General features: G+C 37.5%; 2 protein-coding genes across 2 annotated transcripts in view; both read left to right on the top strand.

The window, feature by feature from the left end:
• scin (scinderin) overlaps positions 1-12,521 on the top strand; it is a 24,951-nt gene extending 12,430 nt beyond the window's left edge. The window contains exons 7-16 of the mRNA XM_063014453.1: positions 486-574; positions 1,042-1,257; positions 4,108-4,241; positions 5,356-5,446; positions 6,647-6,817; positions 6,922-7,099; positions 9,038-9,159; positions 9,611-9,688; positions 9,849-9,909; positions 11,951-12,521. Of these exons, the coding sequence (XP_062870523.1) occupies positions 486-574; positions 1,042-1,257; positions 4,108-4,241; positions 5,356-5,446; positions 6,647-6,817; positions 6,922-7,099; positions 9,038-9,159; positions 9,611-9,688; positions 9,849-9,909; positions 11,951-12,087 (1,277 nt within the window). The 3' untranslated portion in view covers positions 12,088-12,521. The remainder of the gene's footprint in view (positions 1-485; positions 575-1,041; positions 1,258-4,107; positions 4,242-5,355; positions 5,447-6,646; positions 6,818-6,921; positions 7,100-9,037; positions 9,160-9,610; positions 9,689-9,848; positions 9,910-11,950) is intronic.
• A 5,245-nt stretch (positions 12,522-17,766) lies between these two features.
• Positions 17,767-20,836, top strand: arl4ab (ADP-ribosylation factor-like 4ab). The gene is made up of 2 exons (XM_062990748.1): positions 17,767-17,847; positions 19,219-20,836. The coding sequence occupies exon 2, from the start codon at positions 19,332-19,334 to the stop codon at positions 19,935-19,937; it is 606 nt and encodes a 201-aa protein (XP_062846818.1). The 5' UTR covers positions 17,767-17,847; positions 19,219-19,331; the 3' UTR covers positions 19,938-20,836.
• Positions 20,837-72,089: the final 51,253 nt, after the last annotated feature.

Below are 72,089 nucleotides of genomic sequence, written 5' to 3'. Positions count from 1 at the left end.
CATACTATGACAGATGTTGAGTTTCGAAAAATTTGCTGATAGCAGTGTGGATTGTCCTTTCTGTCTTTGACATGGAGAAACCAATCATGTTTTTTCCCCAAAACAAGCTGAAACATGGACTCATCTGACCACAGCACATGTTCCATGTTCCAGTTCCTGTTTTTCTATCAGCACAAGGAAATTTTGGTCATTCTCATGTAGTAATTACTTATTCTAAATTTAACCAACACAATAGACTATATTAAATAACCCTGGAGTGTTCTTTTGACACTGGTGTAAACTCCATTGTACCAAAATAAATTGCATACTTGTGGTTAACCATATATTTACACTGGATAAAAATGAAACTCCTATCTAAATACCATGTAAGCAGTGATTTTTTTCTCAGTTTCTTAATACCACTGTAAAGTCTTCAGTGTTTTCAACTTTTGCTCTTTGCCTTGTTTTTTTAATGCATTACATAAATCACTTCTCGCCTGAACCAGGCCGCAATGCAAACCCCAGTGAAAGAAAAGCAGCCATGAAGACAGCTGAGGGTTTCATCCAACAGATGGGATATCCTGCAAATACACAGGTTTGCAGTTTTATTTAAATTTATTAATTAATATATATATTTCTACAATTACTATTACAACCATATAAAATAGTAAACCAGCCTCAAAGAAATCGACTCATATTAAATATGTACACTACATGGCCCAAAGTATGTGGACCCCTGACAATAAGCTAGTTGGACATTAGATTTTGGAGTGTGCCACTGAGAATTTGTGCACATTCAAGAAAAAAAATGGGCCCTCCAGCTATAAAACACTTGAAAAGACCTTGTTTGCAATTCGCTTACCAGTTCGTCCAGAGATAAGCTCAGGGCTCTTTGCAACCATATCTTAATGGACTTTTTGCTACCTGTTAGTAACTGGTGTGGCTGAAATATCTAAACTCTATGATTATAATCCATGTAACCATATAGTGTATGTATTGTACAACCTCCAAAAAAAAAAAGGATCATAGATTCAACCTAAACATATTTGTCCAATTTCACAGATTCAGGTTCTTCCAGAGGGAGGCGAGACAGCCATCTTTAAGCAGTTCTTTATGAACTGGAAGGACAAGGACCAGAGTGAAGGGTTGGGCAGGGTCTTCGTCACCGAGCAAATTGCTAGAATCCAGCAGGTGGAGTTTGATGCTTCCAAGCTGCACGAGTCTCGCCAAATGGCAGCACAGTACAACATGGTGGATGATGGCTCTGGAGAAACACAGGTGAGCCACATGACCACCATTAGTCATGGAGGATCTGATTTGTGTAAATGTGTGACTGTAACCTCTTTTCACCTAAAATTTCACCTATTACATACCTAAAATAAAAATGTTCTCACATACAGGCCTAATAGTAAGGAACTGTAGGACACCCATTGTTGTACTGATATAAGTGCAACAGGTGCAACAACATATATTAGGCACACGTGCCCTGTTAGCACATCTGTAGCTGTGCAGTTGGACACTGCTATTATATACTATTGTCTATGTGCAGTTTGTGTTAATACTCCTCTAACCCTTTATTAGTGGGCAGATTCTAATCACAAGGTGCTATTGAAATAATATTTCTCCCAGCATTAAACTGCTGCACCTGATACACTCATACCAGTACAGTAGGCATATCATGTCATTACCATGTTAATGTCATTGCCATGCTGTAAATGGTCTAACATCGACTAACATTTGGTAAGTGGGGGTCCTATTAGAGTTCCTTTTATTCGATGGATTTTGTAAAGGGGGTGACAAATATTGTGGTATTTGCCACATTCATTTTCTGTATACTCCCAAGTAGCATAGGTATTGCTTACAAAATGAACAATGATAATTTTGGCTCTCATGACAGATTAGTTTACAGACCTCTCTGCCCCAGTAAGTTTTTGAATTCTCCTCAACCACTGTTACTCCCTACAGGATACAAACAAAATACCTCGTTATTGACTTAAAATGTTTAGATAGTGAATGTTCAGGGCAGGTGCAATAAAGATGCAAATGATGTGCAAGTGGCCAGTGTCTCATCTGATCACGTTTATTTTTAGCCATGGGCGGCTCGCTCCTTAGGGCGATCGGGCGACGCACCACCAAAGGGCGAAGGGGAAGAAATTTTTCTATCACATTCAACCAGTGTTAAACTAGCTGTGACTGTTCTGGACAGTCTGTCTTGCCTCTGAATATTGTAGTCCAATCAGCGTTGAGTTGTGTTCTGTACAGTACCGCCCCTTTTGGGCGATTTCAGTCTGATTGAAAATCGCCTGGGATTGCTCTGATAGACTCACATATTAAGGCACTTTTTTTTTTTTTAACTGTAGGCACTACAATACAATCTGTATGGGTTCCGGGAGGGCTTGCACTTACGTGCTTGCGTCACACGTAACCTGGTGTAGCGATAATTGGAGCAGCTAGCGATATCGTCAACATGGCTACTATTACCTCAGGATTTGCTGCACCTAAAATAAAATGCTATCTGATGAAGACTGAATTATAGATAGATAGATAGATAGATAGATAGATAGATAGATAGATAGATAGATAGATAGATAGATAGATAGATAGATAGATAGATAGATAGATAGATAGATAGATGTTAATTATTTAAGCTTTAATTTACCCAGTGAACGGGTCACCTTGGCCATCATCGCAACAATTGCCCCCCCTGAGAGATTTGGCAGGAGCCGACACTGTCTTTAGCATGAATGTGTGAAACCTTATCATTTTTTTAAATCAGACCAAATTGCTGACAGTTTTCCTGTTCATCCTTTTACTTCCTTTCGTTGTCACTTCACTGTTCTAATGTTTTAATCAACCACGAATGGGTCAGTGTGTCCAAGCCACCCCAGTCATTTCTCAAAAAGTGCATTTACACTTAAACCCATCCAGGTAAATGAATAAAATCCCACATAAATGTGGGCAGTGGTAGCTCAGCAGGTAAGGTAGTCTGCACACTCTGTTGTGCCTCACTTAGGCCTGAGCAAGACCTTTCACCCCTCATTTGCTTGCATTGTATACAGTCACAGTTGTAAGTTCCCCTGGATAAAACAACGTCTGTTAAATGCTATACATGCCCCCATGTAAATGGGTCTTGCGTTTGTATAGTAAGAGGAAGGCAAAAACTTTAACTGACACTTCAATTCAGCAACTCTTATGTGTTACAGTTAACTGCAATAACAGCAGAATACTGCATGCACATGTGAAAAGCCACATGAGCACTCTGAGCAGTTTGAGTAAATGTGGTCAGATGTTTGATTTACAACAGAATATAAGTTTTCCTGTGACGGTTTCATATAACACTTCAGATAAATACATGCAAGTAAATACAAGTACTATTAGTATCTATTAGTATCTAAACATTCCTTCTAGCTAATTCAAACAATAATCGAGATTTTGCATTTGCAAATAACAAATAAAAAATTTGTGAGACAGCTTAATATCTCAAACTTGTCTGGCTAAAGATGCTACACAGATACGTTTTAAGTTATCTAGGTTTTGGACAAGGGAGACAACAACAAATGTCTCAACCTTTTTAAACAATCCCCCTGGGTTTCAAATACAAAGCTGACAGAAATTCGGCAACCTTTTGGGAACGCTAGTGCAAGCTTTCTTTATTGGCATGTCTACTGTCTCATGGTAAATACAGAAAAATCAACACCGTATTATAACCATGTTTAGACCACTGTTTAACCTGTTTTTGCTGAAGTGATGCTTTTTCCTGGACTACATTATCATGGGCTAGTCTGCTACAAGCAACATGTAACAGACAGCTTTTTTTTAAAGAGGTTTTTGCATTTAGGGTGGCCCTATGTGGCAGCTGCATCCTGCCTGCCCCCTTCTCTTTGCACAGTTGCTTTTGGCAATATGATGTTTGTTTGATAACAAGCTTTGTCTCCAAAAAAAAAAAAAGGGACAACTTATGATCGGGCAGGTTTATTTTCAGACTGACACAGTACTTGTTAACCACTGATAAAAGACCCTCCATATTTGGGTTTTTATCACTTATGTCAAATAAATAATTGTAGATGTGATGCTTTATTTTTCCCTATTTTTATTTTATTGTATTTTTTGTGTTGTTTTGCTTTTCAGATTTGGAGAGTAGAAACTGGAAATAAAGAAGGGAACAAAGTCCCCATAGACCCAGAGACATACGGACAGTTCTATGGAGGGGATTGCTATATAATTTTATACACATATAAAAGAGGCCAAATCATCTACACCTGGTATGTTTTTTACATTTGTACATCACATAATAGTGTACTGTATGACACAGATCATTAATTCCCTTTATGATTATTGTCACATCAGATAAAGATTAGTAAAAAGGATTGTAAAAAGTTTACCTTTTAGCTTACTTTCAGAAAAAATAGAAAAATCCAACCTTTAACTGAGGTAAATTTATTCAGAGAGACAAAAATGTTGTTCAGTGGTCTATTACATTAGCCCACCACTGCTGAGATTTAGGTTTGAATTTTATTTTATTTTTTTTTAGATTGTGGGGTTAAGCTAATTCTCCAAAAGGTGATTTTTAAATTTTTTTTTTATCAGAGGTGTCAATAATTGTGGCTACATGACCATGAGCCTGTTGGACATCCTATTTCAAAACTACCCCCCCCCCCCCCCCCCTTTTTTTTTCCCAACTGTTTTGGGAAGAATTTCAACAAGATTTTAGAGCATGTGTCAAACTCAAGGCCCGCAGGCCAAATCCGGCCCGCCACGTCATTTTGTGTGGCCCGCGAGAGCTTAAAAGACGTATGATTGTCTTAAAATACACTGTAAAATCGTACATAAACTGCATCTCCCACAATGCATGCCGATTTTGTGATCCCCAAAGTGACCGCATCCTGCCACTAGATGACAGTGTTTCCACCTCAAGGTTTAACTGAGGCGGTTTTGAGAAATATTGTACAAGAAGAGAAAATTAAAGCAGAAGGAAGGTAATGAAAGATGGGAAAGTGAATACAAGTTTGTGCTTCAAGAAGAAAAAACGGTATTATAAATATTCAGTATAAATTTAACATTTTGACACCAAACAGGGAATTTAGCCTTGTGAATGTAGGGCCCTCTGCAGGCCACTGGATGGTTTGACACCAAACTCGTCAGACTATTTCTTTTTAAGCCCTGTTTTTGCAATGAAAACAGGAAAGAGCCTTTCCCAAACTGTTGCCAAATTGGAAGCATATTATTTACTTAACATAATAGATTTTACAGCCTGTTAACAATGGGTATAGCTGAAACACCTGAACTTAATAACTAGGTAGGGTGTCCACATACTTGGCTGTATGTTGGAGCTGTAGTTTTTTGAAGTAATCATAAATAGATTTACTCTTTCTTTAGGCAGGGATCTAGCAGCACAGTTGATGAGCTGACAGCATCAGCCTTCCTCACTGTGGAACTGGACAAGTCGCTGGGTGGAAATGCTGTTCAGGTGACTGAAAATAACTTTCATTTACTACTGTATTGTAATGATCAAGTAGCTAATACACAGAAAAGCCAAAACATTATTGTACCAGGTCCTTCAGCTTTTGTAAGCTGTGAGGTGCACACGTCCACATGGTGTTGAAAAAATATGATTTGTTGGACCAGTTGACCTTCTTTCATTGTGTTGATGTCCATTTCAGATGCCTGTGTGCCCATTGCATGTGCTTTCAATAGTGGACAGGAGTTGGCTTGTGGCTATGCAGTCTCATACACAGACAGGTTTGATGTCATGTGTGTCGTCACACAATGACCTCATACCAGTATTACAGTCATGTACAATTTGAGGTACAGTTACCCTTCTGATGGTCCATACAAGACACCATAGCCGTTATGTCTTCTGGCATCAATGAGTCTTGGCAGCCCAACAACCTGTCAGTGGTTTGTGGCTTGTCCTTCCTCGTACCAGTGTCTGTGGTTACTCACCATGACTGCCTGTGAGCAGTGCTAGCTGTTTCCAAAACAGCTTGTCTGACCATAACAGTGGGATCGAAGTAACTCAGGGCTTTCTGCCTGATCATATCTGCTGCATTCAACATGTGTTCTAAGAGTAACAGCCCAACATTAAATATATCTCTGACTGTAACTTGCACAGTTATTACAAAATAGGCACATAATAGGCACATTTTTGGGAGTGGTCCTCATGTTTTGGCTCATTAGTGTACATACTGTACATATTTACCCAAGCTGAGGTCTAAAAAGCTTGTTGGCCCTAGTCTAAAACTAGCAATATTAAATAGTTAGTTTGCCATAAACACTAGATACTTTTATCCCACCGATCATTTAGTCAAGCAGTGTTTGCTGTTCATCATTATTTTTTTGCACTAAAGCTACAGGATTTTAGGTCACACAGACATCAATTGCTTGTAGTTTGCACTCGCTTTATTCGCTCCAGTACCAATTTAGAAAAGCAAACATCAAATATTTGTTTTGGCTGATTTTCCATCTTTGGAATATGAATTTGGAATTTCATTTCATGATACTACTGTTGCCAGCACTCACATTTCACTACCACCCCTCCCAGATTTCAAAGACGTATATTTCTCACACAGTAATAAGCTATTAATGCAATCTTCTGGTCAAACTTAAATCTGTATAAATATAATCAAGCTCGCCTGTACTGACAATGCTTATTATCATTCACATTTAGGTGAGAGTGACCCAGGGGAAGGAGCCAGCACATTTGCTAAGTCTGTTCAAGACCAAGCCTCTGGTTGTTTACAAGAATGGGACATCTAGGAAGGGGTCGCAGGAGCCTCCACCATCAACTCGCCTCTTTCAAGTGCGCAGAAACCTGGGTAGCATCACTCGAATCGCTGAGGTTAGCTCTTTCTTAAATGTTTAGAGAAAGTGTGGTAAACATGTTTCCACCTTATCAGTTCATTTATCTGCTGGGCCTGCATTTTCATGCGTATTTTCTAACAGGTTGATGCTGCAGCATCCAGTTTGAATTCGAATGATGCCTACCTACTGAAAATGCCTAAAGGAAATGCATATATGTGGGTAGGAAAAGGGGCAAGTAAGGAAGAGGAACGTGGAGCAGAATATATGAGTGAGCTACTGCCGTGTAAGATCCAGCACATTACTGAGGGACAAGAGCCAGGTAAAAGGACCTCTCTAGTATCCATAGTATTTATTTAATTTGTAACCACAGTCCTGTTTGACATAAAGTAGGGTGGCACGGTGGCTTGTTGGGTAGCACTGTGGCCTCATAGCCAGAAGGTCCTGGGTTCTATTCCCAGGTGGGGCGGTCCGGGTCCTTTCTGTGTGGATTTTGCATGTTCTCCCCGTGTCTGTGTGGGTTTCTTCCGGGAGCTCCGGTTTCCTCCCAAAGTCCAAAGATGTGCTTTTAGGTAACTTGAACTAATGAATCTTGTGTAACGATTAACTACCTTTTCTGTCATGAATGGTACCAAAGTGAGTAAAACATTATGTTAAAATTCCAATAAATAAGAAAAAAAAATAAGAATAAGACATGAATTAAAGAACTTAGTAAATTAAACTCGACATTAAGTTTTTAAATCTTTGTGCATGAATTTTACATCTGTAATGCTCAAGTTCATGTAGCACGAGAGCAGATAAATCCTGTAGAATTTTGTTTTTCATTCAACTTGGTAGTCCATAACTCTCAATATTCTTTTAGTGCTTAGAATAATTAACAATTATCAAGATCGAGTGACTACATATAAGCTGTAGCCTAGTGGTTAGGGTACTAGACTAGTAATCAAAAGGTTGCTGGTTCAAGCCTCACCACTGTCAGGTTGCTGCTGTTGGGTCCTTGAGCAAGGCCCTTAACCCTCAATTGCTCAGACTGTATACTGTAACTGTACTGTAAGTCGCTTTGGATAAAGGCGTCTGCTAAAAAATAAAAAAATATGTTATGTAAATGTAAAAAAATGTAAAAGTATGTCTTAATATTACATAAAGGCTGTGTTTAAATGATATTTATATTTATAAATACAAACACAATTTCCAAAAAAAAATCTGGACTGTTAAAAATGCAATAAAAAAAGGCCGCTCAAATCGTATCGAATCTCAGCTCTGCCATCCGGCTGTCCATGTCCAGCAGCCACATGGACAACAATTGGCCTGTTGTTCATATAGGGGCCGGATAGGGTCTCCTCGTAACTGATGCAACTATGACCTCTGCTGGTTGATTGATGGCGCCTGCACAGGGGCGGGGAAGAAGTGCGTTGATCAGGGCAGGTGTCTCCGTACACAGGGCTAATCCACATTAGCACTCGCCTAGTGCAGGTGAAAAAATGCATACGGCTGCTGCACACGTTTCGGAGGGGGCGTGGGTTAGCTTCGTTCTCCTCAATCAGAGCGGGGATCAGCATTAGTGGAGAGGAAGCATGATGCAATCGGGCAATTGGACACCCTAAAAGTCGGGAGAAAATGCATAAACCAAATACAAAAAAACCTTTAAAACTTTCTGGGTATAAAAACTCATAACTTTATTTTGTTGAATTGCTTGAACTTTTATTTAACTGACAAAAGTACAATTAAAACATTTTCAGTGTTTTAACTGACCTAATTATATTTAGCTTAAACCTAATTGTATTTACTAAATATAAAAAAAAACAATAGAAAGTGATGTCTATAACACAATCAAAAAGATAAGACAGAGACAATATAAGCTTAGGGTTATACACTGTTCCGGAAGGTTCCACATTTAGCAGTTTAAGTGGTGAGGTCATCAAGATTGAGTATAAAGGGACCATCCACCAAAGCCTTAGTCTCTGCAAGCAAGGATGGGTCTTGGTTCAGAATTGTCAGTCAGTTCAAAGACAGTGTTTCTTAGTGCAAGATTGCAAAGAATTTAGGTCTTTACCATTTACAGGGACATGGCTCTACCGTCCAAACCCTTGGGCTTATAGGTGTGTTTTGAATCAATTGAGTTTGCATTGTATAGTCATAACATATACACTACCAGTGGTAAAGATAAAACTGTGTTGATTTTTCCATATTAGTCGGTAGTGAATTTCCCACTGTCAAATGTCATACATTTTTACTAACTTTTACTAACTATTGTTTAAAGCGGATTTCTGGGACACTCTTGGAGGAAAGACAGAGTACCAGACATCACAGAGGCTGGAGAGCAAAAGTTCTACACAGTCACCTCGCCTCTTTGCCTGCTCCAACAAAACAGGACGATTTGTTGTAAGTATTCTATCCTTTTTACTCTTAGCTTGACAGCCGTGAACTGCTAAATGTAGTATCAAATGAAGAGCATTACTCAAACTGATGGATATTTTATTTGCATTATTTTAGGCACATCTGGTTCTTTTTACATACATATGTTCATCCTTCCACTTTAATACTTTAATCTCACAACTCTGGAATAGCACTAAAAATCTACAGTATATAAACTGCATCATAATAGCTATTGACTGGATATAAATGATCAATGTATACAGACAGTGGAAGCTTAGTGGTTAAGGTACTGAGATATTGATTGAAAGGTTTATGGTTCAAGCCACACAACCGCCAAATTGTCTCTAATGGGCCCATTAAGGCTCCTTATTCTCAACAGCATATCGTTGTATTAGTAAGAATTGTAAGTCACTTTGGATAAAAAGGTGTTTGCTAAATGCCGTAAATTTCTCCACAGATTGAAGAAGTGCCTGGTGAGTTCAACCAGGATGACCTGGCAGAGGATGATGTCATGCTACTGGATGTCTTGGACCAGGTAGATCAGATTAACTTTTTCATAAGCATGACATTCTGGTCATATAAATATGTTTAATGATATTAGTTTTAATACCCAGAAAGAAACAAGCCATTATTTGATTTCATCAAAGTATGCTCTGAATGATCAATTTATGAAAACATGTTGTTCAAACTTCTAGGTGTTTATCTGGATTGGAAAAGATGCCAATGAAATTGAAAAAACAGAGTCTGTAAAATCTGGTGAGTAGAACATCCATCCATGCCAAAAACACTTAGACACAAAATTTCATTAGATAGATAGATAGATAGATAGATAGATAGATAGATAGATAGATAGATAGATAGATAGATAGATAGATAGATAGATAGATAGATAGATAGATAGATAGGTAGGTAGGTAGGTAGGTAGGTAGGTAGGTAGGTAGGTAGGTAGGTAGACAGACAGACAGACAGATAGCAGCAAGCAGCTTATTTTTTCTGCTTCTAGCAGCTTCTTTTTTCAAGGTTTTTCACTTAGTTGTCTTTTCTGTTTTTTACCACCTTTCTTTCATACTGCTGTAACACGTTAATATCAGATAGACAGACGGACGGACGGACGGACGGACAGACAGACAGACAGACAGATAGTCAGGAAGACATACATACAGACAGATAGATAGGTAGTCAGGCAGACATACAGACAGGCAGACAGACATACATAGATAGATATACAGGCAAACAGGCAGACAGACAGACATAAAGATAGATAGATAGATAGATAGACAGACAGACAGACAGACAGACAGACAGACAGACAGACAGACAGACTTACATTTACATTTTTGGCATTTAGCAGACGCTTTTATCCAAAGCGACTTACAATTATGACTGAACACAGTTTTGAGCAGTTGAGGGTTAAGGGCCTTGCTCAGGGGCCCAACAGTGGCAACTTGGCAGTGGTGGGGCTTGAACCGGCAACCTTCTGATTACTCGTCCAGTACCTTAACCACTGAGCTATCACTGCCCTAGACAGACATAGATAGATAGATATACAGGCAAACATGCAGACAGCCAGATAGATAGATGCTTTTATGAGTGTATTTATGTAAAACCAAATATTAACATTCGTTAACATTATTTAGTTTCAATGCAATTTTCAACAGTAACATATGAAGTGTGGCAACAGTCATTATTAATTTACATTATACTTACTATCATTAATTTACATTATACTTACTATCTTAGGCATCATGCTGTTAAGTAAATGTTTTACTTTTTTTTACACTATTGAAAAAAGCGCTTGGCCAACATTTTCGTAAGAGGGACCATTTAGGATCAACTGCTGTATGGTTTTCCATGTGAGCTACATAAAACCAGGAATACTTGGAATACTTTAGTAATATAAGAGAGTAAGAGCTTTGCTGAACTAAGTTCAATACACATTTCAGCAACAATGCCAGTGTCTGTCACTGTAGTATGTGAAAACAGGCTCATACACACAAGAAAGCTCAGACATCTAAAGGTGAGAATGTATATAATATCTCACTAAGTGCTGGTTTACCTTTTCTCTATAGCCAAGTGATATACTGACACATCAGGACAGGAAAACAGTCTCCACAACAGTTAATTGGCTGGCATTCCTACAAAAATATAAACATAATATACAGTATAAATGCTTTACAGGTAGATGTTGCTGGGCCAGTAAATGTAAATATGTAGCATAATTGGCAGAATAGCGGGTAAATGCCCTAAATCAAGGTTTTTTTAAATGCTGGTCGAACCTAAGGCCGAAAAAAAATGGAATATTAATAATGTAAGCCCTTGTGGAGGCTTACGTCTTCAAACGACAGAGGGAGTAAGATGCAATGCTTCTGTTGCCTGGGTCACGTAAATCATGGACAAAAAGTGGGCACTTGAAAGAAGTTTGAAAAACCCTGCCCTAAATCACAGAACATTTTTGTAGTAAAGTTTCAATGTTGTGCTGCGACTTGTGTGCCTGATTAGTCCTGTGAAGTAAACAGTAAAATATGAAGTGCAGTGGAAGTGTCCTTTTTTTTAAATAATTGGGTGTAATTTTGGAAATTTATTTACCATTTTTGGTAATGCTATGAGTATTTAATAGAATATAAGATATTTGCAGACCTGAAAACAGCTCAATACACATTCCAGCAACAATGCAAAACAGTATTTGTCATTGAGGAATGTGCAAACAGGGTCAAACACACACAAGAAAGCCCAAGACCTCCAAAGGTGAGAATGTGTATAATCTGTTACTAAGTGTTGATGTACTATATCTCTACAGCTAAGGCGTATATTGACACAGACCCATCAGGACGTGATAAGGGAACACCTGTGGTGATTGTGAAACAAGGCCATGAGCCCCCTACATTCACAGGCTGGTTCCTGGCCTGGGACCCTTCCAAGTGGCAAACAGCCTAGGAGGACAGAATGAAGACACAGCAGGTCTACTAACGATGGCATACAGCTCAGGGAAATTATGACAGGTTTACACCTTGGGGGAGACACCAAATGGGCTTAAAACCACATACTACCATAGTAAATGTTAAAACAGTTCACAAGCATTGGGTAATATACAGTAGTCATTGATGAAATATTTTAACATACACTTTAGTATAGTAGTATGTGGTTGCCATGTTACAAGTTGCCATGTTCATCTAATTTAAAATTTTATATTGTGTTAATAGATTATAGGTGCAATAGGCCATACTATAGAAGAATACTGAATTACTATTAAATATATTTCTAAAAAATTACAACCATATCTGTCAGACTACAACAATTAAACATGTTTAATTTTGACATGTTTCCTGTTTCTGTAAAATTTATTTAAAACTTCTGTACAAAATAAAAAGTCTAAGGGCAGTTGTGGTTATTAACAAATGTTTTTTTTTTATTATTATGCTAAACATTCATGAGTTCTTCTTGCTTTCTACTTTCCTAACCCCCTTTCCATTTCTGTTGCTTTTTGTGTCGTCGTAAAGCATTATTATACTATTATCACGATTTTTTCCAAAGCAATTGAGGGGTAAGGGCCTTGCTCAGGAGTCCAACAGTGGTAACTTGGCAGTGAAGGGGCTTGAACTGGCAACCTTCTGATTACCAACCCAGTACCCTAAACCACTGAGCTACCGCTGCCTTATTAGGGTTTGTAAAAAGCAAACATTTCATAATTGTTTTCATAAAACTTTCATAAAACAATTATGAAATGTTTGCTTTTCACAAACCCTAATACGGCATTGTCCAACGATTTTTTAAAACTTTTAAACATGGTTCTTTAGATGGTTTAAATATGTTGGTAAAAATATGTAAATATGGTAAAAATATGTTCATATTATAATATCTATAACAATAGCTAATGCATGTTAATAGTTGTGTCCAAAGTGTCCGATATGAAAGTTTTCAAAGACAAAGAAAAATCTCTTGATAGACAGTTGATAAACAGTGTCACCTTGTGTTCCAACAGCTCAAAATTTATGACAAACCTGTTTTTGATGGGTTTGTGGTACAATCTAATAGTTGCGAACTAGCTTTAGTCATATGGGCATAGATAAATTATTAGAGTTAAATAACATCACATATGTTTCTACACAGATTTTGCCATAATTTCTAATAAGCCACTGGTTTACTGGTAAAGGACTGTCTGGTCTTAGCATGCACCAATCATTGAGGGGCAGAAAGATAAGAAATGTGAATATTAAAGTTTTCTGATGTGAATTTGGAAGAATAACATTATACATACAGTAGCCAAACAGCTAAAAACCACTATGAAAGCAAACCATAAAATGACATTAATTAATAAGGCAAAGACAATTGGCTCTAAATAATATATATTCGGGGTTGTTTATGTTAATTTATCAGGAATATTTTAAATTTACAGTAAACTTTTGAAAACATGGGCTCTGAAAGACAAAGCCTTCCCAAGTCATTTGTGGCTGAGATCCATTGCAGTAAATAATTCAGCTACTAAAGTTTATGTAGTGATATTTATGTAAAATGAGATGGATCCAAAAGTTATGTTGGTCTACTAACTCATTAGGTATTCTAACGACATTTGGGCAGTTAACAGGCTATTTAATGATTTCTCAGTAAAAGTGTTAGTCATTTACAGGTGTGTTGGATAGAGGTTAGGTCAAGAAAGAAAGTATTTTATTTATTGATGATATACTGATATGATATACTTTATTTGTCATATATACATATACGGGCGTACAGTACAATGAAATTCTTTCTTCGCATATCCCAGCTTGTTTGGAAGCTGGGGTCAGAGTGCAGGGTCAGCCATCGTTCGGCACCCTGAAGCAGACAGGGTTGAGGGCCTTGCTCAAGGACCCAACAGTGGCTGCATAGCAGAGCCTGGATTTGAACCACCAATCTTCCGGTTGATAGCCCAAAGCTCTCCCCACTAGGCTACCATTGTCCATTGTCCAGGCTTTAAAAGAAAACATTCTGTTTTTTTTTAGAATTGTATTCAGCCATTTAATGTATCTACAGTCTTACACAAATGTATACCAAACACCCCTGGACAAATTTATGGATTTAAGTAAAAATGGTTAATTAATACAAATTTACAATAAACTTTTTTTATTACATTTTACATTGTTCTCTGTTGATGGTGTGCTACATTATTTTCACCCAAAAAATAAAAAAACATATAATTTGAACCAGAATTTTCCAGTTGTGCACAATAATTTGCATGTAATTTCCTTCTATGTATTGCTTTGTGTTGTAGAGTTCCTAAAAATACTGTCGGTTTACATTCATTCGTGATGACTTTGTGATTCACTTTAGGGTGTAACTTATCAGTTTAGACAATTTTTTTTTTAGAACTTCGTGTCAATTCCATTGTCAGCTTTAGATTTAAGGGAAAAAAACAAGGCTCTGCTCTCAATAGGAGCCAGTGACCACTAGATGGCAAACTTGAAAAAGAAACGCACAGTAAAAAAAGCTTGCATTTGTGTGGCATTAACATTTGTATGGCTTGTAGTTGCATAATGCACAAAGAAAATAGTTGTGTATTAGTATGAGTTCAGTAAGCATCCGGTCAGTCTGAACTACTCCCTGGACTATTGTTTCTTTAGTTTGAGGAGAACTAGGTGTTAATGGCTGGTTGATGTGTGTGATCGCTGGGCTCATGTGCACTGTTAGATAAAGAATAGAACATGGTGTACCGCCACCTTTCATCAGCTCCTGTAACTCCAAACTAATCCACATTAACCTGCTACTGTATCAGTGTTTTTACTTTTAACTTACTATACTAGTACTTCTTGTGCACATAACCACTGAAATGTGCAATGGTTACATTAAAATGATAATGTAATGTCTATATTAATTTATCTATATTATACAGTAATATAGACTTGTGCATATTTCCCCCCAAAACACCATACCCACAATGGAGTGTGAAGGTGAGAGCATTATGATATATGGCTCCTTTTCTACAAACACATTGGGGCATTACAAAACGTAAATAAAACTATTTACTAGGAATCAAAGAATTATTTAATCAACTAAACAACAGCCCCCAGCATAAAGGCAAAATAACTCAGGACTGTATGCTAATAATAACCAAGGCTAATGGTAAGAATCAAATGCAATTTTAGCAAAACAAAGTAGTAATAGTACTGATAGTACAACCTGGAAACATTTGATCATGGTTGGAATAGTAAACAGGGTTTCAATTTATAACAAGGCATCACACTTACCCATTCACTCACTCACTAACTAACCCTTAAATGCAATATAGCAATGTAAAAAAAAATCACCTTCACATTTTTGGAAGGTGAAAATAAATCCCCAGTACCTCAACGAAACCCATCAGGAGAACATCCTCACTGACAATAAGGTGAGGATTAGGTAGCCAGGAATGCAGGATTGTCTTTGACACCCACTCTACCAGCTATGCCACTGTGCTGCCCTAAAAGTAAAGTGTGTTTTTGTTTCAACATTAATACACATTTGTAAAACGTTTAATTAATTAATTATTACAGTAATTACACATATAATACTAGTAGATTTACTGTTAGAAATCATTTGAATCATATATGAATTCCGTCACAAAATAAATGGCATAATAGATCTTTTACACTTATATTATAATCTACACTGCAGTTTAATTTTGTCAGATTTTCAGAAAGCCCATAACAATCTAATAAAAGAAGTTAAATCAATCATTTAGTCACAGAAAATGTAAAGTTCTTTAAAAACCCTAGACAGCCATGACATTCACTTCTCTTACACTGTATAAAAACAGTTTATTTTATTTTTTTAATACAGCAAGTGTTTGTAGAACTTGCAGCCATGCAGCCACTGCCATGCAGCCACTGTTGGGCCCCTGAGCGAGGCTTTTAACTGTCTTGGTTCCAGAGGCACTGTACAATGGCTGATCCCACTCTCCAAACAAGCTGGGATATGCAGGAAAAGAATTTGTGTACATGTTTATTTGTATATATTACAGATAGCTATAGAATAATTATAGATTATAGATATATAGATTAATGCAATGTCAAACACCGTCATGGACAATTTAGTATCAAGTATCTGGACTGTGGACATAGTACCTGAAGGAAACCCACGCAGACACGGGAAGAACGTGCAAACTCCACACAGAAAACACCCGGACCTTCTTGCTGTGAGGTGACAACTGCCCACCGAGCCACAGTGCCACCCGTTTGTAATTCAGCGCAGATGGAATGCCATTATTTGTAATATGCCCCCCCCCGCACAGTCCAAATACTTGTAAGTTGGGTAAATTGGGGATGAGTCATTCTATAATTTGGGGTATGTCCAATGATAATAATTATATTTATTCTAACTATTTTCTTTAAAAATGTCATATTTTACCTATTAATGGAAAACATGTTGTAATATCACAAAAACATTATGTGCATCCTATGCTTCATTTAGCTTGAAATTTGTCATGATGTTCCTAAATGAACAGTTTTTGCTGTGTCCATTTTTTTAGTTGAGGGTGCCTTGGTTTCAAAATAATGAATAAAATCATTAAGGGCAACAACATTTTTTTATTTATTTCAAAAGTTTAAATACTAAAGAAAAATCATATTTTTTAAATTGAGTTTCTCTTTTAAATCATTTAAATATCTTTATTTATTAATGTCTGCAAAAGTTCTGTCAACTATGTTACTAACAGAACTCCACTCAGCAACTCAAAAATGGTTTGTTCTAAAACTATGTGACCAGCATTACATGAGATCATTTCTCTCTGTGGAGGGTATATTGAACAAACTGTGGTGAATGTTCTCTTATTTAAAAAAATATTTTATCTATAATAGAACATTGTCAATGAGTATATTAATTGACCGTCAACTATGTTACATACATTGTTATGGTTACAATTTTTTTTATAATTTTAATTCAAATGTATGTTCAAATTAGACATTATTCTGTTCAAGAAATGACATGTGGTCAGCCAGGCAAGGTCTACCACTGAAGTTATGGGTCAAAATAGGGAAATTGTCAACTATGTTACCTGTCAACTAAGTTACCTAGTAGTCTACATCTACTGTCCCTTTAAAATAAAATAAAAAATAATTATGTTTAAGCTTTGCAACTAGTGGATATGTTTCACTAAAGGAATATATTAACTTGAACCATTGATTGTTCTGTTGAGAAAGAACATTGTTTTTGTACTTTTTGGTGATGTGAAATGTACCCCAAATTATAGAATGACCCGGATACTAAATCGCCCATGACGGTGTTTGACATTGCATTTGAACTAATTAATCTATATATATAATCTATAATTAATTTATAGCTACCTGCCCTGTCATGAATGTAACCAAAATGTAAAACATGACGTCAAAAGCATAATAAATAAATACATTTATTACAAATCGACCTGAAAATCATGGACCTGGCAACGTTACCTATGAACAGGCGGTGAAGAGGTGTGACAGGCACCAAATGATGGGCGTGACTTGTAGACCAATCATCGACCAGAAAAAACACCGGCCTGTTTAGAAACTGACCAATCAGGAGCTAGTGTTCATCCTCAGCTGAGGCTACAGAGGTGGAATGAACGAACAGGCGGGTTGCTATATCAGTCAGTGCAGTCGCTGCTGTGTGAGAGTTATTGTATTATTCTGACTGAGGAGGATATATGGTTTTGGAACAGTTCGCATTTGAAGAACCTTTTCCCTACGATTGGGTACAGCGTTTATGGTGAGTATTTACACTATGTTCTGCTTTTATACACAGACGTAGCCTACATGTAAATATATTTCTCTAGTTCTGGGGTTCATTTGAATGCTGTAGCAGCCTGGTGCGTGTTATTTACTTGTTGGCACTTGGCAGTGATTGGAAATTCACTGGCTTTTATTGTAGAGGGTTCATGGCCTCTGTGTAAGTGCACCCACAGATGGCTTGTAGCTATTTAATTCGATTTGTACGATTCATCATTTAAGATGGTGTTAAACAGTGACCAAGCTAATGGCTTCTTTTCTTTGGAACCACCTGCCTGCATGGCATTTATCCTAAAAGAGTGACATGAATAGAAACCACTGGGCGGTTCAGTCACTCATTGTCAATTTTTTATTGCAGTTGAATGGAGATTTGCCTATGAAACCTTTCAATGCTTCTTCTACATGTGCAAATGTGGTCGCCTATTCCCTGCTGATTTGATTCCTCATTGATCTTCAGAGCCACAGCAATACACAACCCAGCAAGAATAAAGCTGATATTTTGAATAACAAAGAAAAAATGCCTGTTTTAAGCTTATAGAGCCTGGACCTTTTTAAACATTTTACCATGGTTTTATGGAGTGGAAAGTGACTAACAGTTGTTTCCTTGATATATCTGGAAATTCTCAAACCAGCAGAAATTTAAATTACTATAATGAGAGATACACTGATACTCTTTCCACTTCTGATACTGTAGTATCAATTAATACCAATTGTACTTGTAACTTTATCAAGCATAGCAAATTTGCTACCCCAATATATACCTATTAATAAGTTAACACAATAGTGGGTTATATCACAATACAATATATTTTTTGGAGAAAAAGTAAGTGCAGCATATAAACATGGTTCCTTGCCAATAGTCATTATCTGCCAAAGGTAAATTAACCACTCCAAATTGCCTAGTAAATGATTGTAGCCACGTGATTGATCATGATGATCTGTTCATGTTGAAATTTTGCCCTGCGGCTACTGTTTCACAGGGGCATTGAACCCACCACGACCGTAAACAGGATAAAGCACTTGAATAGGAAAGTTTATTTGTGGCATATATTTAGCACCAGATCTGAAGTTAATTGCTGTTCTCTATTGATTAAACTGATCATGTACTATACAGTATCATATTGGTATTATAATAATAATACTAATAATACAAATAATAATAATAAAAAAAATTATAGCAATAACAATAATAAGCAGAACATTACAATTTAATATTAACACAAGAAAGCATGTAAAGTTACAGTCACAAGTCAGACCCTTGTTTCTAAAGCAGAAACCATCGATCTCTGTGTTGGTTTTATACTGTTGGTACTGGCCCTATTTAATATATTTCCTTTTCATTTGGTTTTAGGTTTCCATGAGGAATGAGAGAGGATTTGTGAATACTCTGTAAAGCGAAAACAACTCCTGGTCTCCTCAGTCTCTCTTTTCTTTCATCTTTTTTCATCTTTGCTGAGTCTAAAGATGGGAAACAGCTTATCAGACTCACACGCCATCTTCTCGGGGTTGCCATCCTTCCAGGCCCTACATATTGTAATCCTAGGATTAGACTGTGCTGGGAAGACCACTGTGCTATACAGGCTTCGGTTTAATGAATTTGTAAACACAGTTCCCACCAAAGGCTTTAACACAGAGAAGATCAAACTGGTCATGGGTACAAGGAACCGGACAGTAGCATTCCACTTCTGGGATGTAGGGGGTCAGGAGAAATTGCGGCCGTTGTGGCGATCGTACACGCGCTGTGCGGACGGCCTGGTGTTTGTGGTAGACTCGGTGGATGCCGAACGCATGGAGGAGGCCAAAACGGAGCTGCACAAGATTACACGGCTTCAGGAGAACCAAGGGGTACCGGTGCTTGTGCTGGCCAACAAACAGGACTTGCGAAGCGCTCTGCCATTGGGTGAGCTGGAGAAGTTGCTGGCACTAAATGAACTTGGTGCTAACACACACTGGCACCTTCAGCCAGCTTGTGCCATCATTGGAGAGGGCCTGCAAGAGGGATTAGAGCGCCTCCATGGCATGATTACCAAGCGAAGGAAGATGATGAGGCAGCAGAAAAGGAAAAGATGAACGTGAAAGGTTAGCAGAGTTCTCTTGGCTGATCACGTTATCATCACTGTGCACTGGTGGATTGATTTTTCCTGGCTGAGTTTTATTAGCCTGACAGATGGAAATGGGTGGATCCACTTCAGAGACATGGGGCACTGGTCACCAACCACAACACTATTGAATGTGAATGGTCACCCTGTTTATGCTGAGATGTGATGGTGCAGATGACATTGGATTTTAAGCTACTTCAGTGGACACATGGTTCATTGACCTCTAATGTAGGTGAACCTTGGACAGATTGCAGAGGGTCGATTGCTGCTCTTTGACCTCCAGTGTTAAATGTACGCTTTGTAGATGGATTACCAAAGCCTCTGTGGAGTTCTATAATATCAAATGTACACACCGGTAAACTGTTACTCCTGTTTGTATGATAAACATCTGCATTTTAGTCTTTGTAGTGCCAGTGTTGCACAATCGAGGTGAGGCTGTACGCAGAATCACGATAAACTTATGAATCACTAGTTTGGGAACATGCAGATGTTTTGGATTTAGAACGGAGTGTTTTCACCAGCCAGAATACCTTGAAGCCTGCAGTGCAGATGTCAGGCAGATGAGTTAGCACAGGTCCAGCAGGACTGAACAGGTTAAATACTCTTGTCATCTGTAGTACTCTACACCGTATGTGCTTCCCTGTACATTGAAATGCACTTTGCAGTCCTTTTTTAGTCTTTAAACATGTGACATGTGATTTTTGTATTAAAAACCTATGATATAAAAGAGACATTGCTTCATGTGAAGCATTTTACAAGTCCTCCAAGTTGTTTATGTTCAGGTGTCATTTTGTCACTCAGTATGTTTGTGATGGAGGGATGTTTGTGTCAAAGTTAATACACCTTGAATAAAACGACAGATTAACAAAATTTTTGAGTCCTGATGAATATTCATTGCAAAATCCTTTTTATGCTTTTTAATAGGGATGTAACGATACACTCTACCCACGATGCGATACGATTCACGATACTGGGTTCACGATACGATTTTTCTTTTTATTATCTCTCTTAAAAAATAAAATATTGTCCTTATCTATTATTTATCTAAATAATGAATGCCCTTTTATTTCTGAGGTAGGTACAAACTATGCATAAGTATAAGCTGCACATTTTCCATTTTTGTGTAAAAAAAAAAACTCAAATGAAATTTTAAAACAAATCCCACATTATATATATATAAATGAATAATACAAATAAAGTAAGTATCCTCACATCAATAAAACTGGCTGCAAAATCATGTATCTGGCAACCCGGCAAGTGCCGTCAACCAGGCAAAGTGAATGGGGCCAGTGCCTTCTGCTGTTTTAAAGTGAATATTGATTCATTTTACAGGAATTACCGATTCGAATCGTGCCACATGTGCACCGTTTTTTAACTGTCTTGTGGTGCATCGTTACATCCCTACTTTTTAGTGTGATATAACTGACCACATCACAAGATTGTTATTTTAACTTAAACCCACATATATTGTTGGAGATTAGTTAGGTTAAAATAAATTAACAAGCTAGTAATGATAACTAAAGCTAGAATTATTCTTGAATTTTAAGGTTTTACCAGCAATTGGTGTGGATGTTGTACTGTAATCAAGATGATGATCAATAAGGTTTAGTAATGTGTTTGCCCATCTTACTGCTGGTTCTCCAAGCTATAAACTTATTGTTTATTCTAGTCAGTGAGTTAGTTGTAATAAGAAGCAGTTTTCCCCTTTTACTGTTTTAAAAGCCAATTAATTCCCACAAGTTAGTCATTGTTCTTTACTGCAATTTAACATTCATTGGAGGTCCAGTCCACACTAATAAGGGACTAACAAGGTTTTTGTGTTTTGGCCACACAGCTGTTTTCCCAAACCTAAAAATGATTAAGAAGAGGTCCCATACATATCTTAGCATATACACTATGACCAAAAGTATTCGGACACCTTCTAATTACTAAATATGTGGGTCATCCACAATAATTGTAATAAATCAATTACAAAAGGAAAAAATATGCCTTCAACTTTGCATCAACAGTTTAGGGAAGGCCCTTTCCTTTTCTAGTATGACTGTGCCCCCTGTGCTTGAAGCAAGGTCTATAAAGACAGAGGAAAAGCTTAAGTGAAGTCCAGTGGCCTGTGCAGAGTCCCGACCTCAGCCCACTGAACAGCTTTGGAATGACCTGAAACGTTAATTCAGGCTTTCTTGGCCAGCATAAGTGCCTAGCAATACAAATTCTCACAGAAATACTTTAAGTCTTGTAAGAAGAGTGAGTGAGTGAAAAGAGTGGCTGCTGAAAAGGTCACATAGAGGCCACTCTATATTAATACCATTTGTTTTTGAAGTAGGATGTCCAACAAGCTCATGGTCAGGTTTCCAAATGACACTACACATTTAACCCTGCACATGTAATACATTCCATTCATTAACAGCTTGAGGCTTAAACATTACCCACTTTAGCTTATAAAATGTGCAAAACTTGTGCAGTGTTCTCAGATTCATTTATAAGGACATGAGGCTGTCAAGACTGTAATTCAAACTAGTCAGTTTCTCAGTATGGTTGACTTTGGCAGAAGCTTTAACAGATGTCTGCTGTGTTAGTAAAGAATCTAGCACCTCTTGTTCTAGAATTCAAATAGTTTTTCTCTCAACTACAGGATGCTAACAGTAGGGGTTTTCCAGTGCCTGACCTATCAAAACATGACCTTTGCTGGACGTATCTGTGCTGTTCCTACTGGAAGAAATTTGTAAAGGAGATCATTTAGCACCTGTAGGTCAGCTGGGTTTCCAGGTTCCACTGAAGCTGAAATCAGAACTGATGTGTTCTAGTTGTGGTAAATGGATTTGGAAATATGCAAACAAGTTTCCTTTAAGGGAAATGCTGCACCTTACACTATGAAAAGCACGTTCAGCTTGGCACTGCTACACAAAAACGGCACACGTGATTTTAAAAGACTTTTCAAAGAATTAAAAGACAAATGTAGCTAGTTTGTAGACTAACTAGTCTCAGGCCTTAAAGTTATTACTTGCTATTATTGCACAGCTAATACTAATAATGATAATAAGTGAGCTACATTACAGTTTTAACTTTAAGATAGCCATTTTTGTTGACCATATTTACTACTACATGTTTGTACAGTGACAAAGCTGGTACAATGGTTGCTTCACAGCAGCAACAAGGGTCTTAGGATTCTTGCTTTGATACTGGCAGTTTAGCATGTTTTCCCTGGGCCTGAGTGAGTTGTTTTTAAGTACAGTGGTACCTTGTAACTTGACATCCCCCAAACTCGAAATCTTTAAAACCTGACGCCCTTCATTGAAAAATGTTTACCCTTAAACTTGATGTTTACCTTAAACTCGACGTATAGACTGTTGCTTTATTTAGTGCTTGGTTTGAGCGGTGCTGTAAAACGTCATCATAAAGCAAATATGAGATGAATCTGCATTTGTGTAGAATAACAGTCAAAATGACTCTGAAAGCATTCACATGTATCGGTGTTTATCTGGATTTTCCTCCTGTTTCACTTTTAAACTTGTGTTATAGCCCAGGGTTGTGAGAAATTGTGAGAATCAGCTTAAAAAACGTGTTTAATACGCCTATTGTTATAAAAAAACGTAATTATTAAAAGAACGACACAGGAACACTAAACTTCTCTTAATTATTACTGCTCATAAGTTCTCTCCACTAATAAAATTCCTCACTCGTTTTAGTACAATAAGTCACGTTAAGCCTTGTGCATTGGCACACTTCATAGGAAATAACGGCACAGCCAGCACAAAAGCAATTTTGCCGCTTATGTGAATGTGCCTTACTGAACAGGATACAGTATTCCAAGATCAAGCATCTCCATGATTAAGAAGCATAAGGAAACAATAAAGAAGTAAATATAATAAGCAGGTTTTTTTTGTATTCAATATTTAGTGTGTTTTATATTATATTTGGGTTATTTTCAGTGTAAGTGTTAGAAACAACCCCATTATTTTACATGAGCCTAAAATATACACAGTTCCAGGGGACCATAGAACACATTAACAGATTTCCCATACATCCTTATGGGAAAAAATACCTTGAAACTCAATGTCTTTTAAACTTGACGCCACTCCCAGAACCAATTGACGTCAAGTTTCAAGGTACCACTGTACTTTAAAACCATTCAAGAGGTGGATGGTCTGCTATAAATTGCCCCTACATGTAAGTTTGTGATGCTTTGTAATGGACTGGCATTCTCTCCAGGGTGTATCACTGCCTTGTTCTGAGTGTTTCCTTTTAGTGCCTGAGACGTCACAATAGCTTCACTATTTGTAGTATTTGTAGCATCACTACTGCCCAACACTGCAGCATAGTAACAAAATGTATACAAGTTTGTGAAATCCAGAGTCATCTGGCTGTTTATGGGCTTGTAATTGTTTTGGAAACAGAGCTGGAAAATTACACCTGACAGTCTCAGAGGCCGTGGATATGCTGAGGAATTTTAATGAATTGGTACATGCCATGTTGTTTTATTTCATGAAAATAAAGCACCCTCCTATTAGCAGTGCTTTCATAGCGGGAAGCTGGCTGTGTGCCAAGTACCCAGTGGTTTGTTCTCAATACATATTAGTACCCATAACGGTGCATGAAAACAGGCCTGGTTTATCAGTCCAACACTAATAGTTCAGATGTACCCGTACACCCACATCACCCCTTAGCATTTCCTGGACTAGTGTAGCCTCTGGCCTGGATACATTTGCTTTTGATCCCATGATGTAATTAGCCGAGGATTAAAGGACTTTGTGGGAACAGTAAAGTCTAGGCTGTCGTTCACACTTCCTGTTCCTCTTTCCACTAGGACATTCTGTCTGAAGCTGTGGCCTACACCACCCACACCTTTACAGCCGCTCAATCACGCTGCTCACGTGGCACTTTGCTGCCACACCCGGTCATAAATGGGCATGTCAAAGGTCTCTCACAGTCTTAATGTGTTCTCTACACTGTCATTTAATGACAGGATAATACAACACAAGTGCACAGCTGATGCTACTGAAAAATATGGGTGACGAACTGAACAATAAGTGTGTTTACAAGTACGATCATTCTACAATATAAACAGCTACAAGGAAATCTACACATCACACAAACACTCTTAACCACCATACGCACATGATAAATATGAACCCACCACCAAGAAGTTTTGGCAATCATTTAACAACTTGGTTTACAAAAACAGTCAGCTATTAGGAAAGCTCTCTGTCAAAACAATTCTGTCAATACTGGAGTTTCTTACATTAGCGTTTCTACACATCCTGAACATTTTAGTGTAACTTTTTTAATTAAGTAGCTTGTTAGTACAAACCCAATAATAAATGGAGTAGGTAAAATGCAAATAAATAAAAAAGCGTTGATAAACTGTTCATTGGAGATATTTTATTTAAAACAGCATAAAGAAGTTTGACATTAGTAATTTAAAAATAAAGTGTTGCGGTTATGACTGTATAAAAGGAGCATTATGTTGTTTTTGAGCTTTGATGGGTAGATTTTTTAAGAGGCAGATGCTAGATTGACCTGTCTGCAGTCCAGACCTCTACCTTACTGACAATGAGTGGAGCAGCATAAAGTGCAATATATTGTATTTTGGTCTGTTAAGCAGCTGAAGTTGTATATCAAGCAAAAAATAGTAAAAGAACAATTTTCACAATTACATTGTTGCCATCAGTTTCCAGAATGTTTTACAAAAAGGTTAATATAACACAGTGGTAAACATGCCTTTTTGAATTGAATTTTCCAGAATTTAATTAAATTGAACAGAATTCAACAATTCAGAATTCAGAATTGAACTGAATTGAATTGAACAGAATTGAAGTTTCCATAATGTTTTAAAAAAGGTTAATATAACACAGTGGTAAACATGCCTCTTTGAATTGAATTGAATTGACTTTTGGTACTTGTTGCAGCCTTCAAATTTAAAATGATGGTTATATATATTCAAAAACTGAAAACGTTTAGTTAAAACATTAAATATCTAGTCTTTGAGATTTTTAAATTTAAATACAGGTTAAAAAAATTAATGCTGTGTATTTTTATTTACATTTTAGGGGAAATTATTAGCATTTGTATGAATAACAGCTACTTAGTGTTACTTAGTGTTAGGTCTATTGGATTGAGGTCTAGCTATTTTTGTGCATACAAATCTACTACTGATACTAAAGTTTTGCAGTCACATACAGATCATCAGTACCTCATTAAAAAGCTTACTCGAAGTTACTGTCTGCATATTTTTCTAAACAGTAGTAAGCAATGTGAAACTGACATTATATAGATAGCAGAGTAAAAGAGACAGGAGACAGACAGACAGGCTTCGTAGTTTGTGACCAGACTGGAAGCATTTCCTGATGTAAGTAAATAAACTTGATGGATCAAACAGGTAATAAAATGAACTTAAAATGGCATCTGATAAGAGGGTGAAGTTATGGCCCTTAATGTGCTTGTGTCTCCGTGTTTTACTCTGTCTGGCTCCTGACTGTGGAGCCAATCTTGCTTAAATTTAGATTACAATATGTTTGAAGAGACAGAAGAGGCAGTTTGTGTCAATGTAGCTGCTGGTGATGTGCAAATGTGTGTGTGTGTGAAATGGAATCAGACCTGGGTGGGGTAGGTGGGGTAGGTGGGGCTGCACATGAAGGGAAAACATAGATAAGTGTAGAACTGTTACGGAGAATACTCCAGCCCTTCATTCTGAGAACATTTGACTTATCTACTATTATACGCCTAATGCCTTTGACAATTTCATAAAGCAATTCTGTTAAACGTTTCCATTTATATTACACCAATCAGCCCAATTAAAAAAAAAAGAAAAGTTGTAGAACCTTTTAAAGAGCATATTTTTTAACTGAACCGGTCATATACCACATTATATTCTAAAAGATAGTGTAACAATCTATCTTGAGGATATCACACTCCAAGCTTTACAAAAAAATATTAGTAACACTGCAATTGAGGGTACTGCACTCTTACAGAAAAAAAGTAGCATGAAATGGTCTCCGTTGGAATACCAGCGAGAATATTTGGGCAACATTTAGATGTGAACAATCCTGGCAGGACCAATGGTGAATATACTGTCTTTGTATGCATTAGGATTTAATACAAAATAAATTGCCTTTCTTATAACAGTGGGAGGGAACATCTCATCTTATTTACAATCAGTTTCATCTATGGGGTTGCATTTCTCTCCAAGAACCAGAAAACTCTGCTTCCCTGTGATCTTATTTATTTGGTCACTACCCATGACTTATGATCATGCTTATTAAGGACAGGCACATAAACAGACTAGTACACAAGACTTTGTCTTATGGCTTTGCAACAATGTTTTAAATGTAAAATTTAAATGTATTTAGGGGATGTATTTAGGGGATGTATTTATGTGTGGTAGCCTTACTTACTAGCCCTTCTGCTATGTTTTTTTCTTTCTTTCTTTTTTTATTTTTCCCTTTTTTTCCCCCTTTAGCGCATCCAATTGTTCAATTTGCATCGCGCTTCCTCTCTGTCCATGCCGAACCATGCCCTGACCGAGGAAATCGAAGCTAACCCATATCCCCTCCGAAACATGGGCAGCAGCTGGATGCATTTTTGCCACCCACACATCGATGAGTGCGGCGCCACTTAGCGTTGCATGCAGAGAGACACACCTCTAATCAGCCGGCAGAGGTCATAATCGCATTCTGACAGAGAGAGACCCACATCCGGTTCTTTGTCCCGCCCCCCAACTGAGCAACCGGCCAATCGTTGCTCATACAGCCACTCAGCCTCGAACCGGTAAGGCAGAGCTGGATTCGATACGACGTCTTTTTACCTCTGCGCCACCTGAGCAGCCGCCCTTCTGCTATGTTACCAGAAAATTACATTTGCACTTTGTGCTCTACATGGACATGTAAAGCTGGTTTTTAAAGGCGTTAGAATTTAAAGGTGTAAGAATTTTGACTCCTGTGCTTCTAAGTTAAACTACAGCTGCAGAATATGTTTTCTCCTCACAATCACAGTCTCCTAGCATGGTAACAAGGACGCCTGCCTTGTTTTTGTGGGAAGTAATTGGGTAAAGTCAGTATCATGTCTAGTCTAGCAAAAACACAAGCCACTTTGTCTTTGTGTTTTTCAGATCCAATTTGTTATTCTGACAACACACTTGCTTTGACCACTTTTTCAGCAATTGTGTTTTATTTCATTTTTAAGTTATTTCAACTCTATTTGTAATAATTGAATAAAATTAAATTTTGACCAGTTCACATTTACCTCTGTGCTTATGCCACCTACCTATGCTACCTATCTTTTAAATGTGTAAAAAAAGTATGTGAAAATATTTGCATATTATTCAAAAATTATATAAATTAAGACCAAAAATCCCACTTTGATTTCTGTGTAGGGCAGCACACTGACTTGGTGGGTAACACTGTTGCCTCACAGCTAGGAGATCCTGGGTTCAATTCCCAGGTGAAGCGGTCTGTGTTCTTACTGTGTGGAGTTTGCATGGTCTCCCTGTGTCTGTGTGGGTTTCCTCCGGGAGCTATAATATAATCTTTATATAATCTCTCTATGATTGTTTATGATAATATACTGAGTCACTAACAATGTTTTCTATATCATGCCAAGATTCTAACACTACTACTGGTAGTGCAGTACTTGCAGTACTACTACGGTGCCATATGCTGTGCGTAATAGTAAGCACTTCTAATGTTTGCTCTATATATACACTGTAAGTCTCTATTAAATGTCATAAATATATTACATATTAATTTAATACATAACTAAAATGTAGTAATGTGTACTTAGACTTGTTTTTTTATGCATTTTCTCCCCATTTTCCTCCCGATTTAGCGCACTCAATTTTGTCTTCCGCTGCTGAGAGATACCAGATTGCATTAGAGGAGAGCACGTCACTGTACACGCCTCTTCCAACACGTGCACAGCCCTCCTCTTCTCGCCCCTGCTTTCTGCACAGGCGTCTCTTCCAGGGTCCTTACACAGCGTATGTAGACCCACCCACCCACACATAGTCCGGCCCCCTCCCTGCAGATACGGTGGCCAATTAGTATCTGCTGCAGGCACTGTCAATTATGCCCGCCAGATGGCGCCCAGCCGACCGGTGGCAACACTGAGTTTCGAACCGAGGAGTTCAGAATCTCAGGGCTGGTGTGCTAGCGGAATATGACTTGTTTGTAGCTTGTGAAAACACAAACCATCCTGTTAGCAAACAGAGGGTTAGGCAGCTGGTATAGGACGGCAAAAGGACATAGGAGATTTCCAATTTGCATACTAATAGTCCAGGGCAGTGGTAGCTCAGTGGTTAAGGTACTGGACTAGTAATTAGAAGGTTGCCGGTTCAAGCCCCACCACCACCAAGTTGCCACTGTTGGGCCCCTGAGCAAGGCCCTTAACCCTCAATTGCTCAAAATTGTGTTCAGTCATAATTGTAATTCGCTTTGGATAAAAGCGTCTGCTAAATGCCGAAAATGTAAATAGTCTAGTATTTCTAATTAAAGTATACGTGATGTTATACATGTGTATTTTCTTAGACAAAAGTGATACAATGTTTGATTTACTTTATACATCTAAATGTAATGCTTGAAATGCAGTTTGTAAACATTTTAAAGGATCTTTGTTTTGTTCCCAGGGGGATTACATAAGTTTCAGCATCTGATTTCACGCATTAAACCAAATCCATGCTTGAAATAACCATACACATCAGCTGCCTCACCGCTAAGCTGAGCACAATTTATATGCAGCACAAAATACTTATCTGTTTAGGATTATTTGTATTAACACTGCTTCGGTCTGGTGGCTGTGTGGTTTCAACTAACATAAAAGCCATGTGTCATAGACTGCCCGCTTCCCTTGATGAGAAAATAAAATGTAAAAGAAGAAAAATAGAGGGTGATGACAAACTCTCTTGCTTAATGTGTGGTTTTATCTCACTCATGATTGGAGTCAGATGGTGAGGCGGCACCCTCAAACCACTGTATAGGGGTATTTTGTGTTTAGTCATGTTAGACAGGAAACAAGGCTCCACACCTCAACATGATCAGAGGTCACAAAAACAGATTTCAAAAACATAGCATTAAACACAAAATGTAAACTTTCAGTGCTTGATTTAGAATTAAAAATTTTGTTTGGTTAATATATATATATAACACAGTGGTGAACATGCCTTCAATTCTAAACGAAGAAAAATACCCAGAATTTATAGAACAGAATTTATAAATACATGAATGTGCAATGGGAAAACATAAAGATTTGGGAGTCTGACTTAAATTATGATGCGATGCTGTGAACCTTAAAGAGCAGTTGATGCTCAAAAACTCTCCAGTGTATCTTAATCTAAACAATTCTGCACAGAAGACTGGGCCAAAATTTCTCCACAGCGATAAAAAAGACTCATTGCAGGCTATCAATCAATTGTTTGATTGCAGTTGTTACTGTGAAAGGTGGCACAACCAGCTATTAGGTTATGGTGCAGTTACTTTTTCACACGGGCAATATAGATTTTAAATAAATTGTATTCTTTAATAAATGGAGAGTTCATATAAAGGCTGCATTTTAAGTTTACTTGTAATGTCTTTATCTTACACGATCAGCCAAAACCATCTCCTTATTTCTACACACACTGTCCATTTGATCAGCTCCACTTACCATATAGAAGCACTTTGTCGTTCTACAATTACTGATTGTAGTCCATCTGTTTATCTACATACTTTTTTAGCCCCCATTCATGCTGTTCTTCAGTGGTCAGGACTCTCTGACATGGTGGTGGTGTGTTAGTGTGTGTTGTGCTGGTATGAGTGGATAAGAGACAGCAGCGCTGATGGAGTTTTTAAACACTTCCTCACTGTCACTGCTGGACTGAAAATAGTCCACCAACCAAAAATATATCCAGCCAACTGCGCCCCATGGGCAGCGTCCTGTGACCATTGATGAAGGTCTACAAGATGACCAACTCAAACAGCAGCAACAGATGAGCGATCATCTCTGACTTTACATCTACAAGGTGGACCAACTAGGTAGGAGTGTCTACTAGAGTGGACAGTGAGTGGATACGGTATTTAAAAACTCCAGCAGCGTTGCTGTGTCTGATCTACTCATACCAGCACAACACACACTAACACATCTCCACCATGTCATTGTCACTGCAGTGTTGAGAATGATCCACCACCAAAATAATACCTGCTCTGTGGTGGTCCTGTGGGGGTCCTGACCATTGAAGAACAGGGTGAAAGCAGGCTCAGAAAATATGTAGAGGAACAGATGGAACTACAAAGTGCTTCTACTGTATATGGTAAGTGGAGCTGATAAAATGGACAGTGAGTGTAGAAACGAGGAGGTGGTTTTAATGTTATGGCTGATCGGTGTATATTACAATTAGTTGGAAGATGTGAAACATTTAAATGTGACAAATTAGCAAAAACAAAAAAAAATGGGTGAGGGGCAAATACTTTTTACATCACTGTAGCTTACAGGCTGGTTTATTAATTAGGTTGCTTTGGTTATAGGGATAACAAGTAACATTTCATAATCAAGTGTCCTGATTTACATGCTTACAGTATATTGTCAGCAAATTGTTTTTAAATAGAATCCTCTCAAATGGTTTTGGTAATGATGATTGACAATAATGATTTAATACCTTTAATTAAAAAAATTGAATTAAAGTGTGAAAATGTAGTCTGCACTATAGTTATATGTTAAAATCAGCTTCAAGCATTCAGGATCAGTTAAGCATTTAAAACCCAATATATTAAAGTTGGTGAAGGAGTTGGGGGCGTTTGAAAAGTATCGTTTCTCTGTAGAAGAAATGATAAGGAACATTTCTTTTACAATATATTTATTTCCAGCTGAGCATATTTCATAAATATCAACCTCAGACATAACTTAAAAGCTCCAGCATGTGGCAAGATAAATTTTACTGTTATCTGGGTACCCATTCTTTTTGAAAAGTTTTTCTTTCTCTAAACTACATTACAGAAATAAATGGAGCATGCAAGGAGTTTATTTTAAACTTGGCAGTCATATAAAAGAGATGAGAAAAGAAACATAAAATAGAAACTTTGCAGCAGATGTTAGTAAAATATTCGGTTTGTTCTTGTTCTTTGACTGTCTTTGAAGCAACCCCTCAAACTCGGTGCAATCCCAAACTGCCAGCTTTAATTCAGACAGATGATGTTTATAATAACCCGAAATGAACTGAAATGTTTTGAAAGTTGAAGAAAAGGAAATTCTGTATAACATTTAAACAATTATAAATAATGTACAAGTATGATAAGGCAGCAGTGCACATACAATATAGTACTATCTATGACTGTACATTTACATTTTCAGCATTTAGCAGATACTTTTATCCAAAGTGACTTACATTATACAGTGTAAGCAACTGAGGGTTAAGGGCCTTGCTCAAGGACCCAACAGTGGCAACCTGGCAGTGGTGGGTTTGAACCAGCAACCTTCTGCTTACTAGCCCAGTACTCTAACCGCTAGGCTACAACTGCCCACCGTAAGTGGAAAAAACTGGAATAGTTGCTAAAAGTACAAATTAACAATTAATTAACAATATGTTTGAATTAGAAATATGATGGCATACACTATTTGTTCAAAAGTATGTGAACACTCCTAATTACTGAGTTTAATTGTTTCAACCGATTATATCAAATAAATTGTATGCCTGAATTGTGTGACCACAGTTTGGGCGAGGTTGTTTCCTGCAGAGAGCCTTGACTTCAAAGTGATTGGACACCTTTGAGATGATTTGGAATGTTGATTACACCTCACAAATTCTCTTTCAAACTGAATAGGCACAAATGTCCCCTGACACACTTTAGAAGCATGTATAAAGCCTTTCCTGAAAAATGGAGGTTATTGTTGGAAAGGTGAGGCCAACTCAATTCTAATGTCCATGCGTTTGTAAGCGAATTGAGGTTTTCGCCTCACACTGTTCTTTCCTGTCTGAACTATTTGTTTTGTTCTGCACTGTTTCTGTATTGTCTCTCTTGCAGTCCTGTGTTGTTGTTTTTAGCACCTGTAGGTCCTGGAGTAACATTCTTTTATTTCTCTGTATACTGCAAGCACTGTATATGGTTGAAATGACAATACAAACCCACTTTACTTAACTTGGATATTAAAAAAGCCACATACTTCTAGGCACATAGGCTGTGTCTCTCAATTTCAGCTTTTATGATTGCTGAATTCCATAGTCAGCATATTGTTTAGCAACTCAGTGGAAATCCTTTGTCCTGCACTTTTCCTGGCTAAAGGGTGGAGCACAGTGCAGGATACGGAGCTCTGCTGTTCTGTTTTGTCTAAGAGACCTTTGATTAACACCGAGGGTGGAGATGTCTTAAACTACTAGTGAAAATAAGCATGCCGGGAAACTAAAATAAAATAGTATGATTGATAATATGATTTAAATATTGCTATTAGAAAGGCTACATCACAGTGGCTAAAATGTAAACCCTATTTAAAAAAGGGATATTTTGTAAGATGCCATACAGTCAAACAGATCAGGTTAGGGTTTAAATAAATGTGAAAGATTTATAGAATATACAGTATATGTGCAAATGAAGGCATTACAGGAGCCATGCTAGAGAATTAGCCCACCATTTTCTGCAGTGGTATACTAGCATATTAGACGTTGTGCCACCAAAGTAAATAACTGATTAATTTTTACATTGTTTAAAAGTAGTCTGGCCAAAAAATCTTCTCTTGGTACAGCCCAACCAACATGTCCAGAATTGACATGAAGTGAGCTTTTTACTTTACTATAGAAGAAACACAAAAATTCCCCAAGACCAGCTGTGCTATACTAACATTGTTCCATGCAGTAGAAATGTTGGAGCCTTTACAGAGGTGCTCTCATGCCCCAACTCACTTCCAGACAGATTTTTATCTCAAAGAGTTGCCTGTCTACTACTTGAGAATTATACCCACCCCCTCCTTTGCAGCTTTTATAGCACCTTTTGGTATACTGCTAAAAAGGCAGCCAGCATGAGTGCCACTGGAAGCACACACCACTGGTGTTGCCACACACCCCTCTGTGATTAGGCTGGCATAATCTGGCTGATGACTGACACTTGCCACAGTTGTCACTAATAACCATGTGTAAAGAGCTGTGTTTGTATCCAGGTAGGTGTCATGTGGTAGTTGTTTGCTGGAGCAAACCAGGAGGATAATCTTCACAGCAGGACCGAGCCACTGAGTATCAACTCATTATCGCCTCTGATTGGCATGAGGAAACGAGCCACACTAATCTCCAACTGCAGACCCCCATTCACCCAGAAAACAGTCTAATAATGGCCATGAGTCATGCACCCTGGTTTAAACCAAAACAACAAATTGTACCAGGAAATGATGGTGGTTTTGTTGTTTGGATGTAAAATGGAAATAAAAGAAGGAGCACAGTGTTTGCTGTTGTTTGTATAAAACTGGAGACCTAACCCCTTCAAAGGCATACAAACTGTTTCAGGAGAAATTGGGATATTTTGTAAAATGCAATAAAAACAAGAAAGTGTGATTCGTTTATTGTCTTAGACCTTTATTCATCTGACAAAAGGACAAAAAATACTTTGTTTTGGCTGACCAAATTTTAAAAAAAGATGCCTGCAACACACTCGGAAAAATTGGGACAGGAGCGAAAGAAAGAAAAAAATTTGGTAGGAATAAAGGTTTATAGAAGATTTAAAATACACCATGTTAACTCTTGCCACAATAAGCAGGTGAATTGGTAACACAAGGGGTATTAGTTTTGGGCATAAACAAAGAATCCACTAAAGACATTGCAATCAAACACGTGGTTTGACTTGCCACATTTTGCTTTGTGGGAGAATTGTCAATCAGTTTAAAAACAACAATTTACAAAGCAAGACTGCAAATAATTTAGGCCTTTTTGCATCTACCATACATAATGATGTAAAAAGATTCAGAGAATCCAGAGAAATCTCATTTCCTTTAAGGAAAAGCCAGAAAGCACTGTTGTGTGACCTTTGAGCCTTCATACGGCACTGCATGAAAAACTGCCATGCTACCTACACCTAGGGGTAATTTGAGGAAGCCAGTTGGTGCTATATGAACTGGTGGTATAGTAATTCACAATATGTGATTTGGAAAAAAAATAGTAAGATAAAACTAATCTAGATTACATAAGTATGCAGTAGCAGTCAAGTGTAATTAAGTGAGACAAAATCTACATAGTTAAATTCAAATCTGTTTATTTGATAGTAGCTAAGCATGTAAAATATACCATAATATCATAATAACTTTATATAGGTAAACAATTGTTAATAGGCTGGTTAGATAGCAAGTTGACCTGGTACCTGGGACCACATTAGCAACAGGAAAGACAGGCCACTAGTAGCCAAGAGACTTACTGCTATATATGCAACCAGTGTGGTACAAAGAAATAAGACCTGCATCAATATTTTTGGTACATTAATTCAGTAAAGATCAAACATGTTAATTGTTCCTAACAATAGGATTTAATAGTCATTTAGATATTACAATTGGTTTATGACTTCTTCTTACTGTATGCACTAAGGTTGATCATTTATGCCAAAACACCTGGCATAGTTCAGATGTACTTATTTGTGCTTGTAGAGATAATAAAAAGAAGCACCAAGTTTCCAATGTAAAGTTTCTAGTGTATTAATTTAGTCATAAAAAACAAAGAAATTGTTGTTTTGGATTAGATGGTTTTGCTTTTGTTGGAGCAGCCAATATATAAAAAATAAAACAACAAAGACGTTGGACTAATGTGAGGAAGGAAGCTCAGAGTTGGCACAGCACCTTAGTGGCGATGGTGTATCTATTTCTCTGAGCTTATATAAAGCTGCCGTCATTTCCCTCTGTGTGCCTGCACTGCTCTGTCCCATGTGCTGATGAAAGCTTGACTGATGGCCAACAGAAGCCACCTGTGTTTATGTAAGAGACCAAACATCAAACTGCCCTTGATTTCCTGGCACACACAGCAGCAAGAAAGCCATGGGCACTGTCTTTATCCACAATAAAATTTGGGGGAGACAGTAACATCTTTATTTAGTTAAAAAGCTCTGTGCTTGTCTTAAAGCATTTTTGCATTGACTTCCATGTAGATGTCCTGATGAATAACTTATATGCTTATAACCTTGTGGCAACAGTTTGGAGAAGGTCCTTCCTCTTCTAGCATGAATGTGTCCTTGTGGACAACGTCCATAAAGACATGATTTGGTGTGAAAGAACTCAGAGCCCTGACCTTAACCCTATAAAACACCTTTAGGATGAACTGGTATGTGGATTGCGAGACAGGTCTTTTTGTCCAGTAACAGTGCCTGACCCCAAAATGCTCTAGTAACTAACTGAGCAGAAATTTCCATAGAAACTCTCTAAAAATGTGTTTGAAGCCTGTTATAGCAAAGGAGGGGGGTGTTGTTGCTTTACATTAACATCTATAACATGCTGTCTAAATAACTGATTAAAATGTAAAAAAGTAAGCTTAAATGAAATTAGTTCTGACCTTTGTCTTCTTACCTCTTACCAATGTTTTCCCCTCCAGTTTAATGCCCTTCCTTTTCTGCCTGTACTTTCCACAGACCCTCTCTTTGTTTCCTGTTCTTTTTATTGGTAGTAAACTTCTTTTTCATCTCTCCTCCTCCCTTTTAAAGTTATAGCTAAATAAGTTACAATTACATGAATTAGTCTTTTCAGCCCAATAAATGTTGGTCCCATTTTCTCTAAATCTTTCCCCACTTTTATATCCCTCTTTTTTTTTCGTGTCTCTCATCTGTTAAGGCTATAGGTGATATGAAGATAGTTGATCCTGTACTGTGAGAACAATAGCAGGAGAGGAGTTGTTTTTCCTTATCCTGAGGTCACAGTGGGGGGCGGATGCAGCCCGGGGCCTTTAGTAATGCCAGAGTGGGTGGTGTAGAATTTAACTCTGATGGCCAACCAGAAGATTGTGTGCTTTTACTTTGGGCCAAATCACATTTGCTAACAAGTCTTCTTTGCCTTTGCCTTTGTAAACAAAGTGTTATTACACAAGAGTTAATATGGGCCCTAATTTAGCTTAATTGCATTACAAATGAGAAAAAAAGAATAATGTGTCATCAATTTGAAGTGAAACTGTGAAAAGACCTCCTTTAAATTTTGTTTAGGGGGTTTCTTCAAACCTAATTTCTTGGTAAAAGTTTGTTGTTTACTTTATCCTGGTCAGGGTTGTGGTGGGTTAAGTTTCCCCGAAATCACAGTAACACACCCCTGACAGGATGCAAATCCAGTCCGGAGCCTTTGCTAGTCCCCCTCCCCCACTGCCAGGCATATCCAATCATGTTTGTATGTAGGCACCTGAATGGCCAATTGCACGGCTGGGGATTCGAACACTGGAAACCCTATGCTGCTAACTGTATATCAGAATATGCTTTATTACCTCACCTATCATTTACTCAGTGCCATGTACTGGCCAACACTACACTTGTCTCTAGTCTTGTCTTCCTTAATTAGTTTTTAGATTGGAAATGTCTTTTGTATTTATAGTACACCTTTTTGTATTTATTGTACTGTTTTGTATCTACATTGTGTATATTGAATTGTCTCGCACGTTTGTTCTGTTTGGCACCCTGGTCCTGGAGGAACGTTGTTTTGTTTCAATATGTACTTGTATATCGCTGAAATGACAATAAAGCCTCTCTTGAACTCTTGGATCCTTATAGTTGTAGGCTATCGCTGCAGCACCTGAGTGCCTTACAGAACAGAAAATACCTAAATTTTAAAAAATCTTGAATTGGTAAATATTCTTTTTTAACATTCAAACTTACAAAGTTTGTTACAAAGTGGTGAGCCACAACCCATTTTTAGATCCTTCTTTTTTACCCAATTATGATATCCAAACTTGTCGGTTGTTTAATGACACAGGTATTAATCTGTTTACTGTTTGTGGGCTTAAAAGTAAAAGTACTGCTTCTCTGGACTGAGATGTGGGATTTGACTTTCCTTTCCTCCCTCTGACTTTATAACTAAGCTTTCCATGCGTCACAGTTTTTCCCACAAGGGTGGGGATGGTTCACCTGTCAGCACTTATAGAAACAGAAAGAGAGAGGAAACAGCTGTTTGTACAGGATTACCCTATATATTTATCTACCTAATCTCTATTACATCAGTAACATACCCTATAATTTAAATAAATGAAGGTTCTAAACATATAACAGATAAGTGATTGAATAAAATCACTTATTTACTTATGAGTTTAAGTACATGAAAATATAAACTAAATACAAAATTACTATAATTACACTCTTGAGATTAAGGTTTTACACACGTGACGAAGGAGAAACATAAAGTGTCAACTCACGTCTAATATTTGCACCTTCTGCTACTAAAGAACATATCTAAATGCTAATAAAATATGCAAATTAAATATATGAGATAACAGATGGTTGGCAATGTGTGTAGGGTAGAATTAGGTTGACCTTGTAACCACTAGAGCCAAAATATTAACCAATACACCTTTAAATTAATCTGTTTATGGGCACTATCAAATATCTTAGTATTATAATACTTGTATTTGATTTGCATTCAGATATATATGATAGAAAATTCTTTTGTAGCAGAAGATAGTACAGACAAACTACTTTCATTTTAAACTTTCTTCTAATTATTACTGCTTATAATTATTTAAACAATAGACTTAATTGGGGTTAAGTGCCATTGAAATTACTTTTTACGTAGTGTGTTAATACTGTGTTCTACGTGTGCATAGCTTACCTATATTAAAGTTCATATTCTGTGTAACAGAATCTTAGCAGAAATGTTTTTATCAATAGTCTTATAGTCTCATGTGCATGAGTTTAGTATTTTACATCAGTAGCTGAGTCTTAAAGAAAAGCAATGATCAGCCAGCAACCCTTCTTATGTGGTGGTTCCCTTATCCAGTCATTGCATTACCTAGATTCACTGCCACTTGCAATCTATGCATATCTGTGCATGGGTGTTTAAAAGTCCAGAGCAAGATGATTGACCAGGGTTTGAATAAATAAATGATAAAAGTGTAGATTGTTAGGATGTATTAAATGAACCCAGAAAATGTAAGTATATTCTTATCATTTTTGTGGACCTGTTAGTTGAGTAATTCAGGCATGATGGCTTTGTTAGAACATTTAAAATAATGATGATGTAAGTGAGCACTAATATGTGCACATGAACAGTAGGGAGAAGTTTTCTAAGAACAGTTTATCAATACCTCTGGGATTGACTGTGTGTATACAACAACATGTACATGGATACATCCCTTAGGGCAATGTACAGGAGAGCATAACACATTGAACTGACAAATAATTTAAACAGAATTTATTTGTAATAGGCTAATTAAATTAGTCACCTGATTTGTAATTGTTAGTAAAAGAATTAAACTTCATAACAGAGCTCACATGTCCTTAAAAATGCAAAGTCAAAGCAATAAAACATTAATTTTGATTGTGTTTAAACACCTTTAGTAGTAAACTACAACCACGTAAATTCTCTGATCAAAATGTCTTTCAGGTTTTAATGGGCACATTTGAAAATGTCAAGAGGTTCCAAACCCATTTCTTGACTCGTGACTGCATAAGACGAGTGGACTTTACTTTGTGCACAGATGCCTAGTCATGCTGAAATACAAAATCATATAGTTTATTTTAAATAATACATTTTATATATGTGTCAGCAATGTGACTAAAGCATTTAAAGTCAGTAATTAGAAGTGGTGTCCACATACTTAAGGCCATATAGTGTAGATACCAGGTGATATAGCAGTTTTCCTGTTACCTAGCATCTATTCAGCTAGCTAGCAAAACATAAATACACTGATCAGCCATAACATTAAAACCACCTCCTTGTTTCTACACTCACTGTCAATTTTATCAGCCCCACTTACCATATAGAAGCACTTTGTTGTTCTACAATTACTTCTTTAGGTGGTGGATCATTCTCAGCACTGCAGTGACACTGACATGGTGGTGGTGTGTTAGTGTGTGTTGTGCTGGTATGAGTGGATCAGACACAGCAGCGCTGCTGGAGTTTTTAAATAGCGTGTCCACTCACTGTCCACTCTATTAGACACTCCTTCCTAGTTGGTCCACCTTGTAGATGTAAAGTCAGAGACAATCGCTCATCTATTGCTGCTGTTTGAGTTGGTCATCTTCTAGACCTTCATTAGTGGTCACAGGACGCAGCCTACGGGGCACTGTTGGCTGGATATGTTTTTGGTTGGTGGACTATTTTCTGTCCAGCGGTGACAGTGAGGTGTTTGAAAACTCCATCAGCACTGCTGTGTCTGATCCACTCATACCAGCACAACACACACTAACATACCACCACCATGTCAGTGTCACTGCAGTGCTGAGAATGATCCAACACCCAAATAATACCTGCTCTGTGGTGGTCCTCTGGGGGTCCTGACCATTGAAGAACAGCATGAAAGGGGGCTAACAAAGCATGCAGAGAAACAGATGGACTACAGTCAGTAATTGTAGAACTACAAAGTGCTTCTATATAGTAAGTGGAGCTGATAAAATGGACAGTAAGTGTAGAAACAAGGATGTGGTTTTAATGTTATGGCTGATCAGTGTAAATAATGACTAATATTACTAATTATATGAACTGTTAAACCAGGCATATACTACAATTTTAAATATCTTGTTTACACTGTGCAGTCATATTGACATTGTGATAGGGTTATGTGTGCAGGGTACATTTTAATTGTAGTCCTGTATTGTGTTATTCTTCAAGTTTCCTTTGTGTAATATCATTTTATAATTATTTAAAAAACCTTCAATAAAAGAATGTTATGGTAAGAGAGAGAAGTAGAGAAAATAAAAAGTCTTACTGCACAAAAATAATCTAGCCTTGCCAAATAGCATGGTTTTACACTTTTTTCACTCAAAACCTAAAGATTGAATTATAATTTTATTAAATATCCAAAACATTGATGCACAGTAGCACTAGAAGCCATGTTCTGCATCTTTTCTCATACTGCAAAGTAACATAATGTGTGGAGAAGAGTGCTAAGTGCTTGGATTTATTTATGTTGTCTAACAAGCCTCAACTAGCAAGAAAATCTAGGAACTAACATGGACACATATTGCTATCTGGCCACAAATAGCAGTGCCCTCGCTCTAATCAAACATGTGTGCCAGCAATACAAACAATCTCCCATTTGGTTCCTTCTTAAAAGTTTCTTTATTTTTTCCTAAGGCGTATGTACAGTATTTCTCAGCTCTTTTCAACATTGTTATTCCCTTCAAGCTACGCTGCTGGCAGTTAAAAATAGCACCGTTTAAAGTTAATTGCACAAAATAGGCTGAAACATAAAGTACCTTGCAGATGATATCACACCTTTACCACCTTATCCTTTCATAATCTTTTCACATCATTAAGCAATGTTGTACTGGATTTGAGCAAGAGTGGAAATAAAAATAAGCATATACTGAACACTAGAGATAAAAGTAACTTGTAACAGGGTGGGTTGCAACTTGCTAATAAGGCATGAGGTGAAGCCCTGTACCCGCAAGAATAAATAGAATCCAATTGGAAGATTAAAACAATTAAAAGACACAAAACATGAACAACTTGCAATAGATAAATGGATAGGGAAAGATAGGGAACTCTTAGAGCCAGTTGGGACCAGCAATACATATGTAGCATATGTAACTGGTGCACCCGGTGCATAATGTGGATTTATTGGCATGGTTCGTTCAGGAAATAGGACATCACACATCTGCTCTCTGAGGTCAGTTTCATCATGAGGCCTAAACTTGCAGTGACACTGTGTTTGTTTCCAGAAAGAGATAAGTATGCTGCTGTTGTACGCCATGTACACCAAAGAAAAACCCAAGACCAAGCCTGGTGTTACAGAGTCAGTGGAATAGCAAGCTTGCCAACAGAGGAGCTGGCAAATCTGAGAGTGACAAACCATGGTATTTAGAAGGACTCCCACCTGGAGCGAATTAATGCTCACAAGGCTCAGGTGATTGTCAGTTAAAAGAAACTCACGCATCAATAATCTCTGTCTTCATGCCCTCGCTGCCGGCCAAAATGGCAGTGCAGAAGAACATGACTCTTACTGTGGCTCAATGCCGAACTACTTCAGCAGCTGCCAAGTTACATAACTCTTTGGAAATCACATCGATTTCTGAATTCATAAGTCTAAATGATTTAGGTTGTAGCCCTGTCTTACATAAAAGGCTTAAAGCCTGCTTTGCTCAAAAATATCTGTTCATGTGAACCATGCTTATTTAAAAAAAATTATAGTCCAGATTAGAATAATTGTAGAGATTAGTGTGGCAGGATTAGGCTACAAATCCATTCAAATCAAAGCACAATAAGTCAGGTTATTAACAAACAGAGGACATTCACTACTGTTCTTTACTCTACTCCACCCCACTCCACATAGAAAATTCACTATGCTGCTCTCCCTGGGAGTCAGTGTTCTGCAAAGATTACACCATGTGCAATGCTGAAGGAGATAAAAACTTGGGTAACAATACAACACCTGCAAAATCTCTACACCCTGTTCTCTTTTTCTTAGTAAACTATTGAAAATACACTGGAAAATAGTTTTATTGAAAGTAGACAACAACAACAAAAAAACTGCTCTGTAAAAACATTACTGTATATTTCTCATTTTCAGTTGTCCACATGGATGTTCCATAACATTTCTGTGAACCATGAGATACAAGGTGTCAGAAACCTTGAATCTTTGAAAGACGTATCATAGTTTGGGACTGCTTTGCTATCTTATGGCCTGGACAGCTAATAATCTCCGATGGGATAATGAATTGAACAAGCATTATGATTTTATAGAAACATGTTAGGGTAGCAGCAGTGCCAAGAGTTGCATATTGTGATGCAGTGGAAACTCTTCATCATTATTATTCCAGAATTCGTTCAGAGAAGGCTACCTGTATAAATGCAAAGTGACCACTATAACAAAACTTGTGGCTAAAGGAAAACATATCTAATTCATGTAAGTCTTTCCAAAAAAAGGCCACAAATGCAAAATTGAATGCCCTAGATTTTAAAAGTAAACTTTGAACAAACAGTTTTTGATTTGATTTTTAGGTGTCTATGTACATTATTGTTAAATCAACAGGTCACAACAATACATTAAAAAAGGATGTCTAAATGGGATTAACCTCTTGATATCCTATGCTAACAGAGTCAGATGAAGCTTCATGGGAGGTAAACACTTGCAGAAACATTTGCTGTAAAGCAAAGATTAGCAGCTGCATGGACACCCTGAGGGTCTCTGTGCAACAAGCCAAAACTCTGTGAGGCTACTTCATTATTAAGCTATACAAACAACCATGCTCGTCAAAAATAATTATTGCCTGAACTCTTAATTATCATATGTTACATTTTAACTTACTGAACCATGTTACGCGTTGTAATCCTTTAATTAAGTGATTGTGTAAGTATTTGTTCATTGAAGTTTGGGGATAAACTGTGACCTAATAAAGTAATGACTTTTGATCTGGTTCATTTGTGTTTATCACCCTTATGTGTGCATGTGTGAGTGTTTTACAAGTTACAAGTAGGTTTTATAGTCATTTTAACCATATACAGTGCATTTGTACATGTACAAGTATATAGCTGAAATGACAATAAAGCCTCTTGAAGCTTAACAGTGGAATTTCTTCTAGACTTAGACAAGCATAACAAGACATACACATTTTTATACACATGCCACAGTGTATTAGACATGAAATGGTGCAAAATACAGAACTTGTAAAGTTCACCTACAAAGGTGTACATGGAGAGATGTGAGAAATATTTGAGTATTATTTGAGTATTTTGAGATAGTGGTTCAACATAGTGTAACAAAGAGTAAGTTTTAGTGACAAGGTGTGTGTCTGGTGTACATCTATTGGGACCTATCATGATTTAAAATTTAGCCTTAATTAACATTGTACCTAAAATATTACATCTGTACTCTCTCACTCTTTCTCCCACTTACATTTCAATTTGGAAGCAGACTGTAAATAGTGATGCTTAAGGATAGAAGTGACAGTAAAATCAATGATTGATTTTTCCGCTTGGCAAATAAATATTCACTACAGTTTTACACAAAGGTCCATTGTCCACCACCCAGGTTTGAGTCTAAGCAGTGCCACCTGCCTAGTTAAGTGCCCAGCCGACACAGTTGGCCATGTCTCAGGGACAAAAGGTGGGATGAAAAGTCACCTTCATGTTAATGTAACAGTGACTTCAAATGTCTATCTGAAGTGCTGACAATAGAGGCAGAGAAATACAAAGAGCATAGCCTGAGCCTCCATGTGAGTTAAACGTCTTTGTAAGAATCTGCCAGGGGTTGGTAAATAGGAGGGAAAATTACATTTTGCAACACATGGACACATAATGCGTCTGCGTGACTGGCGTGCCTGCAGTCCAGATCTATCCTCTAGTAAAATTATAATGGGCAAAAAAAAAATTTTAATGGGCAAAATTGCAACAATGTGTCCTTAATTTCCAAATAATTAAAAAGTGGGATTAATGGGAAAGGTGATGTAACAGTGGTAAACATGCCTCATTACTGACTTCTTTTAAGTGTGTTGCAGACATAAAATTCTAAATTTGTTTATATTTACAAAATACAATGAAATTGGTCTGTAAAAACCTTGAAGATCTTTTCTTAGTGCTTTTGTCACTTAAATAAAGATTCAAGAGAATTAACAAATCACAGATTCTTCTTTTTATTAGTGCCAAAATATTAAATCCACTCTCTCAAAGGAGAGACTCCTTTTACATTTTGTAAGATTTTAAGTGATCTGTGTAAAATTATCACAGTAAACACTAAACATGTATAAAACCAGTATAATTTAGTGGGCGTGGACATGTTATGAACCTTTAAACCTTTCCAGAGTTTAAAGAATAGTTATTTTGTCAATATTGACGCCAGTGTAGTAGTATGTGTTGCTGATTACTTTTATCTAAACATTAGTCAGGTAATGACGTTGTCAAATCTATCACATAAATGCATCTATACCAACAGAAGAGATTTGCATAATAGATCAAGCACATATATGATTTGCTTTATGAATATGTGCCTATTTAAAACAACTCTTGTAATTGTAAATCATCCAAGCAATAGTAGATCTTTAGTATTGAAGTCTATAATTCACAATGTTTGGTTTAGTAGTATGTACACATATTAAAACAGTTGGTTTTTTTAAATAGACAGTAGCACAGCGAACAGGCCAGCAGCTACCAGGCTGGCTAACTATCTGCTTCACTTGTGCAGCTGACAACTACTCACCTGTCAGAGACAGGCAGTATCATGTACAGAGAGTCAGGCAGTGCTCTCTGTTATTCATCATTACTGTGCAAGCGCCTTTAATCAGCCAGAAAAGACAGTTCAGTGGGATTCAAACTTGGACCTTAGCGGTAATTAGACTGCTAAAGAGCATTGCATGAACATAATAAATCAGCATATAGCAGTCGCTTTATAAGATGCAAACAAAGCAGAGGTTGAGCTGTATATACCATTCTATATAGTAAATAGTCTAAAGTACATTTCGACTAATGGTGAGGTTACTAATTGGATTACATTGTATCAGAGATTGTGTGTGGATTGAAACACAGCCTGTCACATCTCTGGCTAAAGTAGTGTTCTCTCTGCTCCGTGTACAGCCTGTTAAATCAAGTGTTTGGATATGATACCCACATATTTCATGTTGCGTTATTGTTTGCATCTCTGTAAAACAATACTCAAACTTTAAGGTTTTTAATTACTGTGTTAACAGTTTGTTCATCTCTACATTTACAGTGCAGCTCTGACAATGTGCTGTATTGAAAAGATTGGATATTCTACTCCCAACATATCTTGGGCATCATGTATTATTAACATTATTATCATCATTGATACTATTCATTATTTATTGCTATAAATAAGAAATGTATTCATGTAGACAGTATGTTATTCAAACGGTAGATGGTTGACAGTAGTGGTTAAAATCCCTAAAATGTTGCCAAATCGCATCCACAACCCAGACAGTAAGCTGTTTACAGAGGTTCAGACAGCAATTTAAAGCTTGTTTGTTCATCACCATGATTGATGTTATCACACAGAGGTAATGCAAATGCACCATAAATATTTTTCAAAATGAATGTAATTCCTTTTTGAAGGCAACACATCAGAAGGAGAAAACACCAGGCAAGACTTAATAATACTGCTGCCATGCAATGAGGGTTTGATTGTTTAGCATGTGTAGCAGCAGCTAACATAAATTTAGTAGTGTTGCATGTAACATTGCTGATGCAGTCCCTGTTTTTGCAATTTTGTTTTGCAGTCCCTGTGAATGCTGCTTCTGCCTTCTACCACTATGTGTACAGGTAAATGAATAAATGATCAACTACTACTTTCTTTTAAAAGAAGCCATCAGACAAATATACACTGACAATTACTAGGAATCAGATTTTTTAAAAGATTGGAACTGGGCACAGACACACCATTCTATAAATATTTCATATAAAAAATTAAAACTTCATTAGCTCTCTAATAATGGCAGAAATCCTGCTGCGATTTTTCTGTTTCAGACCCTCTCCAAATCACCAACCTCTTAATCTTTTAACGAATATTTCACCCAAGTTCTGTCAGGCCCCCCAAAGCCTGTGTTTCTCTAGAGGGCTTTTTAGGGAACAATTCTCAATCATCTTGTGTAACATTTATTATTAGCACTGTGTGTTCAGCTGCTTTGTTACAGTTTGTCTACTAGAATGTGTTGTATAGCTGGGTGGTGTACAGAAATAGCTTGTTTTGTAGCATACAGTCTGAGTTTCTATTGTCCTTTTATGAAGTGTAAATAAATAAGTGCATTCCACACAGTTTCCTTTTCCAGTCTACTCTACATTTTGCTCTGGGATTTTATACATTAAATACAAACATCTGAAACACATAAAGTTATCAAAGTCCATTGTGGGACACCAAGCTTACACAATCATGGACACATGGCATATTTTTGTGCGGACATGGCAAGAACATGCATACCTCTAAATACCTCACAAAGAGTAATTAAAGATGTTGAACCATTCAGTTAATCCAGAGACAGTTTCCATCAAGCATTGTAGGGTTAAGACTGTCTAATCTTGTGGAGAGTGTTTCTCGAATTCTAACTAATTTTTTCTACTACCATACTTGTAAATAAAATGCTATATCCAGTTATTAACATTGGTTAACACATTAAATATGTACTATCTACTATATGGTTGAAAGTATGTGGTTACCGAACCTAATTATTGACTTTAGTTGTTTCAGTCACATCTAATGTTAAGAGGTGTATGAAAATAAATTTCATAAAATAAATTACATGCTTCCAGTATGTGACAACAGTTTGGGGAAGGCCACTTTTCTGTCAACATGACTCTGCCCTTGAAGAACTTTAATGGCCTGCACATAGTCCTCATCTCAATTCCATTTCAAGTTAAATTGGAAGAGTGATTGAAAGCCAGGCCTTTTCTTATAGATAGATGGATGGATGGCTAGATGGATGGCTGGATGGATGGCTGGATGGCTGGATTGGTGGGTGGGTGGGTGGATGAATGGATGGATGGATGGACGGATGGATAGATGGATAGATAGATATAACTTTATTTATCCCAAGGGAAATTATTTCGTTGCAGCAGCAGAAACACAGAACTCTACACATATGGCACAACACAGGGGAAATGCTTTATGCAAGTATAGAGTAAATAATAATACTACACAACAACAAATTAGGAGTTTAGAAAATAAGGGGATGTCAGTGTATAAGTGGTGTAAGTTGTAGGAAAAACAACCCTAATCAGTCCAACAACATTAGGTCTGGCTGCCTCGACTGTAAAGAGACTCATTGTAGAGTCTGATGGCATATGGTAAGAAAGACCTCACATGCCGCTCTTTGGCAAAGCGTAACTGTTTTAGCCAGTTGCTAAACATACTTTTCTGTGCCTTCACTGTTGAGTGGAGGGGGTGTGCGGCATTGTCATTATCTTGACTAAAGGGGCACAAATTCTAACAGATTAACTTCAAAACCTTGTGAAAAGCCTTTGCAGATGAGTAAAGGCTGTTATAACTGCAATGAGAATGATACAAGCCTGAATGATTGACCTCTACAGTCAGGTGTTCTGGTCATTCTGTTATGCGGTGTTAGTATTTTGTAAGCATGGTTTGAGCCGTCTTATCCCCTCATAGATAAAGGTCACATCAAATCAATACAAAGTTGTTCTGACTGATAGCCTAATTAATATGATGAAACATTTCTATGCTGATAGGATTGCTGTCATTTAGAATGATAATTATTCTTTACAATCTGGTCAGAAGGTTATAGCTTGAAGGAGATTGCTACCTGCCCAAATGAAAAGTGGCAACAGTAAAGTCTATTCTGGGCTAAATTAGATTTTTTGGTTCCTAAAAAGGCTATTCTAGAGAATTGTGTGCTTATTGGTAATAACAACAACATGTTAAGTAAAACTTCTTGACTTAATGGTTTTCTTGGCATTTCTTGGTAAATATCTGTGCATAAATATACTGTAATACATGCCATTGACTGTAATAATTTGATCTACTCCCATAATACACAAGTTTAAATTTCTCAGACTCAATCCCTGCTTGGTTCTCTCTGGTGATGACATTCTAGACAGCATGTATACAATTCTGTATTCCAGCTGCTTACTCTAGATATAGAAACAGTTTCTGTTTCACTGCTGTGCTGCACCAGCCTGAGATGGATTACATTCTTATAATCTATTTGAGTTTTAAACCTTGTCAATAGTGCTGATGATATTGATGAATTGAGTTTTGTGTCTTTATCTTGGATGAGCTGTGTGTTTATCTAACCTGATAATCTTTCAGTCAATCAGATATTAAAAGCTCCATTTGAATGGGCTTTATTTTGTTTGGGAGCTGATTGTTATTTTCTTTAACAGGTTCCTCTTAAATTAGGTTTAGCTTCCCTTTATATCAGTCAACCCGGTGTTTTTCTCATTCCTTCTTTACGGAAGTGAAAAATGTTATTACTTATCATTTTTGACAAATGCAGATTGTTTTTTGATTCAGAGGAATTGGTGCCAGACTAAAATGTGGTCACAACAGTGAAAAAATGCTTTTCCACAATAACATACAGAATAGGTGCCACAATGAAAAGTTAAAGATCCATTGCATTGATTTAATGTTGCTCGACTTTTTAACAGAAAAACAGTACATGTAGGTTTGCAATTACAAGAATTAAATGCTGAATTTGTGTCAGAATTGAATCAGCTTGAAATGCAATCAACTAACGGCTATACTGCATTTTACTGTGTGGTGGTCTAAATGTCTCAAACAAAATGGAGAACCATTATTGTACTTCAGTCCAAGTTGTGCAATATTCATCCCACAATGAAAAGTAATCATTGTCCAATCACAATCCTCTACTGAATTTGGGGTGACGTTAATAGGTACAGGCACAACTGACCATGTGTTTTGTCTTGCAAACACTATTTTCAGGTTAGGTCCTGGCTGTTTTTTAAAGATATCTTACTATAAAGAATTAATGCACACCTACCAGCGCATCAGAAATGAGGATTTTTCATGGATATGGCATAAAGTGAAATAAAACAGAAACAGACTACATCAAGCTATTTTGTCTTGACAACAGTCCAATGTTCAGCTTTTTATTTTGTAAACAGATGACAGTCCTGTAGTACAGTAGTGGACGTCTATGTGTATTCAAGTTGTCTAAGCGATATAGCTGCTGTTAGAACACAACAATGAGTCACATGGGAAATCAAAGTCTATATAAAAGGAAGGAAAGAGAGCAGCATGGAGACAGGAAGCCAGTTTGTCTGTAAGGATACTTGTCTGAGCATCAACACCAAGTCAACATCATCACATGTGGCTTCTCTCAGAATGGATTGTGCACATGTGTAACATTTAACAGTGGGAGGAACTAATTTTAGCAGTTTTGTTTTTACTATTAATATACAACCAGAGCATACACTGATCAGCCATAACATTAAAACCACCTCCTGGTTTCTACACTCACTGTCCGTTTTATCAGCTCCACTTACCATATAGAAGCACTTTGAAGTTCTACAATTACTGACTGTAGTCCATCTGTTTCTCTACTCTTTTTAGCCTGCTTTCACCCTGTTCTTCAATGGTCAGGACCCCCACAAGACCACCTCAGAGCAGGTGTTATTTGGGTGTTGGATCATTCTCAGCACTGCAGTGACAATGACATGGTGGTGGTGTGTTAGTGTGTGTTGTGCTGGTATGAGTGGATCAGACACAGCAGCGCTGCTGGAGTTTTTAAATACCGTGTCCACTCACTGTCAACTCTATTAGACACTCCTACCTAGTTGGTCCACCTTGTAGATGTAAAGTCAGAGACGATCAACTTTACAGCATCTCGCTGACTGACTGCTGTTTGAGTTGGTCATCCTCTAGACCTTTATCAGTGGTTACAGGATACTGCCCACAGGGTGCTGTTGGCTGGATATGTTTTTGGTTGGTGGACTATTCTCAGTCCAGCAGTGACAGTGAGGTGTTTAAAAACTAAGGCAGTGCTGCTGTGTCTTATTCACTCATACCAGCAGAACACACACTAACACACCATCACCATGTCAGTGTCTATATAGAGCTACAAAGTGCTTCTATATGGTAAGTGGAGCTGATAAAATAGACAGTGAGTGTAGAAACAAATAGGTGTTTTAATGTTATGGCTGATCAGTGTATATCCACTGGGATTTACACAAAGGTCATTGCACTTTGCACTTAATTCGAAGCATATATTGTACAATACAATATCATATTTTACTGAAAATAAGCAGACACACTGGTATAAAAATGGCTCTATTATAGCATAGTTGTACTCAGAGGGTGGGCATTTTAACTATTTGAATGAGCAACAACAGAAATGCTGTTGTTGTTTTCCTAAATAGGGTCTGGAAACGGTTGCAAGAAGTTTAACTCCTATTTTTGGCAGCCATGGTAAATTTTAAAGTAGTTTCATGGTCTAGCTAATCTGCTTTTAAAACTGAAAGTCAATTTTAGGAACCTTGTAACCTTGGGGAATTATACACAATTTTACAAAAGGAATTAAAATAAACCACAAAGCTGCCAAAACCTAGTTATCTCTTAGTTGGTGTCTCAAAGCGACTGCCAACAGCAGCTTTGCAACAAAGTACTTATGCTATTATTTGGGTGTCTAAATACTTTTTCCCTTATATTTTTTTCTCATATTAAAGTAAAAAAGACACTTTGTGTATAAATCTAAACTGGGTAATGCACTATAAGTATGTGAGGTCAAACTCAATGACCCCATGTCATTGGTGCTGTGCTGCATTGTTGCACTATTGTTCCACCCTTGTTACCTCCTCCTCCTCTGTACACGATGCTTTTATCCAAAGTAATTCATAATTTTTACAGGATACAATCCAAGCAACTAGGGGTAAGGGCTTTTTCTGAAGGGTCCATGACTGACAGATTATTTGTAGTGTGGCCAGTAGAGTAGTTGTAGTTGTAGTTGTAGTTTGTAATACTGCCCTAGAGAACAGTATCAAAGGTGAGAATGATTTAAAGATAGCTGCATAACATACTTAAATGATTAGGTTTTAAAGAATGTGTGGTTCTCCTTGGATAAACTACATTTATCTCCATAGATCAAATTAAATTGTTGCTAAATGATTAGCAGTTTTCTTTATTCATTTTATACATTCCAATTTATATTACATACTGTAATTCTAACTACGTATAATGGTATTGTACAATTAATAACATAAATTGGGTATAAATTTCAGTTTAAACTCACATGTTGAAAAGGCAAGGTTTTCTTTTAAATGGATCTTATAAGCTTGAGTTTGTGCTCAGTACTAAACCCCAATTAACTGTTGTTTTGAGGATGGTGGTGGTTCTTCATAGCTGTTCAATTTGGTTAAGATTTGTAAATGTAATTTCCATAATTTTAAAACTTATAAAATCATCCAATAACTCTGGACTGTTGATGACAACATTAACATTTTTGTAGAGTCTATTATCAATAGTATATACACCGTTAAGGCATAACATTATGACCACCTTCCTAATATTGTATTGGTGCCCCTTTTGCTGCCAAAACAGCCCTGACCTGTCGAGGCATGGAGTCTGACACCTTTCTATCAGAACCAGCATTAACTTCTTCAGTAATTTGAGCTTATCTGTTAGATCAGACCACATGGGCCAGCCTTTGCTCCCCACGTGCATCAGTGAGCCTTGGCCGCCCATGACCCTGTCGCGAGTTTACCACTGTTCCTTGATAGATACTGACCACTGCAGACCGGGAACACCCCACAAGAGCTGCAGTTTTGGAGATGCTCTGACCCAGTCATCTAGCCATCACAATTCGGCCCTTGTCAAACTCGCTCAAATTCTTACGCTTGCCCAGTTTTCCTGCTTCTAACACATCAGCTCTGAGGATAAAATTTTCACTTGCTGCCTAATATATCACACCCACTAACAGGTGCCGTGATGAAGAGATAATCAGTGTTATTCACTTCACCTGTCAGTGGCCATAATGTTATGCTTAGTTGGTGTAAATATTTAATTATAATGATAATATGAGCTGTTAGAATAAGTTAGGTTTTATTTGCAGTGACCATGCCCAATTTTCAAAGTCTCTTAGATCTTCTGACAGCCAGGCATACCTCGCGTGTTTTTAGCATTTATCATCACTACAGAAATGTTTTCTCAGGGCAGAGTTTGTGGATCATGGTATGTTTGTGTTGTTGGCATTGAATTGTGATGCCGTGTCCAGACGTCAGACACTGTGTTTGCAGGTGTGTTTATGTTGCCCAACCTTTCTAAGTCAACATCTGCCAAGCTCATAAAGGCAATTAGGTCAGCAAATGGAAGAAGATCTACAGTGATCACAACAAATAATCACACACAGACACAATAATCAGACAAAAAACAATAGTCTCTATTATTACATAATTGTCACAAGTAGGAATCATTTTGAGGAACAAATAAGTTGATCTGTCTGCGAATTAAGCTAATGCATAACTGGCTATCAAAAGTTTGAAGTGCCTGTTGACTTTAAGTCCAGCCTTGAACCTAACAGAGATGCAGTGAGCAGTTTATGCTTAAAACAGTGTGTCTGATTTCTTTACAGTGCAATAGTTATATAAAGTGAATTGTTTCAGTCATTACAACTAAGTGGGCAATTGGGTGATTATTTATAAGTTGATAAGGATATCAACTTTGTCTCCTAAATAAATAAAATGTTTCACAAAATGGTTGTATATCAGTGTAACGAGTATGAAATAACAGAGGCAATCATAAAGGGGGCAATAACTTTTTCACAGCACTAAATAATGTTTCGTTGGCATATTGTAAATATGATGAGAGATCTAGTTGTGGTTGTAACAATTTTATTCCTGTGCTGACACTGTGTGTGTGTGTGTGTTTGATGCAAGCATTAATATGTGTGTAAGTGTGCACAAAGTAGGTCGGACATGTCAAGTCAATGTACCACAATAAACACACAGTCGTGAATCTTACTGACAGCGTTCAGCCTTTAGTGAAGGTCACATGGAAAGCACAAGCAGAGTACAAATGAGGTCAAAGTCAGAAGACATCAGGCCACACACAGTGCAGTCAGGAGGAACGGTTGGCCATATTAAACCTGCTGCAACAAGAAAATTGGACAGTACAATTATAATTTGCAGGACAATAGACAAGAAACATCTAAAGTAAGCTATAGAAGCTGGGTACATTCATTGCCAGTTAGGGGCCATATGGACTTTAAAAAGCAGCAGGACATCAAAAAAGCAGGCCTATCTTATGGTAAAGTACATTTTTAAATTGTGCAATTCTACATTTAGTGGTTGTTTCCATTGACAAATGACCTATATTGTATGTAAGTACCTGTGTCAAATTTGGTTGCCCTTCTTGGCCAGGGTTCAAGCTTACTGAGGCATGTCGTATGTGTGGAGCAAGTGCACAATGTTTGTGTTGATTGGTCAATTGCAATCATCAAAAAATCACTGCTGGAGTGTGGACGATACAGGCACCGTATTTTAACCCACCTGCAATAGATTTTATAAAAAAAAGTGCCAAAAAAGGCTAAACAAAATTACTGTATTATACTGTAGAGTACTATGCAATGGAAATATGGCATAATACACAAGTGCTTATTCATTTAATCTCTGATCACCACAGAAAGTAATTTCATGTAAAAATAACCCCAGTAAAACAGCATGTATAGATCATTATGATGTAGGCAGTTATAGGCAGTTGAAGCCTAGTGGTTAAGGTACTGGACTAGTAATCAGAAGGTCACTGGTTTAAGCCCCACCACTGCCAGGTTGCTGCTGTTGAGCCCTTGAGCAAGGCCCATAACCCTCAATTGCTCAGAATGTATACTGTCACACTACTGTAAGTCGCTTTGGATAAAGGCTTCTGCTAAATGCCTTACATGTAAATGATGAGTGAAATTAATATTTTACAGGGCTGAAACCTAATCTAAATTAATCTAACAATTGGGTGGCTCAGTGGGTAGAACTGTTGCCTTACACCAAGGGTTATTAGCATGTTAGCACTTTGTTCCTAATATAACTGATATCACACTAGGGTTATTTCTGGCATCCAGGCTTTTCTTATATGGATAATAAATGAGTCATGGTCATGGCTATGTGTTTCACTTTCATCAGCAGTGTGCCATTGCAGTGATCACACATTCCACTGGCACACTCGTCCCTGTAGAGTCCTCACAAACATGCCACACTCTCAGTGCTATATAGCAACAAGTTGACTTCAGCCCACAATGTAATCCTCCCGATACAGACTCGTTCAAATTCCAACAGAAACAAGCTCAATCAGAACAACATCCCAGGGTCAGTGCAATTACATTGTGTGCAATAACAGCTGACTAAGTGATGTAAAATAATTAAAGCCCATTTTGTAAACTGTTATTTTGAGTTATTTTGTTTGGCATGTAATCCCCAACTAAACTGTAGAAATTATTATTAAAACTGCATAATTGTATTTGCTTTTATTCTGTGTCAGTATGGGTTCATTAAAATGAGGAATGCATGCTCAAAGAGATTCAGTAGACTTTATTTCAAAGTTGGTCTTATACCCTGAGCACTGAGAATTTTGAAATTTGCCAGAAAGTATGTGTGAGTAGGGAGTTATTTCCTGTTAAACCACTTTACGTATAGGGGGAATGGTGATCATTCTTTTTTATTATTGGTTTTGTATGTCAGTGAAATGCTAACTAACTAACTAAGAAATACAGTTTTGTCATTTAGCAGACACTGTTATCCAGAGTGACTTACAAAAGTTCAAATGAGTTCAAGAGAGGCTTTATTATCATTTCAGCTATATACGAGTATATATTAAAATGTAACAACGTTCCTCCAGGACCAGGGTGCAACACAGAACAATACAGGACAAGTGCAGGACAATACCATATACACAGTGCAGATAAAAAAAAAACAATACAATAAATACAGAAGACATTCCTAATCTAAAGAAATTGAGGGAGACAAGACTGGAGACAAGAGTAGTGTTGTAGCAGTACATGGTACTGAGTAAATGATAAGAGAGGTACAAACATATTCTGAAGTGCTTCCTCAGTAAACATTTCCTTACTCTAGTTCAAGTGGACAACAGTCCAAGAACACAAATCTGCTAAACCCTAGAAGTGTTTTTTAATAGTGTAAAAAATTAGTACGTGCATGTTAGTTTCATTTAAAGTGCTTAGTAACGAAGTGCATCCTCAATTATCTTAAAATAATAATAATAAATTCATAAGTAATAATAATAATACTTTACTTCCAATATACACCAATCAGCCATAACATTAAAACCACCTCCTTGTTTCTACACTCACTGTCCATTTTATCAGCTCCACTTACCATATAGAAGCACTTTGTAGTTCTACAATTACTGACTGTAGTCCATCTGTTTCTCTACATATCTTTTTAGCCTGCTTTGACAATGTTCTTCAATGATCAGGACCACTACAGAGCAGGTATTATTTAGGTGGTGGATGATTCTCAGCACTGCAGTGACACTGACATGGTGGTGGTGTGTTAGTGTGTGTTGTGCTGGTATGAGTGGATCAGACACAGCAGCGCTGCTGGAGTTTTTAAATACCGTGTCCACTCACTGTCCACTCTATTAGTCACTCCTACCTAGTTGGTCCACCTTGTAGATGTAAAATCACACACTAACACACCACCACCATGTCAGTGTCACTGCAGTGCTGAGAATGACCCACCACCCAAATAATACCTACTCTGTTGTGGTCCTGGGAGAGTCCTGACCATTGAAGAACAGCATGAAAGTGGGATAACAAAGCATGTAGAGAAACAGGTGGACTACAGTCAGTAATTGTAGAACTACAAAGTGTTTCTATGTGGTAAGTGAAGCTGATAAAATAAACAGTGAGTGTAGAAACAAGGAGGTGGTTTTATTGTTATGGCTGATCAGTGTACGTGTGTGCTTTGCACTAATAATGTAGAACTGTGATAACATGAACCCAGCAGCCTTGTACAGTACGTAACTAAGTTTGGTTGTGTCAGGAACCAAAGTGTCAGGTGACATTTTAGCTATGATCTCATTACATGGACCCTGAGCATATCTGTGCACACGCCCACATAAATGACTGTTCTGAACACACTTCTTATGTCACACCCATAAAACATTTAATTATGAAGCTCAACCAGACATATGTACACAAACACTTCGGAAGAGAGCTTTGATCCAATCCATTGCAAGGCCTCAAAATAGTTTATATGTGCGGTGTATCCTTACAATGTGGTGAACTCAGACCCCAGAATTTTAAAAAAGGCTTGATACACTACACAATACTTTCCTTCCAGCCCCCTTGTGGCAATCATGGTCAAAGCAACAGCCTAGTTTGCCTATGATGGTACCCACACTATCTGCTACACCATCGTGCCTTTTGCATATTTAAAAACAGAATAACATGACACCTTTATTCCAGGGAAATAAAGGTGGAATAAAGATTAACATCACTCAAGATAAAGTTCTAAACTGATAACTAACTGTTATGCTTAAAACATGTTATGTTCTGTTCTCAAAGAAAAATGTGTTTCCGTAGAACAAGTCTCTCTCTATGAACACACTGTGTGTACCGTCATAGCTTATCTGCCAGTTCTGTGTGCTCCTTAGCCAAAATATGGATGAGTAAAATGAGAGAGGAGGGAGCTGAGGAGTGCTGTAGGGGCACAGAGAACTAGGAGGCTGTGTACCATTAGAAAACAAACTCTCTCTCTCTCTCGCTCTCTCTCTCTCTCTCTCGCTCTCTCTCTCTCTAACTCCTTATCTCTTAGAGACGTTCGGGTAGGAGCTTTGGAAGTAGGTCAGTTCTGTAAAGGGAAAACAATCTTCCCAGGAGACACTGGAATTGCTTTCTCATGTGAATCAACTGGAATACAAAAGAATAACAGATCAAATAACACTTAATAATTAATGATTGTTATAGTTTCATCTTCTGTATCATTTTTTACACCGTACATACTTGTTAAACACTGTTTAAAGACAACATGCTGACAAACATCAAAACACGGAGTGTGCCAAACCTTTTTTTTTTATCTTTGATACAAGCCTGATTTGAAAAATCTGAGAATCATTTGATAGCTGACACTGATCTATAACTGATATCTGACATATTTACATATTCTTTGATATCTGGACTCTAAGCTAAAGTTGAATGGATATGGGGCTACTAAATGTTGTAATTCCAATTTCTTCACAGCTTTTTTGGTCCTTTTCCAAAATGTAAAACTATAATACTTATAAAACTTTAAAAATGTGCTGATTTACCAACAGGTAATACTGAAGAAGGCATCTTTCAAAAATGAGCCATATAAACAGTCTTGTCCATGTCACAAGTCAATGGTTATTAATTTATTCATATTTTTATTTTACCTAATTGTGTAAAAAGTCATTAAATGCTTCACCCTGGTCAGGATTGCAGTGGATTTAGTACACGTATAAGCACAATCAAAGGGCAGAAATACACAATGGTTAAGGTCCCAATCTGTCACAGGAAACCACTCACACATTTGCTCACTCATGAACTTTTAACATTGAACAGTTTAGAGCAGCCAATCAACTTTCTGCATATTTTGGGAAGTGAAAAGAAAACTAGACTACTACAAATAAACCCAGACAGAAAAACTGAGAACATGTAAAACTCATAACTGACAGTAACTGAGAACAAGAATTGGACTTAAATTCCCAGGATCCATTTCCTTTAACTTTACTTCAATTTCACAGATGTGTATGTCTAACAGAAAATGTATACTGTATGTCCAAAAGTTTTTGGACTTTTAATGTTTTAGCCACATTCATTGCTAAAATGTGTATACACTCACAAAAAAAATAAATGATATACTTCCATTTTGTGTCAACAGGTTAGAAAGGGCCCTTTTCTGTTATAGCATGTGCCCCCTTGCACACAGCATGTGCCCCTTTGATGTGAAAGAACTGTTGTTGCCTGGATAGACCCCTGATCTTAACACTACTACATACATTTGAAATAAAGTGGAATGTCTATTGGCAAGCCGGTTGTTTTCACCTAGTATCAGTGCCTGACCTTACAAAAGCTGTTTCGTTTGAATGGGCACAAATTCTCAGACACACTGCAGTAGAGTGGAGGCTATTATAGCCACAAAGAGAGGCTACTCCATGTTAATCCTTAAGTTCTTGAATGAGATGTTTAACAAGCTCATGGTCTCATTGTGTATGTGCTAAATTAAAATAAAGGGATGGGATTTCATTTACCTTACATTTACATTTTTGGCATTTAGCAGACACTTTTATCCAAATCGACTTACAGTACTACAGTAATACAGTATATTGTCTAAGCAATTGAGGGTTAAGGGCCTTGCTCAAAGGCACAACAGTGGCAACCTGACAGTGGCGGGGCTTGAACCAGCAACCTTTCGATTACTAGTCCAGTAACCTAACCGGACCACAACTGCCCAACTACCTTCATACAAAAAAGAAAGGGTGCTCACAATAACTCCACACCTGTGGTAACTAAGTTGCATAAATCTGCCATTTATACACTATATAACCAAAACACCTGACCATGAGCTTGTTGGACATCCCATTAAAAACAATGAGCAATAATATAGAGTAGCCACCCCCTCCACAAACCCCCCTCTCTTGCAGCCATTAGAGCCTACAGCTTTCTTTTTTCACTTTCTACACATTTGGTGTGACTGTAGAAATTTGTGCCTGTTAAGATTTTGTTCTGTTTTAGTGTGGGTTTATAAAAAATGAATAACGCATGCTCAAAGAAATTCAGAAGACTTTATTTCAATATTAGTGGATCAAAGGGTGCTCAGGTGGCACAGCGGTAAAACACGCTAGCACACTAGGGTCTATATGAGCAACGATTGGCTGTTGTTCATACAGGGTGGGAGCCTGACTAAAATTCCTCATAACTGATGAATTATGACCTCTGCTGGCTGATTGATGGCTCCTGCACAGAGACGAGGGATAATGCGTTGATCAGGGTGTGGCTCTCCATACACAAAGCTGATCCACATATGAACTCGCCTTGTGCAGGTAAAAAGATGCAGTCGGCTACTGCGCATGTGTCAGAGGGGGTGAGTGTTAGTCAAAGCTCTTCTTAACCAGGGAGGAGATCAGCATCAGTAGAGAGGAAGCGTAATGCGTAATCAGGTAATTGGATAGGAGTAGATTGGGAAGAAAATTGGGAAAACTGCAAAAAAAAAAAAAAAAAAGTGGATCAAAAGGGCTTGCTGGTCTTGTACCCTGAACACCTGTGTAAATTTATTATTTTTACTATTCAGTAAAAATAGCATTTGTGAGGTGAGAGACGGGAAGGCCTGGCTTCCAATTGCCGTTGCAATTAATCGCAAAGGCGTTCAGTGAGGTTGTTGGACATTGTGAGTGAGGTTTTTTTTGGTAGGAAATGCTGGTATGCTGGTTATGCTGGTAAGAAAAGCTTTTATTTATATTTTTATACACCTTTTAGGAATGGGTGTGGCTAAAACCCTTGAACTGGAGTCAACATACTTTGGTCATTTAGTTTATTATAAGGATAATTAATAGCCTAATTTGCAAACTGCAAAAGTCCAGCTAGATCAGGCAAAATCATAATCTATTGGTCAGTGAGTGAAGTTGTGTAATTTCTCATTGCTGTGTGTTGTAATGAGGTCATGTCTGTTCCGTCTTAGCATCAGAGAGGAAGATAATCAGTACAGGGCCATGCTTCCTCTGATTCTCCCTCCTTCCACTTCTCTGCTGTATAGCTCTGATAAGCTGCTCTGTCAGTCTGCAAGCCCGGCCTTCACCCAATAACTACTAATATGTCTTTCTGTGTTTTCTGCAGCTCTGTATGCATGCATGATACAATAAGAGCAGATGTCCAGAGAAAGGATCGACTCATCTCTGGATTCGTAGTCCTGTTTAGTTGTCATGGTAACTCTGCTGCCTAAATATTTCAGAGCAGCACAAAGATTTTGTCTGTGTTTTTTATTTTTTGCCATGTTTAGACCAATCACCAGCTTTAGATGCCAGTGATGTCAGTACAGAAACAACCACCTTTTACAATCAGTATTCTTTTTATTCACCAGAGGCTTTAACATTCATATGCATGACAGGCTTTTACGGAGCAAACACTAATTACGTACATTTTTAAGGAGACTGCATTAGGTAACATTCCTCTGGTGTTTGTTTAAGGTAATGGCAACATTAATTAGTCCAGTTTTCGCAATGCACCATTTTGGATGTTATTATGCCTACATGAAATTATTTAGATTCCAGCAAACTAATTTGGGGAGGAAGGAGGGGCATTATTTGTAACAAGCTAACTATCGACCACTGGGGGAATGGATTACAGTATCATGCCCAACTGCCATGCCATTATGGGCTGGCAGGGGGTAAAACAGTGCAGATGACCGGTATTGCCGGTTACCTAAATCTACAATCTCTGCGTCTCATTAAGCATTAATTCACTACAGCTGGTCTAGACGTATAAAAACTGGCCTCATTGCTCCTCTCCTTACCTGCTTTTATTTATGAGGCTGATATGCCAGGCTTGAATCAGCCCAGCTTTTACTGCCGGCTCTCTTTTGATCTGCTTTATGGGAACCCAGACGGCTTTACTAAGCTGTCTGTATTTGTTTTTTTTTTCAAGCGCTAGGGTTGCCACATGCTGGTGGATCCATTACTTGGCGTACGTAACAAGCCAGTTCTCCTGCATTCTCTTTCTGATCTATGCCTTAACCCTTTTCAGTATGGTGTTGGGGTGGTAGAACAGACAAAAATTTAACATAGATGTGGAGAAAGAAAGCAGGGCATCTCACTCAAAATCATCTTTAAATATACAGTGTCCTTGTGAACTCACTGTGAAACTATTACTTTGCAACTTTCTCCTTGATTTTTTAAGGACTGGTTTTAAAGACTTAGTAAACAAAACCTCTAAGGCTAATCAGAAAAAGAAGTCTATAATCTATAGCACAAGATTGGTTTGTATCTTTAGATTATAAGGTGTATTGGCTGTCTCTTACTAGCAAGCTACCTTGATATGTAAACAAGTAAGATAAGCATAATTTAATCACAATCTAATGTCTAGTTATTAGTTTATTAGTATTAGTATTAGTATTAGTGTAGGATATTTAAAAGCTACAAATATTAAAAACCAATTCACAGAAAGTCAACAAAAATGTCATAGATTAATTAATGCTATTGGTTGCTATACACCAGAGCTGGGCTGGGCGGCTGCATGAACAACGTTTGGCTGTTGTTTATCCAGGGAGGGAGCCGGATAGGGACCTCATAACTGATGCAATTATGACCTCTGCTGGCTGATTTATGGCGTCTGCTGGCATCTGAGTTAAGGAATAATGCTGATCAGAACTCGCCTCATGCAGGTGAAAAGATGCAGTTGTGTCGGAGGGGGCGTGTGTCCGTTCACTCTCCTCAATCAGGGGCGGGGGCTAGCACTAGCAGAAAAACATAGCATAACGCAAATTGGACGTGCTAAAAATGGGGAGAAATTAAAAGCCAGACTGAAACTGCTGCTTTAATATATAGAGTAAAAGGGAGAAAAAGCCATGCTGTGCTAAAAAAAACTGACTCATTAATTTGGAGCAACTGTTTTAAAAATAAACTATTAAGACATTGCACGAAAATCTTTGCATGCTTTGCATGTATTCAATACTTTATGCAATACTGGCAGCAATTGCAGCTATAAATTTCTCCACACATGTTGCACATTTTATTCATGATGTAATTACTCAAGCGCTCTCCAACTGGATGGTAAGTGTCTGTTATCTTCTGATAATGCAAAACGTCCCATTTTTAGGTTGTAGTTTGTATATTCCTTAATATCTATATATTTTCTCGAATATATATTTTCCCACAGTATCTGTCTACTATATCTGTCTTAACTTTTAATGTGCTCCAAAAAAGGAACAAATACCCAGGATATTGAGATCTAAACCACTGAAAATAATAGATACAGGCAGGGGAAGAACAGTAGGCATTAAACAGTGGTTGTGGGATCAAAGAAACACTCCTAGTCCTTATGTTATTGAAATATTTTATCATAGCAGGAGACATTGTCTGATCCCAGGATGGTAGGCAGCATTTCCTGTTTTGATGTGGCCATGGAATATTGCAACATACTGCTGTGCATCGGTATCAGAACAGTTTGTGGACAGTATATCAGCACATGATATTTTAACATGAATAAACAAACATATTCTTCAGCAAAACAATGTGTGTGTGTCTTGTACACCATGTCTGTGTTAAAGTTAGAACTGTGCTTTAACCAAGTACTGTTGCACATACAAAGAACTGTTCTTAGTTATCAAACTGTTACAGTGCTGGAATAAAATCACAAAATAAAGACAGGGACATTGGTAAAATAAACAAAACTGCTATCTTAAAGAGTGGTTACTACATACAGATATTGTAAAGTTCACTGCACTTAACAAAGATAACCCAAGTAAACAAAAATGCTTCAAATAATGAATTTAAATGATGATTTAATTTACTTGAGGAAAATTGCTGTTCTACCTGGCCCTATAACAATACTTGGATTAAATACCACTAGCCACACCCAGGCATGATATTATTATATTGTATTTATATTAAATTAGTTATAAGATCTGAAACTTTCAAATGGGATGACTGAGCAAATATACTTTTTTACAGTGTTGTAGATTGTATCTGTACTTACTGGGTGTGTTTCAGGTGATTTGTTCAGAATTTTAAAGCAAATGATAACATTAGAATAAGGGTACTTATGTGTTAATCATGGCTCAAAGAGATAAGAAAGGTGCAGCCACAGCAGGGCACAAACTGTGAATGATTATTTAATAACTTAGGCCTATACATTATCAGGATGACGTTAGTAACTTCCAGATAAAGACAATGTGCTTTTGTAAATCAATTTTAATTTATAAGGTTTTAGAAATGATTAACTGGTACTATAGATGTGCAAATGGAAAAAAATAATCTTTGTTTTTCACTTGTGAAATGTAGATCGCAACAAAACAAAAAAGTAATAAATAACAATAAATAAAGACATTTGTATATTGGCATGAAATGCATTTCTGAGAGACGTAGTGGGTGGGTGAAAATAATCATGGTAATTATTCAGGTACAGTCAAAATAGCGTTCCTAGATATACCACTGATATTTTTGTTTTCACATTTATTAAACCTAGGCACATTACATTACATTGATAATTTATGAGTACAATTGTCTCAGTTTCCAGTTGGATCAGCTTGCAAACTTTGTTACACAAGCAAACCTGTAATGAATCAGGGTTCTGCTGTTTATTTTTATAATTCATTCCAGTTCTGAAATAAATCTTTCATAGAAATAAATAATTAGAAAAAACTACCTTTAGTTCACTAAACGATGGGGTGTGACAGAAGGTCTTGTGTGGTGACCTTAGGGCAGGTGTGTCAGAGAAGCACCAGCTCATGACCTCCTGCTGAGTCCATGTGACTAAAGGTCAAAGGTCATAATGATCAGCGTAAAATTGATAGGGGGTTTCTGGAGGCGATGTGATGTCTAATGGCCATAAGCCTTCTTTTGCACCTCTTACGATTAATATGCATTGTAATTCGACTGTCCTAAAAAATGAGCCATATGTTTATGATTCAGAATTGTTCAGAACCATTCAATGAATGGTTGCTAAGTGAGGGTTCCGTGTAATATGACTTCCTGGACTTTATAGTTTAAAGTTTTCGATCCAAAGTTAATGATGTCAGTATTTGAGTGTCTCTTAAACAAGGCAAGGATGGGTGATTAAAAGCTTAAAATTAAACAGCTTTATTAATTACAGTAAGACATAATCTTTATCGAGCCAAAAACCTGGCATTATCAGCAGCATTTTATACTAATGGTCTTGAGCAAAGATGTGAGTTAATTTATGATCCACTGTGGAGGATGTTGGCAGCACTAATGCAATGATTTTATATGTTGACTCTGACATGGCACAACAGAAAACCGTTTACCCTATTATCAGAAGCTTGTGAGTTTAAGTTATAACCATGCCACTAAGTTGAGCTTAGTCAGTGAGTTAATGTAGGTGTGTGTGTTTGTGTCTCTGTGTCTTTGTGTGCCTCATGATGGATTGCTGCCCTGTCCAGGCTGTACTTCCATTCTTCACCCAGTGTTTCCAGGTGGTTCTGGACTGAAAGCATCCATGATCAGAATTAAGTAGAAATAAATGTAACGATAAATCATGCTTAATGGGTGTCCAGAAAAAAAAATGCAGCAGTTAAACTCAACCTGGTTTGCACACAGCTTGGTCCTGACAGCCAACGGACTTGCTACAACATGACAAGGAATTTATCTTCACATGCTCGTTTCTTTTTAATATTTCTTTTAATATGTCACAGCACTTGTCATGTAGTTATTTGTGTCACATTTCCCTCATGATGAAGGGAAGAGTGGTATTAGCACAGTGGGTTTCTCTGACAGTAACCTAGATATGTCATAATAGTACTGTCACTTTTTATGACCTCTAGCAATACCATTTGCACCTAATCTACCATTTTTATGTCTTTTAAACATAACATTATTCGTGGCTAAAGTGGAGAAAATGAGCAACATTTATGACACATTTGCAAGTTATAAAATATTTTAGTGATTTGTATTAAAAAGTCAGAAGTCATTTTTAACTTTTGTAAGCGTTGTAAAGGCTATATTTTGATTATGTTTTACATCATTAACCTTATGGACCCACAGATTAAGTACTAAATAAATCTTTTTTAATAACAAAATATCTGCAGGACTAAAGGTCACACACAGACAATTATAATATTGTTTTAAAGATTAGCATCATTATAGCTTTTATTTGACATTACCAACATTTTAGTAAAAAAACAATAATATATACAAACCAACCACATTTAGATTGGTTTCCAATCATTATTAAACCTTAGTCTCCCTTTTTCTCCCGATTTAGCGTAGTCAATTTGCTAACCAGGGTTCTTGCGTTTGAAGACCCCACCCTCTTGGTCCGGTCATTTCCCTACCCAGCAGACACGGTGGCCAATTTGTGTCTGCTGCAGGCACTGCCAATTGTGCCCGCTAGATGCTGCCCAGCCGACCGGGAGCAAAGCCGAGAATTGAACCAGGGTGTTCAGAACCTCGGTGCTGGTGTGCTAGCGCCACCTGGGTGTTTGAACCTTAGTTTTTTTAAGTGTTGCAATACTTCATATTTAAATTCTTGACACCAAAAAAAATGTTAGCTTTCGGACAGTATGAAATTCAAATATCTATGCCAATCAGAATCAGAGAAAGGGTGGATGAATATAAAAAACAAGATGACCCAAGAGGTAAATCTACTTAGTTAAAAGTGCTTAATATTATGTACAGATTACACAGAGAACTATTTTGTTGTATGTATACACATTACATCTTTTTTACCATTAATTTTCTTTTACAGGTTTTGTGGGATGGGGTGGGACATTTACATTTTCATTTACATTTTCGGGATTTAGCAGATGTCTTTATCCAAAGGGACAATTGTGACAGTATACAGCCTGAGCAACTGAGCAGCAACCTGGCAGTGGTGGGGCTTGAACCAGCGACCTTCTGATTACTAGTCCAGTACCTTAACCACTAGGCTACGGCTTGCCCACGGGACAATATGTAATATTTATTTAATTAACTTTATATTGGAAAAAAGAAATCAAATAACAATTGTTGGGTGAAAATAGATCTCTTCTTGTTCCTCAGCCTTTGTCCCGTTTTTTGATTACAGGGTCAGCATTTCTGGCTTCTTCCTGTTAGGGGTCGCCGGCGGGATTTTGCACAGTTTTTATGCCGGATGCCCTTCCTGACACAACCCTCCCTATTTATCCGGGCTTGGGACCGGCACTACAATGCACTGGTTTGTGCATCTAGCGGCTAGGTATAGGACAATTCAGTGTTTCCAATTAGCCTGGTGGCATGTCTTTGGACTGTGGGAGGAAACCGGAGCACCCGGAGGAAACCCACGCGGACAAGGGGAGAACATGCAAACTCCGCACAGAAAGGACCCGGACCGCCCCACCTGGGGATCAAACCCAGGACCTTCTTGCTGTGAGGCGACAGTGCTATTGGGTGAAAATAGACATGAATATTTATAATATAATGCTGAATTATTTTTGGATAACCATATTAAACAGCTAATGTGTTACCAACATTTAAGTAAATAGAATAAGCTCTGACCATCATGTGAGTTTATGTGTGTGGTTAACTTTTCATCTGACTAAACATAGTCATTTTTACTGTGTGTAAATATTAGGTGGATCTGTTTGCAGGGCCACCCACAATGACTAAACCCATGTATCACTTTCAGTTTAGTTCAGTAATACTATACAGAATCCACAGTCAGCTATTTACCCAGTGTACACCACCCTTAAACAGGAGAGACAGAAACACTGACTGCAGTACAAACTTGTATTTTGTGTCGGTGTCAGTTTCAGGTAATCATACTGTGCCAGAATGCTGTGATGGAGCCCAAAACATTGAGTCCTGTGTTTTGTTGGTACTTTAACTTGGTGACAGCTGTAGAAATAAACTAACAGCACCACACATGACCTAGTTATTTTTTTAGGATGTGTGACTACCAACCTTGTATGTTCTACCTTGGATTTCTCACAATGGAAAACAAGTGTCACTTACAGTGCAGAGATTTACTTGCGACAAAGATTACAAACAGTCTTCATTAGGGCAACCCAGCCATCAGTAGATATTTGCTGTGAATGTTACTGAGTGAACAGTAGCGTGTCCTACAGCAGCTGAATGAGAGAAGGTACCGCACTGGTTTTAGTGTTCTGCTTTTCCTCAGGACTCATACTAACCAATCACTCTGACCTACACACTTAACCTTATAATCCGTACCATTACCTCAAACTGCTTTGTGCCTCAGTAGACTATGAGATAAACACTGCTGTCAAAGAGGGAGTAAACTCAGAGCAGCAGTATAAATTACAGCATAGTTAACATCAGCGTATGATGGCAGGCCTGAAATATTGTTTACCATGAACAATCTCTTTCCATTATTATATATGTAGCCATATTTGCATTTTTTTACACTTGTTCACAACAATTCTAAGGGTAAATGTACTAAAATATATGTTGTGTACTATAGAATAAATGCTCACTGAAAGCTTAAGGAGCACATGACCCTTCATCATGCTTATGGACAGGTACGTGCCTGACATATTTATGGCTGGTGTTGGTTAAACTCCTTTTATCTCTTTTCAGCAATCACTTCAGCAGGGTTTAGCAGCAAGCCTCACCTCTGATCCTGACCATAGATCAAAACAGCAGTAATCTTCACTGCTTGGCACAACTGGAGTGTGTGTGTGTGTGTGTGTGTGTGTGTGTGTGTGTGTGTGTGTGTGCGTGTGTGTTGAAGTGAGGCTTAAGGGTTCCAGAGGAGCAGGATAGCACTGATGCCTTAGATGGACACTTTCGTCCTCATCATAACACAAAAATCTGCTGAGGATTACACAGACCAGATGTGTGAAATCCAATCAGACCCAAGGCTTGGCTGCTGGTTACTCTGGTTAATTGCTGGTAACTCTACTACGGTAAAATATTAAATGTAATTACATTGAATATGTTTGTATGATACAATACTTTCGTTTTATCTGAAATATTAATTATTACTAAGAACTTGCTGGATGTGGTCCTAAGGTCAAACCAAATTGATTTTAAGTCTGTTTAGAAATGCTACATCTAAGGATTTATTATTATTTTTTACTGACTGCCAGATTGCTAAATACTAAATTTACATCTTAGTATTAAAAGAGGGTGGCACAGTGGCTCGGCAAGAAGGTCCTTGGTTTATTTCCCAGGTGGAGTGGTCTGTGTCCTTTCTGTCTGGAGTTTGTATGTTCTCCATGTGTCAGTGTGGGTTTCCTTTAGGTTCTTCGGTTTCCTCTTCACAAACCAAAGACATGCAGTCAGGTTCATTGGAGATGCTATAATTGCCCTAGATGTGTGTGTGTGTTTGCACTGTGTTGCCCTGTGAAGGATAAAGCGAGGGTAAAACAAACAGTGTATTAAAATATCAGAATGTGAGCTTGGGTGGCACAGCAGTCTAATATGTTTATTATGCTGAGTCTCAGCTTTAAAACCGGCCTGACCAGGCGCTCAACAAACACATTTGGCCATGTCTAAGGGAGGTCCTGTCTGTAATAACTTATTGCTGGGGGGAAGGGTAAAGATGCTGCTGCTAGTTTTACACGCGTCAGGGGAGGTCTGTATTACCCCATGACCTTTATTGGCTGGCAAGAACTTTGAGAAGCAGGCAAAATTTGTATGATTAAATCTAACAATATCAATGTAATATTATATATTTATATATTATATGTAATTTAATATTATATGTTTATATAAGCATAGTTTGGTTAATGTTGACAGTTCATTTACTTACACTAACTGCGTCATTAGTACAACGCCACCCTGCGGCACTAGGCACACAGAATGTAAAAACTAAACTCAGGTCCTCAAGACCCATGTTTCCCACTTTGGTAACTACACCACTATGTTTTACATTTTACATTTTTGGCATTTAGCAAGCGCTTTTATCCAAAGCGACTTACAGTGACAGTATACTGTCCAAGCAATTGAGGGTTAGGGCCTTTCTCATGGGACCAGCAGTGGCAACCTGGCAGTGGTGGGGTTTGAACCAGCAACCTTCTGTTTAGTAGTCCAGTACCTTTGCAAAAATGGTTATTTGCAACACTGTGTGCTTTTTATTTGTCATCTTTTTAGTGATAGAGAATACATTAGTACATTAGAGCTCAGACATTAAGCATAAACAGTGATAAAAACATGCAAATTATTCTTTAACAAGCAAAGCAACGCTGCTAGATTCGTGTTTGAGCATGCATAGAATGAATGCAGCTACACATGGGAGCATCTGTCCATCAGCTTTACCAATACTGCACTCTCTGAACATGGAAAGATGAAGCAGAAAACTGGTGGAGTGGGGTTGTGGTGCACAGTGCTACACACAGTATCATAAGAAAATATATGTATTTTTTATCAGCTCACTAAATTATATTTTAAATAGCATACTGTGCTTCTCGTTCTTGCTTATATTTCTGCTACAGTTATGGTAACAGACACATTTTTGCAAAATGCAGGTAACACATTCAGAATTTTATAGATCAATATTACAGTGCTGCACCCGAGCGCAGTGGTCTTTAATGCTAGCCCACCACCACTGAGATCCGAGTTTTAATCTCACGTGTGCTCTCAGCCGTGTGATGGATTGGGGCCCAGTCCAGGGTATTTCTGCCATGCGCCCAATGTGTCCCGATGGAACTGGTTGATAAAATTATATTACAGGGCTAATTTTACAGTACATTCAGTAAGCATTCAGACCCCTTGTCTTTATTTACAGACTTTATTTTGTGGTTTTGATTGTGATTGAATGTAATTGTCATTTTTACCCATCAATGTACACCTAATCATCCATAATGACAAGTGAAACACACGCCCCCTCTGACACGTGAGCAGTAGCCGACTGCATCTTTTGACCTGCACAAGGTGAGTTCATATGCGAATCAGCCTTGTGCACGGAGAGCCACACCCTGATCAGCATTATTCCTCTACTCTGTGCAGATGCCATCAATCAGCCAGCAGAGGTCATAATTGCATCATTTATGAGGTCCCTATCCGGCTCCCTCCCTGGATAAACAGCCAAACGTTGTTCATATAGCCACCCAGCCCAGCCGGATGGCAGAGCTGAGATTCGATACGATGTTTTCGAAATCCCAGCTCTGGTGTGCTAGCGTATTTTACTGCTGCGCCAACTGAGCTGTTTGCAAAACATGTTTTTTGAAAATTATTCAGGCTTTTTAATTGATACTTTGTAAAAGCCAGTTTGGCAGAAATTACAGTTTTGTAGGTCTTTATTTGATTTGTGCACCTGGATTTGGGCAGTTTAGTCCATCCTTCATGGCAGATCCTCTCAAGACCTGTCAGATTAGATCTGTCAGATTAGATGGCAAGCATCTGTAAACAGTCATCTTCAGACTGAAGACGTTTGATGAAACTTAATTTTGGCCAGTGATCTTTCCATGCTGTTTATTGGCCTTTCACTCCACAGTTCTATCCATCTTTCTACTTGCAACAATATCCCTTTTTACTGCTCTCTTCATTTTTGAGACTTCACACTTAACTGACATTATCTGAGGATTTCTACTTATATTGCCATTGTTTACAACCGATTTTCTGGCTGTGTCCCCTAACTGCATCATATGCCCTACATAGTGTGTACTATTAAATAGGACATTCTATTTAGGATGTTAATGTGGTTTGGGACACAGCAGCTTAAAATGCCTTCATAACAAAATTGACTAGGCTATACCAGTGGTTATTAAACTTTTTAAAACCCAGAAGTTCTTCATGTGCAAACAAAATCTGCAGACCCTTGTAGATTTATTTTATTTAAACTATTATAAATTTAAATATATCATTATACTTTTTTCCCATTTTCACCCAACTTGTATACACTTTCGTTACCCCTGGCCTGCACATTTATACAGAGAGTTTCAGCATGAGGGCCATGCTACTCCCTTTGTATTCTACTGCTGCTTTTGCCCTTGTCTTTGGCCTACACCTCTCACAGATACAACCACATTTAAGACTTAAACTCATGAGTTGACTTAAACGTGACATCTTGACGATTTCATTTATAATGTGACGACAGACCCTGGGTCACTCTGAGGTTTACTAACATGGGACTGTGTTTCAACCATGTGACCTTTTTGCTGCATTTTACTCCCTGTTCCAGCTGTAACAATGCCAGTACTTTCTCACTATCCCTCTCACTCATTTTCATCTCCTATCATGTTAATTAACACCATGGCAGATCTTAATTCCATCCGTAAAGCCGAAACGTGTCCACCACACCCGCCTTTTAGCAGGTCTAAAAATATTGGAGATAATTTTCACTTTCAATTCTTAACACATGCTTCTCCTAAAATTTACCTAGATTAACTGAAGTTGTGCTATCAACTTTACTTTATTTTTTTTTAGATATGTCTAAAACTGTTTATTTAAATCTTCCAAGGCAAAGAACAACCACTGTCTCTCTTAAATTCCTTATTTCTTTTTCTGCCAAATCCAGCTTATCAGGCCAGCTCCTTTTTGTCTGGCACCCTGCTAAGATGTCTCATACAAGCTCTAAATAAATTAGAAGGGCATCAAATTAAGAGACATGCAGCAAAAAATAGATTTTATATGATATAAGCATAAGTGAACATAAAACATAGAACTAAGTTCCTGTATTTAGAAAATCTGTCCAATCTTGAGGGAAATTTAAAAAATCAGCTTCTTAAATAAATTAAACAAATGTGGATAGCTAGAACAAAATCAGCTATATATTTAGCATGTTTATTACAAAATGAATCAGTTCTTGATTGCTGCAGAGACAAATGAAGTCATATAAAATAAGACAAACACTACCTACATTAGATAGACAACAAGGGTAAGGATCAGGTATGTCATATTAACACCATACCTCCTTCGGTATTATTTATTTGTAGATGCAAGAAAAAGAATGTGAACCCTTTAAAATAACACAGATTTTTGCATCGGTTTCTCATAGTATGTTGTCTTTATGCAAGTTATTAAAATAGATGGTAAAAAGATATGTTA

The sequence above is a fragment of the Trichomycterus rosablanca genome, chromosome 2 (genome assembly GCF_030014385.1).
Source record: "Trichomycterus rosablanca isolate fTriRos1 chromosome 2, fTriRos1.hap1, whole genome shotgun sequence".
NCBI classification, from domain to species: domain Eukaryota; kingdom Metazoa; phylum Chordata; class Actinopteri; order Siluriformes; family Trichomycteridae; genus Trichomycterus; species Trichomycterus rosablanca.
This window is presented reverse-complemented; position numbering and strand designations above follow the sequence as displayed.

Bases quoted from the DNA above. Each gene is read 5' to 3' on its own strand.
- arl4ab (XM_062990748.1), top strand. From the start codon at position 19,332: ATGGGAAACAGCTTATCAGACTCACACGCCATCTTCTCGGGGTTGCCA.